The sequence below is a fragment of the Schistocerca gregaria genome, chromosome 7 (genome assembly GCF_023897955.1).
Source record: "Schistocerca gregaria isolate iqSchGreg1 chromosome 7, iqSchGreg1.2, whole genome shotgun sequence".
NCBI lineage: Eukaryota > Metazoa > Arthropoda > Insecta > Orthoptera > Acrididae > Schistocerca > Schistocerca gregaria.
In genome coordinates, this window is record NC_064926.1 from 370,407,224 (window position 1) to 370,478,943 (window position 71,720).

Genomic DNA, 71,720 nt, shown 5'->3' on the forward strand with positions numbered 1-71,720 from the left:
AGTCCTGGGACTGGTTTGATGCTTCTCTCCATGCTAATCTATCCTGTGCAATCTTCTTCATCTCCCAGTACCTACTGCAACCTACATCCCTCTGAATCTGCTTAGTGTATTCATCTCTTGGTCTCCCTCTACGATTTTTACCCTCCACGCTCCCCTCCAATACAAAATTGGTGATCCCTTGATGACTCAGAACATGTCCTACCAACCGATCCCTTCTTCTGGTCAAATTGTGCCACAAACGTCTCTTCTCCCCAATCCTATTCAATACCTCCACATTAGTTATGTGCTCTACCCGTCTAATCTTAAGCATTCTTCTGTAGCACCACATTTCGAAAGCTTCTATTATCTTCTTGTCCAGACTATATATCGTCCATGATTCACTTCCATACATGGTTACACTCCATTCAAATACTTTCAGAAACGACTTCCTGACACTTAAATCTATACTCGATGTTAACAAATTTCTCTTCTTCAGAAACGCTTTCCTTGCCATTCCCAGTCTACATTTTATATCCTCTCTACTTCGACCATCATCAGTTATTTTGCTCCCCAAATAGGAAAACTCCTTTACTACTTTAGGTGTCTCATTTCCTAATCTAATTCCCTCAGCATCACCCGACTTAATTCGACTACCTTCCATTATCCTCGTTTTGCTTTTATAGATGTTCATCTTATATCCTCCTTTCAAAACACTGTCCATTCCATTCAACTGCTCTTCCAAGTCCTTTGCTGTCTCTGACAGAATTACAATGTCATCGGCGAACCTCATAGTTTTTATTTCTTCTCCGTGGATTTTAATACCTACTTCGAATTTTTCTTATGTTTCCTTTACTGCTTGCTCAATATACAGATTGAATATCACCGGGGAGAGGCTACAACCCTGTCTTACTCCCTTCCCGATCACTGCTTCCCTTTCATGTCCCTCGACTATTATAACTGCCATCTGGTTTCTGTACAAATTGTAAATATCCTTTCGCTCCCTGTATTTTACCCCTGCCACCTTTAGAATTCGAAAGAGAGAATTCCAGTCAACATTGTCAAAAGCTTTCTCTAAGTCTACAAATGCTAGAAACGTAGGTTTGCCTTTCCTAAGTCTTTCTTCTAAGACAAGTCGTAGGGTCTGTATTGCCTCACGTGTTCCAGTGTTTCTACAGAATCCAAACTGATCTTCCCCGAGGTAGGCTTCTACTAGTTTTTCCAATCGTCTGTAAAGAATTCGTGTTAGTATTTTGCGGCTGTAGCTTATTAAACTGACTGTTCGGTAATTTTGACATCTGTCAACATCTGCTTTCTTTGGGATTGGAATTATTATATTCTTCTTGAAGTCTGAGAGTATTTCGCCTGTTTCAAACATCTTGCTCACCAGATGGTAGAGCTTTGTCAGGACTGGCTCTCCCAAGGTCGTCAGTAGTTCCAATGGAATGTTGTCTCCTCCGGGGGCCTTGTTTCGACTCAGGTCTTTCAGTGCTCTGTCAAACTCTTCACGCAATATCATATATCCCATTTCATCTTCATCTATATCTTCTTCCATTTCCATAATATTGTCCTCAAGTGCACCGCCCTTGTATAGACCCTCTATATACTACTTCCACCTTTCTGCTTTAACTATATAATTGATGATATATACTCTCAGTGGGACCCAGAATCTTGAGCTGTGCTGTTGGAATGAAACCACGGATCGATGATCCTACTTTTGTCTACTTGCTTTGCTTCTACCGAGTGTGGTTTCATTATAGTGATCCTCTCTTTAATGTTCTTCAATCAAAATCTGTCAGTATAACTCCTTGCCACGACGAAATAAGAACTGTTTTGAGAAACTTACGACAATTAAGAAGGGAAACATTCATTGGTGAATGCACTAAATACAGCTTGTGTTTGAATGGCAACTTACCATTCTGTGACAGTCAAAAGACATCTCTGAAGGCACTAACGTACGAGATGCTGGATTTGCAAACTCTGCAGATGGAAAGAAGATTTCAAGATTTCCACAAATTCAGTTTGTTGAACTTTTGAAGGAAACATTTTTCCTGAACTATCAAAAAGAATTCCCAAAGCTGAAACTGCTTCAGATATTAGAACACTACCCTTTTTTCAAACAAGATCATCTTGAAAATGAACTGTGTAACATATGCACTGATGGGAAGAAACACTTATCACCAAGGATTCTCTTAAAGTACATTGTCAACAATGGTTTAGGCTCTGTTTATAAAGAAACAACGAAGTTCATGCCTTCTGATGAAGTTTTCCACACCTGTTATCGTTTCTTGAACAAGTTAATTATTACTATTATTATTATTATTATTATTAGTGGCGGTGTTGGTGGTAGTGGTAGTGATAGTAGTATTAGTAGTAGTTGTGGTTGGTGCTGTTTTGTTTGATGCATTTCGTTTCGTTTGTTTAAAGAATTGTCTATTGTATTATTTTGTCTCCCTATAATAGGTGCAGAGGCTTCCCAATCTTTACAACCACGCTATGCCACTGAAATACAGTGGAGCCACTTTGAACGTTTTTCTTTCGTGTTCATATTTTCCTCCTACAATCATCCACTCGTTCTCAGAATACTGAATGCCATACACATTAACAAATACATTTTCGTTGTTTTCTCGGTATTTCCGCATACTTTAGGAAGATAGAAAATGAAATGGGACAAAGTTTAATGCATCTGGATGAGGACGATAATTAGACACATAAGTAACTTCGTCATCTTACGAAGTGCAACCCAGCAAAAATTAAGGAACTTACGTAATAAGTATTATTTGAATTAGTATTTATCGTGGTACATTTTTTTGCTATCGCTGTTGATTAGTATCTGTGATAATTGGAAAAGTCTTCAAGTATATTTACCTTAAAGGAAAGTTTCAATATTTCTTTTAATATTCAAAAGGGATTACTTATTTGGCAAGTTTCCAGCTCTCTTTTTTCGAATGCTATCTGTAAAATCGATAGAATACCATGAATTTCTGCCTTTAGTCAGCGAAATACAGGCATTCTTGCTCTTCATACACATTTCCCTAGGAATTTTATACAAGTGGTGCTCTTATCTCTACCTGCTGACTGAACTCTCGACTCTGTTGGTCAAAACTGGAAGACTTTGATGAACAAAGTGCTTGAGTTCCTTAAACCCATGATTGTCCTTTAGACAGACGTATATTCCACTTTTAAAATCCGGATGGCAGCAAATCGGATCAAGAGCACCATCACTGACTGTAATGCACTTTTCATACGGTTCATCCAATTACATAAGATACTCTATTGATTTGCCTGGTGCAGTTTCTCTTCTTCACCAACAGCTTGAAATGGAGTATTCACGGTATTCCTGAATTTAGTGGTTATGTTTTGTAGCTACAAGAAGAAGAAATTTATCTGAAGAACCTGGTTAGGAAAATACCAGAATTGAAACTATTGTGGTAATATCATTCACATTTACATTATGAAGCTGAGGAGAAATTTCTACTCTCTTTATCACATACATACACAACACAAGAAACTGTGTCAATAACAGAAAGAAACACCTACGACTAATTGTTGTTTTGTTTTTAATATCTCTCATCTAACTACACTCCTGGAAATGGAAAAAAGAACACATTGACACCGGTGTGTCAGACCCACCATACTTGCTCCGGACACTGCGAGAGGGCTGTACAAGCAATGATCACACGCACGGCACAGCGGACACACCAGGAACCGCGGTGTTGGCCGTCGAATGCCACTAGCTGCGCAGCATTTGTGCACCGCCGCCGTCAGTGTCAGCCACATTGCCGTGGCATACGGAGCTCCATCGCAGTCTTTAACACTGGTAGCATGCCGCAACAGCGTGGACGTGAACCGTATGTGCAGTTGACGGACTTTGAGCGAGGGCGTATAGTGGGCATGCCGGAGGCGTGGTGGACGTACCGCCGAATAGCTCAAAACGTGGGGCGTGAGGTCTCCACAGTACATCATTGTTGTCGCCAGTGGTCGGCGGAGGGTGCACGTGCCCGTCGACCTGGGACCGGACCGCAGCGACGCACGGATGCACGCCAAGACCGTAGGATCCTACGCAGTGCCGTAGGGGACCGCACCGCCACTTCCCAGCAAATTAGGGACACTGTTGCTCCTGGGGTATCGGCGAGGACCATTCGCAACCGTCTCCATGAAGCTGGGCTACGGTCCCGCACACCGTTAGGCCGTCTTCCGCTCACGCCCCAACATCGTGCAGCCCGCCTCCAGTGGTGTCGCGACTGGCGTGAATGGAGGGACGAATGGAGACGTGTCGTCTTCAACGATGAGAGTCGCTTCTGCCTTGGTGGTATGATGGTCGTATGCCTGTTTGGCGCCGTGGAAGTGAGCGCCACAATCAGGACTGCATACGACCGAGGCACACAGGGCCAACACCCGGCATCATGGTGTGGGGAGCGATCTCCTACACTGGCCGTACACCTCTGGTGATCGTCGAGGGGACACTGAATAGTGCATGGTACATCCAAACCGTCGTCGAACCCATCGTTCTACCATTCCTAGACCGGCAAGGGAACTTGCTGTTCCAACAGGACAATGCACGTCCGCATGTATCCCGTGCCACCCAACGTGTTCTAGAAGGTGTAAGTCAACTACCCTGGCCAGCAAGATCTCCGGATCTGTCCCCCATTGAGCATGTTTGGGACTGGATGAAGCGTCGTCTCACGCGGTCTGCACGTCCAGCACGAATGCTGGTCCAACTGAGGCGCCAGGTGGAAATGGCATGGCAAGCCGTTCCACAGGCTCGTACATCCAGCATCTCTACGATCGTCTCCATGGGAGAATAGCAGCCTGCATTGCTGCGAAAGGTGGATATACACTGTACTAGTGCCGACATTGTGCATGCTCTGTTGCCTGTGTCTATGTGCCTGTGGTTCTGTCAGTGTGATCATGTGATGTATCTAACCCCAGGAATGTGTCAATAAAGTTTCCCCTTCCTGGGACAATGAATTCATGGTGTTCTTATTTCAATTTCCAGGAGTGTACGTCAACAGATATAAACATTCTGGTGTCTGAACATGTGTAACAAGTGGAAATTTGTGGTAAGGACTATGGGACCAAACTGCTGAGGTCATCGGTCCCTAGGCTTACGCTCTACGTAATTTAACTTAAACTAACTTACGCTAAGGACAAAGAACAGACCCATGCCCGATGGAGGACTCGAAACTCCGTCGGAGGGAGCAACGCGGACCGTGACGAGACGCCTGAACATGTGAATTCGAGGAACTGTCGACGCAATCTATAAGTGTGTCATGTTTCTCCGAGTTTATTTCAGTGCACTTATCTGAGCTGTTTAACTTCAAACAACAAATATTTTGGTGACATTTGGAAGGAAATTCCGATTCTTTCAGTATTTTCCACTCATTTCAGTTACTTTCATACTTAAGATTACTGTCAATGCATAGGATCGTTGCCCGTCATATTCTTTCAATACTCCTAGTACTTTTCCATATTCTTTAGCATTTTGATTTGTTTCAGTATTTTTCAAGCTACTTTCATTCATTCCAAAATGGATTATGGGGATAGAAACTAACTTTACAGGTAAAAACTAAGAGCTTCATGGAAATATCAATGGAAGCAACATTATGCAAAGGAAATTACAGAAACACAACAAGAAACGATTGCCTGAACATAAATGTAGATGCTAGATGATCCCGCATGTTGCACTGTTGAATCGAACCACGAACGGCTCTTATGTAATGTGGTCAATACATTGAAAGCTTCCGTGGTTTCTGTGTATTTGTGTTGGCATAATATTAGAGCTAATACAGTTAGAATATGGAAACACTCTTGAAGTTGGTATGGTAGGTGATTCCCTTACCAAAGTAGCTGGAATGTTGGGTGTTTCAAGAGCCACCGTGTAGAAGATTTATTACGCATAGAGGGAAACCGGTAAAACATCATCAGATAAATCATAATGCGTATGAAAGTGTGTGTTGTATGATCAGTCAATGAAGTGGATTTTAACTAAAATAAAGAAGACGAAAGCAGCAAAAGTAACTGCAGAACTGAATGTTGCACTCGCTAACCCTGTCAGTGCCAAAACAGTGAGATCTACAAGTACGGAATAAAGTGTGGTTTGGAGTTCCAGACCCATTAATCGTTATTGTAAAAGCTCTTAACAGGAAAAAGTGGTGCTTAAGCCATAAAACAAAGACTGTGGAACAATCGAAGAAAGACATTTGAAGGGATGAGTTTTGCTTCATAATGTTACCTACTTGTGTTCTAGTCATTGGTGTTCCATGGGACCCATCGATACACAAGGTTCAATTGCTGTCAAGGATTATATACTCATATCGGCATATAAAGTCCTTTCAATATTCCTATGTTTGATTCCCAATGGTGATGCTCTGTTCCAAGACGACAGAGTCCATTTCCACGGCTCGCACCGTCCAACACTGGTTTTTCGAGCATGAGGTATAACTGTACCAACAACACTAGCCACCACTGTCACCAGATCTCAATAATATTGAGCGTTTTGTAACTACTCTGGAGAGAAGGGTGAGTAGTCGCTATCCACCCCCATTACAGTTAGCTGAAATGGTCACTGCCGTGCCGGTGGAGTGGTATAAGAGTCCCTGGAAAACCATACAGGATCTGCATTTATCCATTTCCTAACGACTGGATGTTGCTTTTAACTCCAACGAGTTTCCTGCACCTGCATGATAATGTGTTGCCTTTTTGGTGTTTTCATATTTTCGTACACCTCCTATATGTCTGACAAATTTCGAGCTGTGTCAGTATGATAGGGACGTCAAACGACATCAGGCTTTTTGCAGGCCAATTATGATTTTAATCTAATTTTTTAATATTATTTTGCTCATGTTTTTATTAAGTTGTTAATCATGGGACTGCTATTGCTGCGATTGCGAAATAACTTCTCCTTTCTGATGGCGGAGTCTGAATCTTATTGAACCTGAGTTGTGTGGTTGGGGGCTTGGCTGATGTTGCCTGCCGTGAAAGGAGACAGAAATTATGCTGGCCGCCGCTTTGCGGAGACACCCAAGGAGGTAGCGTAGTGTCCTGTCGGCGTAGTGCTCAAAGATCGCGAGAGACCTGAAACGCGTTATTCTGGCATGCTGTCTGCGGAGCTGGCTAGATGACTTCGCGGAGCCAGGCGAGGTGATGCAACAGACACATCTTTAGTAAGCTGACTGACAGAAAGAAGTATGGAGTTGGTGCTACTGGCCTTGTAACCTCGGACAAGGTGCGTTGACTTCTACAAGCCAGGGACGGGATGAGAGGCTAAAACGTTGAACGAACGTACGGGAGACATTGGAACCCAGTTTGTGACGTCAGTGTCTTCAGCGCAGCCGGCTTTAACATTGATAGTGGGAGACGTTATTTTAATATGATGAAATTTGGTTAGTGAAGCAGGCTTTTTCCCGGGAAGTTGTGTCGTAGGGAAATCTCCTCATTGGTTCGAAGAAAACATCTAAAATCGCTATTGGCCCATGCACAGAAGTGACGCAGAAACATCAAATGGAAGGAAGAAGACGCGGATATATTTTGAGAGCAGTAATCAGGGAGTCGATGTACAAGAAACGGTTGTGAAGACAGCGTGTGACAAAGACACTATTTGAATGTTGGAGGAGGCGGGTTGACACAAGTTCTCCCGAACAGTATTCGAGATCCCATGTGTTTTTGGGCTGCAATTACTACTATTTTGGTACCATTGATTTGAGTCCTGTGGGAACAACGCGGTTTGTACACTATGAGTGTGACTGATAGGTAGCTTGAATGCTAGTGGTGATGTGGCATAAGCAATTGACGAATATAGAGTACGGGGCGCGGTCGCGAATTCTTATTTGAAAGTGGGCACGCAAGTCCGTGGTGCGAGTGAGTACACGGCAATTGGCCCTGCCCCACCGGGTTTGGCGGCACTCCAACGGCAAAGACTGAGCAGTTTCAGCGGCTCACCAGCAGTAGCATTTCTCATGCAACAGACCACTGTAGAGTGGCGCAGCAGTGTGATAATTTGTTAATGTGGCAACTTCCTGCACACCAACGAGCGGATAAATTGCTTATCTTTGCACTGCTCTATTGGAGAGATAATGTACTTTTGGTCTTCAGTGAAGTGGCAAAGATTATGGGATGGCGAAATGCACATACACAGATGGTGCTAGTACCACTTGCACAACATACAAAAGGGCAGTACATTGGCAGAGCATCTTTTGTACACAGATGATTCATGTAAAAAGCATCCTACGTGATTAGAACCGCACGACGGGATTACCAGGCTTTGGAATGGTAGGTGTAACTAGACGCAAGGGGCATTCCATTTTGACATCAACTGTGTCAGGAGTGTGCCGAAAATACCAAATTTCAGGCATAATTATCCTCACAGACAACGCGGTGGCAAATGACCTTCACTTAATAACCTAGAGCAGCGACTTTTGCGTAGAGTGGTCAGTGATTACACTGCGAGAAATAATCACAGAAATCAATGTGGGACGTACGGTGAAAGTTTCCGTTAGGGCAGTTGGGTGAAGTCCGGCGTTAATGATCTGCGGCAGCCGATAACAGAGGCGGGTGCCTTCTCTAATACAAACATTAAACATGTTTTGCATGGCCCCAGTTCCCAGAACTCCTGCAGATTGAAGTTGACTGTGGATATTGTATCACAGACACAATTCCATTGACTGTTGAGAGATGTCACTAATCCAGCCTAAAGATGTAAGCATCCATGCATGAGCGGCGCCTATTAGTCGGAGGGGGTCAGACCGCCGATCAGATCCAGTTATTGCACCAGGAAGGAGATACACGATTCGTCTTGTCTGTTGTTCACCCATGCCTAGACGATCAGTACCACAGTTTGGTCACACCCGCATTGTTATTTTGTGCCAGGAAAGGCTCTCTAAAAGGGAAGTGTAGATGTTCTTCGGACATGGAGGATATACAGAGAGACAGGATGTTGTGGTTGGCAGGAGAGCCAACACCGTGTTACTAGAGGAGGCCTAAAGGCACACAATTTAGCTCACGCAAGCTGGCGTGAGGTCTGGAACAGGACAAGGAAATTATAATTTAGAAACAACGGATTGCAGCTGGTGGAATACTTAACTTTAATCCATTAATGGTAAACGTCGCTCCTGACATTACATGATTCACAGTATCAATAGTAACTGATAATGGCGCCTTGCTAGGTCGTAGCAAATGACGTAGCTGAAGGCTGCCTATCTTCTCGGCAAATGACAGCGTATTTGGTCAAGTCTCTCTAGACCTGCCGTGTGGCGGCGCTCGGTCTGCAATCACTGACAGTGATGACACGCGGGTCCGACGTATACTACCGGACCGCTGCCGATTTAAAGGCTACCACCTAGCAAGTGTGGTGTCTGACGGTGACACCACATTCTTCCCCCGCAAATCAGCGTACGGTTGTGGCATAAGGCTTCCGCCCGCCATGGGCAGGACCGCATGTTGCCGTATGCGACGAGGTGGGGAGCCTAGCAACAGGCGAGTCTGTGCCACCCGCACCCTGCCATTCGGACCGCGGGGAGCTAGGAAACGCCTGAAAACCTGCTCCATGGTGCATGCCAACATGCGGTGTATGCGCCCGTAGAGAGACAGGAGGGGCGAAGGGTCGACCTCCATCGGGCCGGGGTACGCGACGGGCGAAGACGACATATGGTCCGGAGAGGGCAAGAGTTCCATGTCGGAGGACAACTGGTCACGGGAAGCGATCGGCAGCGCGTTTCCCAGGGAGGCGCCCGGCGGTTGCAGCGACGCGTCCACTGCGGGCGTCGCCGGCGGGAGAACAGGCGGCTGCGGTGGCGGCGGCGCGTCGCCATGCGGCAAAATGGAAGTCAGCGTCGGTAACACCTGGAGCTGAGACGACACAGTAGTTGGGTCCCCGGGGCGCTGACCGGACGGCACCGCCGCTGAAAGCAGACGGCGAGTGGTAAATCCCTTGCGACGACAGAGACGCAGCTGATTGAGATGCCGTCGCACCTCACCAGAGGCCCCCAAAACCACAGACATAGCGCTGCCGAGGCAGCGAAGAATGCGTCCTTCGAGAAAACGCCGTAAACCTCGATAGTGGCGATAGTAGACAACGTCGCCTGGAGCAAAAGCAGGCGTCTGCCGCTGTACAGGAACCTGATGCGGCGGATGTAGCAAAGACATCAAGGTTCGATGATGACGACCGTGGAGCAACTCAGCCGGCGTGCCACCATCTCGGGGCTGAGAGCGATACGAGGACAAAAAGAACAATAACGCGTCCTCCCGAGAATGCGACTCTTTCAACTTCGACGTCTGTGACCAAATCGCAGCATCGATTCCGAACCAAGTACAGTGCTGACGAGCAAGTTGTTTCGTTCTCACTATACCCCAATGTCCTTGGTGGAGAAGCTGTAAGACAGAGGACTGTAACGAACGTGGGACCACGTTCCTGGACTGATGATTATCAGAACGCAACACCAGAACACCTCGTCGTACAAAAAATCTCTCCTTGTGAGCAAAAAAGCGGCGAACCAACGGGTCCCCGATCCGTTACTTTGACAAGGGCCGTTGCGTAGCAACAAAACGCAGAACGGGAGCAAGGACAGGGTCGGCAGCTGTGGCTGTAGCTACATGACGAAAATCAATCGGAAACGATTCGGCCACGTCATCAGTTTCCGCATCAATGAACATACAAGCAAGTTCGGAGGAATCGAATGCCCTATCCTCAGCAACAGGCAAGCGGGACAATGCATCGACGTTTCCGTGCTTAGCAGTGGACCGATACAAGATATCGTAGCGGTACTGCGATAGGAAAATAGACCAGCGAATGAATTTCTGCGCTGTACGTGGAGGTACAGGCTTGGTCGGATGAAAAAGCGATGTCAAAGGTTTGTGGCCTGTGATTATGGTAAAGTGACGACCATAGAAGAAATAATGAAACTCTGCAACACCAAATACGAGAGCCAATGCTTCTTTCTCAATCTGTGAATAATTTCTCTGAGCAGTCGAGAGCAATGTGGACGTAAAGGGAATAGGGCGATCGTGCGATCCATCTTTGTGCGCAAGCACAGCACCGATGCCGAGATCCCATGCTTCTGGGGATCGAATGGCGTGAGGCAAGTATTGGAAAGCAACGCCGATTTCAACTGGCGAAAGGCGCGTTCGCATTCCGTCGTCCAGACGAACGGGACACCCTTACGGCGTAAGCGATGAAGCGGAGCTGAAATGGAAGAGGCATGTGGCACATAGCGGTGGTAATAATGTATTTTTCGCAGCACATTCTGTAGCTACTTCAAATTCTGCGGCGAAGACAAGTATTGTATGGCACGAAGGTGCTTTGGACTCGGATGGATGCCTTGAGAATTAAGTACATGTCCCAAGTATGGCAAGTACCTAGCAAAAAACACACATTTGTCCTTCCGCAAGCGAAGACCATTTTGTCGCAAGACCTGAAATAATGTTTTGAGATTGGCCAAATGTTCTTCTCCCGGCTTTCCGGATATCACAATATCGTACAGATAATTTGCTGCAGTAGGGGCCGACGCACAAACCGTTTGTTGATATTGCTGAAACAATGCAGGGGCGGATGCACACCCGAATGGCAGTCGTTTGAATCGATACAAACCAAGATGCGTGTTAACCACCAAAACGCGCTGGGATTCTTCGTCCACCGGTATTTGCAAGTACGCATCTGCTAGGTCCAACTTCGAAAAATATTTACCCGGGCACAGTTTTTCAAAAAGATCTTTCGGGCGGGGTAAAGGAAAAGTTGCAAACACTAGTTGTGGATTAACTGTTGCCTTGAAGTGCACACAAAGTCTCAATTTGCTGGAAGGTTTTGGCAAAATTACTAAGGGTGATGCCCAGAGAGAAGACTGCACACGTCCAATTACACCCTGCGATTCCAGATCGTGTAACGTTTTTGCGAACTGATCACGCAATGCGTAGGGAACATTGCGAGCTCTGAAAAATTTCGGTTGCGCGTTTACTTTCATTTCCAAATGTGCTTTATAGTTCTTAGCGGAACCGAGGACCGGTGCAAAAATGTCTGCAAATTCTTCACATGTATGAGAAACACTGTCTGAAGGCACCGTCCAGTTCACTGATAGGACCTGATTTACTCTACACAAGTTAAACAACTGAAATAAATCGAAACCAAACAAGTTCACTGCAGAAGAAGAACGAAGGACGTAAAATGACACAAGTTTTGTTTGTCTTTTGTATGTTGCAAGAAGGCTGCACTGTTCTAACACAGATATCTCTTGTCCTGAGTAGCTAGTTAACATAACATTTACGGCACGCAACGGAAGAGTTCCCAGCAGTTTGTAAGTGTCTTGATTGATCAGTGAAATTGCAGCTCCGGTATCGAGCTGGAATGGTATCACTTTGCCGTTAAAGTCCAAGTCTACAAAAAGTTTATTGTCCTGCTGACGACAAGAGCGACTGTCTCGTGCAACGTGAACTAACACTGGCACATAATCACTGGCGACTTGACGGGAGTTCTGGCGAACACAGTCTCTGTTAGAGAGAATGGCACTGCGTGGAGTGGAACGAACTACATGAATTTCCATGGGCGAAGTTCCGCGAGCCTGAATTTCCTTGGTTCGATTCCGATTCCGGCGCGAAGCAAAGGGCCTGGAACGGTTTTGAGCTTCCGATCTGAGCTTTTTCTGGCAAACACTCTGAACATGTCCTTTTTTATTACAATAAAAGCAAATAGCTTGGCGTGACGGGCAATTCTCACGCGAATGTTTAGTAGCACACCGCGGGCATGATTTGATCACTGCATTAGCTTGCCGGCGCGGCACACGTGGCTGAGAACCTGGCGGAACCGGCGCGGCCGGGCGCGAGGGCTGTTTACTGCTCCGTGCAGCTCGCCCGGCGGGCAGGTTAACCTGACACACTGCTGGCGAAGTTTCAAATGATTCCTGAGCAAAGTCAAGTGTGTCCTGCCGATCCAATATGTCCATCACTTGTTGAAGGAAGGAATTTACTAGTTTCAAAATCTGTTCCCTTATACGAACATCAGAAACGTTCTGCGCAATTGCATCACGTACCATAGTATAAGGGAGTCCACATTGACACTCAAAAGCACAATCCATAGTAAGGCCTTGCAAGGTTGCAACCCACTCACGATTAGTCGGACTTGCCGTACGTTTTGTACGAAAGAAGGTGTACCGTTTGGTAACTACATTGACTGATTCTTTGAAATATGCATCTAATGCAGACAAAATTTCTTCGTAGGACAGAGTTGCTACGTCGCGTCGGGGAAATAATTTGACTATCACACAGTACGTTTGTGCGCCGACCGAAGATGACAAAAAAGGCTGCCGCTCGTTACCTTGAATTCTGTAGGCGGCCAGAATTCTGTAGGCGGCGAGAATTCTGTAGGCGACGAGACGGAATCCAAATTGGCGTGACCACTCCGTCCAGCTTGTCAGTGCACCATCAAAAGGTCGAAAAGTTGGTGCACCAGCGTGTTGCGGCTGTGTTAGCGGTGAAGCGGCTGCTGCAGCATCCTTTTGCATCGCACGTTGACCCTGGACGAGCTGTCCAAACGCTTCCAGTAAGGCCTGCGTCTGCTGATTCTGTAAGCGATAACATTCGGACAGAATATCTGGCGATTGTGGCGATGCCATTACACAAGTAAATCAGGGCAATATCGATAAGAACGCGGTTTGGCCTCGTCGCCAATATTGTGGTTGGCAGGAGAGCCAACACCGTGTTACCAGAGGAGGCCGAAAGGGGCGATTTAGCTCACGCAGGTTGGTGTGAGGTCTGCAACAGGACAAGGAAATTAGAGTTTAGAAACAACGGACGTAGCTGGTGGAATACTTTATTTTAATCCATTAATAGTGAACGTCGCTCTTGACATTACATAATTCACAGTATCGATAGTAACTGATAATGGCGCCTTGCTAGGTCGTAGCAAATGACGTAGCTGAGGCTATGCTACCTATCGTCTAAGCAAATTAGAGCGTATTTAGTCAGTGAACCATCGCTAGCAAAGTCGGCTGTACAACTGTGGCACGTGCTAGGAAGTCTCTCTAGACCTACCGTGTGGCGGCGCTCGGTCTGCAATCACTGATAGTGGCGACACTCGGGTCCGACGTATACTATCGGACGGCGGCCGATTTAAGGCTACCACCTAGCATGTGTGGTGTCTGGCGATGACACCACACAGGAACTGTCGATGACATGCCTCACTCAGGCCCCCAAAGGCTATTACTGCAGTACATGACTGCTACCTAGCCTAGACAGCAACGCCACCATGTGGAATGATGCTTTTCCTGCAATCACAGGACGTCATGTTATGACTCAAACTGTGCGGCATGATGCGAAAATTCACTCGCGACGTCTATGACGATATCCATCTTTTCAACAACGACACCATGCGCTGCGGTACTGATGTGCCCAGCAACATGCCGAATCGCCCGCTCAGGTTTGGCATCACATTCTCTTCACCGATACGTGTCGCATATGCCTGTAACCAGACAATCGTCAGGCATGTCTTTGGAGGCAACCCGGTCAGGCTGAACGCCTTAGTCACACTATCCAGTGAGTGGTACAAGATGGAGGTTCCCCGCTGTTTTGGGGTGGCATTATCTGGGGCCGACGTACGCCAAGGTGGTCATGCAAGGGGCCGTAACGGATGTACGATACGTGAATGTCATTCTCCGACCGATGGTGTGACTACATTGGCAGCATATCGGCGAGGCATACGTCTTCATGGACGACAGTTCGCGTCCCCATCCTGCACATCTTGTGAATGACTTCCTTCAGCGTAACGGCATCGCAGGACTAGAGTGGCCAGCATGTTCTCGAGACATTAACCCTAACGAACATGCCTGGGATGGATTTAAAAGTGCTGTTTATGGACGACGTGACCCACCAACCACTCTTAGAGATGTACGCCGATTCGTGGGAGTGGGACAATCTGGACCAACTGTGACTTGATGAGTTTCTGGATAGCATACCACAACCAATACAGGCATGCATCATTGCAAGAAGACGTGCTATTGGCTATTGGAGGTACTGGTATGTACAGAAATCTGGACCACAACCTCTGAAGGTCTCGCTGTATGGTAGTGCAATATGCAATGTGAAGGTTTCAGAAGCAATAAAATGGGCGGAAATGATGTTTATGGTGGTCTCTAGTCCTATTTTCTCCACAGTTTCCGGAACTCTCGCAACCTATTTTTATTGTGTGTAGCATGACACAGGCTCCAGTGCCTCTCCGGGGCTTCTGACGATATCGTTTGCACCATAGACGACTGAAAAACCGTTATATCGGCAGATGAGCACCGATTTCAGTTGGTAAGAGCTGATGTTAGCGTTCGAGTGGGCCCTGGAACCGACGAAGCAATGGAGCCAATTTGTCAACAAAGCACTGTGGAAGCTAAAGGTGTCTCCATAGAGGTGTGTGCTATGTGTTGATGGAATTTACAGGGTCCTCTGGTTCAACTAAACCGATAATTGACTGGTAATGGTCACGTTCAGCTACTTGAAGACCATACGCTGCCATTAATTATTTTTCATGTTCACAAATATGTCATTGGACCTGAGTTGTTCGTGATAGGTTTGAAGAACATTGTGGATAATCCGAGCGAATGTTTTGGCCATCCCGATCGCCGGACGTGTATCCCATCGCACATCTATGGGTCGTAGTCCAGAGGTCAATTCGTGTGCGAAATCCTGTACAGGCAAAACGTTCGCAGCTATGAAGTGCTTTATAGCATCTTTGCTGAATATTTCTGCAGGGGACTTCAGGTGGGTTGTTGATTCCATGCCACGTCGACAAAACGAGGTCCGACACAATATTAGGAGGTATTCCATGACTTCTGTCTCCTCAATGTATTGCGTTCAGTCGCTGATCCAAACGGCAGTCAGATAACGGTTGCATGGTAGTCAGCCATTTTATGATAGAAAAGTTCGCGTAAACCAACTCTATAAACAGACACACACACAGTCAAAATCCACTTCCTCAGCACTGTTAGGAATAGAATGTGTAACTGCTTGTTCTCTTAACGACGATTTAGTGAGACAAATTATCTGGTTAGGTTCGCCAATCTTTCCTGCTCTCATGTTTTACCGTAATTACAGGAACAGGCGTGAGGAAACTCAGTTGCTTATATTTAGCAATAATTTATTGAGAAATATTTAAGCCAAGTAAAATTCATTTAACAGTGGACGACCTGTATAACGCACTCCTGGCTAATGTTCTGGAGCGTGTAGAGTTGCGATAATTTGTTCACGGGGCAATGTTTGGAGTTATGTCAATGGTGATAGTTTTATTCGCTGCATCAAAGAAACACGAGAGTTTTAAATATAGTTACAGTCCAATACAGCACCATATTTAATGTCATTAAGCATTATCAGTAATTGGGCGCGCCCAGTAAATCAGAGTTCATTCATTACGTAAAAGAGTACTTTTTGTATATCATTGGACATATTTTTAACAAACACTGCCAGTATAAGGAAGACTGGTACTTCACAATTTTACCCTTTAAAGCGGAGCTTGGTGGAATGAGAAATAACTCCTAGAATACAACTAAGTGGCAAAACAAATAATCTTAAGCACAATTATTATCTCTTTCTATCCACTATTATGAAATTTTAAGATCATAGTTTTGAAATAATCCACTAGCCCCACCTGCCACGAGTATTATTGAAATAACAAGACACCTCCAAACGTTACGTGCTAAGTCTTTTGTTACTCTCCTGCACGCCATGTATTTCAGTATAGGGCAACAGTCTGGGGGACAGCTGATGTGGTCTGTCAACAGCGCCCTTCAGCGCTTGCCTGTTTGAAAGGCCTCAGTAGCGTAGCAAAACGTTACTGAAACTTGACACTCCCTGGCAGATTAAAACTGTGTGCCCCACCGAGACTCGAACTAGGGACCTTTGCCTTTCGCGGGCAAGTGCTCTACCATCTGAGTTGCCGAAGCACGACTCACGCCCGGCACTAACAGCTTTACTTCTGCCAGTACCTCGTCTCTGAAAACGCTACTGATACTTGCTTCACTAGTAGCAATAAGTTAGGATAGTCTGCTCTGTTTGTACGAGCAACGATATGTGCTGCTGGAACCCTTGTCCGACAGACAGCTGTACACTCCACCCACTCTGGTATTGGCATTTGTCCGAGTGGCACGCTGCACGCGCGACTGCAGCTGAGCGACAGTGACATGACGGGATCGCCATGGTGACTGCGCCGTGCCCTGCTCCTACGCCCTTCAGATACAGCCCGTCGCAATGTGATATTGACGTAACGTGTCATGCGTGGCAGCATCTGCCCGACAGCTTGGCTGATGTGGCATGAAGAGTAACTGAAACGTCTGATACCATCTCATCGCTCTGATGGTAACGGTATCTCTCATATTTCTACAGTTTGCAAACGGAAACATTTACAAAACTGAAGAGATCTGCTGCCTTCGATACATTTATAGAGAGTGCTGCAGATAAGATAGGTATGAAAAGATATATCCCTAGTAAACGAATCGAGATACTGTTGTCGCTAAATCATAGCAGATAACGTGGCAATTTTTTTATGTATGGAAGTATCGTTTAACGCTTATAACTGCGTAAGTGTGATATAGACATTGTTTGTAATGAAAGCATACACATTTTTGTTGCACTGGAGGGAAACCTGTCAGGGAATTTCAACAATATTACATGTGTGGAAAAATATGGCTCAAATGGCTCAGAGGATTATGGGACTTAATATTTGAGGCCATCAGTCCCCTAGAACTTAGAACTACTTAAACCTAGCTAACCTAAGGACATCACACCCATCCATGCCCGAGGCAGGATTCGAACCTGCGACCGTAGAAGTCGGGCGGTTCCAGACTGAAATGCCTAGAACCACTCGGCCACACCGACCGGCTTTACATGTGTGGAACGTGAGATAATAACAAGAATGTAAGACCGCTACTGACGCAGCAACAGGTAAGTAACCGCACTTGTCATTTACGAGTCCCTAACCAGGAGCAAATTTTACTATATCATCTGTGTGCTTAATTAGTACCTTTTGTTTCTGCGTTTAAATTAAACATCTAATAGCACAGTTCTTGCGTTTTCGTTTGCGTCAGAAAGTAAACAAATTTTGTGACATATTACAAGTTCCAAATTAGGATCAACTTATTTAGTTTCACCTGAGTGATTCGTTAGCTATATTTTTGAATATCTGCATATTACTAGACATAGTTCATGCGGTTTCGTGAGGTTCTACAATAGAGTGGCGCAGCACGTGCTGATAGCCCGTTTATCTGCATAGTTTAGCTTTCCATGGACTTTAGTATGGAGCCTGCCGGAATGGCCGAGCGGTTCTAGGTGCTACAGTCTGGACCCTCGTAACCGCTACGGTCGCAGGTTCGAATCCTGCCTTGGGCATGGATGTACGTGATATTCTTAGGTTAGTTACGTTTAAGTAGTTCTAAGTTCTAGGGGACTGATGGCCTCAGAAGTTAAGTCCCATAGTGCTCAGAGCCATTTGAAAGTAGAGTATCGACCGGGACTGCGACGGTTGTGTGTGGATGCGAGTCAAGTTGGTGACTCTTCGCTCTCAGCTTCAGTCTGTGATGGCTTCGGTTGCACCGCTTGAGGGTGCAGTGGATGGGCACTACTGTTGTGGGCAGCCGTGGGGATCCAACAGACGTCCAGCACGTGAGGGTCCTCCGATCGGGCCTCACCGTGGCGAGCCCACTTACTGCTCGCACTCAGGCTGAACCCTCACCTGTGGTCAAGTGGGAGGTCGGCCCGGGGCGAATGAGGTGGTGAGAGTTTTCCCAGGCGGCAGCACATAAAGCCTCATCGGTTTGTCAGACAAACAGGTTCCTGGTGCTGTCTGTGGCTGACACTGTCGCTGAGCCAGATACTGTCGCCTGTCCTGTTTCAGAGGAAACCACTTAGCCTTGCAAGATCCGGGTAATCGCAGAGGGGAGGATAATTGGTAGTTGGGAGCTCCAACGTTAGGCACGTTAAGGGGACCCTTAGGGACTTGGCTGACAAGAAGGGTAAGAAATCAATTGTGCACTCCGTGCGCATACCAGGAGTCATTCCAGATGTGGCAAGAGTCCTCCCGGATGCCATGAAGAGCACAGGGTCTAGCCAACTGCAGGTGTTTGTTAACGTCAGTATCAATGACGTGTGTCACTTTGGACCAGAAAAGATTCTCTCTGGTTTCGAGTGGCTAAAACAAGTGTCAAAGGCTGCCAGTCTTGCTTGCAAGATGACAGCAGAACTGACCATTTGCAGCATAGTCGACAGGACAGATTGCGGACCTCTGAATCAGAGGCTCAGACGGTTCTGCGACAGTGTAGGCTGCAGATTCCTCGTCTTGGGACAACGGGTGGTTGGGTTTCGGGTTCCGGTGAATAGGTCAGGTGTCCACTATACGCAGAAGGCGGCTACATGGGTATCAGGGGCTGTGTAGCGTGGCCTGGGTAGTTTTTTAGGCTAGAAGGTCTCGGGAAAACAAAATAAGGGCTTCAGTCACAAAGGGTGCAGGCTGAACACAGGAAAAACGTAGATACTGGAACCAATGGCAACACAGTTGTAAATTGTCGTAGCTGCGTTGGGAATGTATCAGAGCTCCCAGCGCTAACAGAAAGCACTGATAGTCAAATCGTTATAGGCACTGAAAGCTGGCTTAAGCTGGATATAAGCACAGATGAAATTTTTGCGAAGAAACTAACGGTGTTCCGAAAGGATAGGCTAAACAAGGTAGGCAGAGGTGTGTTTGTTGCTGTCAGAAGTAGTTTAACTCGTCACGAAATTGAAGTAGATATTTCCTATGAGTTATTATCGGCAGAGGTCATTGTTGGCAATCGGATTAAAATAGTAATTTGATCCTATTACCGACCTCCCAATTCAGATGATACAGTTTTCTGAAAGGTTCAAAGAACATTTGAGTTTGATATCAAACAGTTGGTGGTGACTTTAATTTACCATAGATATGTTGCCGAAAATACATGTTTAATTCCGGAGTTACGCATAAAATATCATCCGAAATTGTGCTAAACGCACTCGCTGAAAATATCTCGAACAGTTAGTTCATGAGCCCACGCGAATAGTAACCGGTGGTGAAAACACACTTGACCTCATAGCAACAAATAATCTTGAGTTAATAACGAGCATCAAAACCGATTCAGGGATTAGTGAACACAGGGCTGTCGTAAAAAGATTGAATATTGTAATCCTCAAATCCTCGAAAAATAAGCGAAAAGCATACCTATTCAAAAAGCAGATAAAAATTCGCTTGACGCCTTCCTGAGAAACAATCTCCTTTCATTCCAAAAAATGGTTCAAATGGCTCTGAGCACTATGGGACTTAACAGCTGTGGTCATCAGTCCCCTAGAACTTAGAACTACTTAAACCTAACTAACCTAAGGACATCACACACATCCATGCCCGAGGCAGGATTCGAACCTGCGACCGTAGCAGTCACACGTCCTTTCATTCCAAATTAAATATATAAGTGCAGACCAGATGTGGCTTAAATTCAAAGAAATAGTATCGGCAGCAATTGCGAGGTTTATACAAAATAAGAAACGACGGATCTCATCCTCCTTGGTGCATAAAACTAGGTAGAACACTGTTGCAGATACAACCAAACAAACATACCCAATTTAAACAGACGCAAAATCTCCCAAGATTGGCGATCTTTTCCAGAAGCTCGAAATCTTGCGCGGACTTCAATACGATATGCTTACAACAGTTTCCACAACGAAACTTAGCTTCGAAATCTAGTAGAAAATCCAAAGCGATTCTGGTTGTATGTGAAGTATGTTAGCGGCAAGAAAGAATCAATGCCTTCTCTGCACGTTAGCTTACTATCGACGTCAAAGCAGCCAAAGCAAAGATACTAAACATAGCCTTCCGAAATGCGTTCACAAAAGAAGACGAAGTAAATATTCCAGAATTCGAATCTAGTACAGCTGCCAACATGAGTAACGTAGAAGTAAATATCCTCGGAGTAGTGAAGCAACTCGAGTCACTTAATACAAGCAAGTCTTCTGGCCCAGACTGTATGCCAATTAGGTTCTTTTCGGAGTATGCAAATGCATTAGATCCGTACTTAAAAATCATATACAACCGTTCGCTCGACGAAAGATCCGTACCCAATGACTGGAAAGTTGCACACGTCACTCCAATATTCGAGAAAGGTAGTATGAGTAATCCACTAAATTACAGGTCCATATCGCTAACGTCAATATGCAGCAGCATTTTAGAATATATTTTGTGTTCGAACATAATGAATTACCTCGAAGAAAACGGTCTATTGACACACAGTCAACATGGGTTTGGAAAATATCGCTCTTGTGAAACATAACTAGCCCTTTATTCACATGAAATTCTGAGTGCTAGTGACAAGGGATTTCAGATCGATTCCGTATTTCTGGATTTCCGGAAGGCTTTTGACACTGTGTCACATAAGCGGCTCGTAGAGAGATTGCGTGTTTATGGTATATCGTGTCAGGTATGTGACTGTATCTGCGATTTCGTGTCAGACACGTTGACACGTCCCCTTAGAAAAATTGTACATGACTGTGCTTAAACTGACACAATATTTTTAGCGCAACGCAATCTGACTTTCAAAAATCCCTACAAAAAATGGCCCTGACTAACATTAATATATACGTTTCATAAATCGCTTACCTCACAAAAATCTTGGTTACTCGAACTACTGCAATACAGCGAGCGCCACAACTGCCAGCTAAATAAAAGATTCAAACTACGGAAGGCACTAACTACTGATAGGGATATTTAGCAAATGAAAGATTTTAATAGAGAACAAAAAATGTATTTACCTTAATATCATCAAAAGTCATAATATATATAGCAGTTCATGACATCCAGTCTTACAAATCTAAAAACTCCGCCATTTCTCTTCCCACATCCACCACTGCTGGCGGCTCACCTCCAACTGCGCAACGCTACGCGCTGTTAGCATCCAGCTGCCGCTGCCCAAAACTACAATGGCAGACAACAATGTACAGCAGCCACAGACTGCACACGGCACAGCCAGTGATTTTTCATACCGAGCGCTACCAATAAGAAAACCTAAACAGCCTACTTACAAGGTCACAGTTCGTAGTATTTGACGGAAAGTCATCGAGTAAAACAGAAGTGATTTCTAACGTTCCCCAAGGTAGTGTTATAGGGCCTTTCCTCTTCCTTATCTATATAAACTATTTGGGAGACAATCTGAGCAGTCGTCTTCGGTTGTTTGCAGATGACGCTGTCGTTTGTCGACTAATAAAGTCAGCAGAAGATCAAAACAAACTGCAAAACTATTTAGAAGAAATATCGGAATGGTGCGAAAAGTGGAAGTTGACCATAAATAACGAAAGGTGTGAGGTCGTCCACATGAGTGCTAAAAGGAACACGCTAAACTTCGGTTACACGATAAATCAGTCTAATCTAAAAGCCGTACATTCAACTAAATACCTAGGTATCACAATTACAAACAATTTAATTCGGAAGGAACACATAGAAAATGTTGTTGGGAAGGCTAACCAAAGGCTGCTGTTTACTGGCATGACACTTAGCAAATGTAACAGACCTACTAAGGAGACTGCCTACGCTACCCTTGTCCGTCCTATTTTAGAATACTGTTGCGCGGTGTGGGATCCTTACCAGATAGGACTGACTAAGTACATCGAAAAAGTTCAAAGAAAGACAGTACTTTTTGTATTATCGCGAAATATGGGAGAGAGAGTCGCAGAAATAATACAGGATTTCGTATGGAAATCATTCAAAGAGAGGCGTTTTTTGTTGCGACGGAATGTTCCCACAAAACCACCAACTTTCTCCTCCTAATGCAAAAATATTTTGTTGACACCAACCTACACAGGGAGGAAAGATCACCAAAATAAAATAAGGGAAATCAGAGCTCTTACGGATAGATATAGATGTTCATTCTTCCCGCGAGCTGTACGAGACTGGAATAACAGAGAACTGTGAAGGTGGTTCGATGAAACCTCTGCCAGGCACTTAAATGTGATTTGCAATGTATCGATGTAGATGTAGAAAACTGCCACAAAGCACTATCTTACAGTAATGAGAAGAGGTCTCATAAAGGTCAGCCCTACAGTACGAAAAGTAAGCAAACGTGTGACACAGGCGCTGTTCAAGTTTCCTCCGACTGAGATAGAACACTACTTAGCATGTTACACTAGCATTGGGCAAGACGAAAATTCCATTACACTTCTGTCCATCCACATTTATGTTTTCCGTGATTTCGCTAAATCGCTCTAGGCAAATGCCAGGATGGGTTCACTGGTAGGAAGTGGCCTATTTTCGTTCCCATTCTTGAAATAATTCGAACTTATAATCCTTCTGTAATGACCTTGAAACCGACTGTAAGTTAAACCTTTATCTTCTTTATCTTTTCCTTTCGTACGTTCAGCTGTTCATACGCTCTCATAAAACGTCGAAGAGAAGTTATTCAGATTCTCACGAAGCGTACAACAAGTACAAAACCCGATATTGCTTCCTTTTATGGTGAATTTCTTCAAACTGATAGAACAGTAAAATGTAAATGTCGTGTGACTAGGACCTCTCATCGTGTAGACCGTTAGCCGGGTGCAAAGCTTTCGATCTGACGGCACTTCGGCGACTTGCACGTCGATCGGAATGAAATGATGATTAGGACAACACAACATCGAGTCCCTGAGCGGAAAAAATCTCCACCCCAACCGGGAATCGAACACGGGCTCTTAGAATTAATTTTTGGCCGCGCTGACCACATTTTTTTTTTATTCCACAAGAAACTAACAAATATAGCTACAATGAAATGACATAAATAAGGCGACAGTTAATCGCAGTCATAAACTACAGCATTCAAAGAATGAGGAATCATATTTAGTCTCAGCTACAGAGGGCAGACGATACAACAGTAATATGCTTATATACCGATAGGTACCCCCATTGTGCAAAGATTTCAAATTTCTAATAGTAAAAATTACTTAAAAAATTCAACAAGCTACAGGTCTGAAGACCGACACACGCCAAAGAAAAAGAAGAAAAACTCCTGAAAGAAGTACAACTAACATTTACGCAACGTAACGCATAATCCTTATAAAACTACGCTGCCGCTTCAGTATGCGAGTGAGATTAGCGAAAAACGTGAACTGCGAATAATGCATTCCAACGTAATTATCCGTCTCCACATTTCATTCGATCAAGCGTTTCTTATCAATAACTTTTAAAACCTCTCCTGTTTGTCTGAATGGCGTTTACGAATGGTGTTATGTTAGGCAACATTTCTAGGCAAAATTTTGTTCGCGATGGGGTATCGCTTGAAAACCATGAGAAAATAACTTCCCGTTATGTAACTCCGGACAGTTAAAAATCCACGCTGGTTATGAAAAACAGGTATGAATGACCTTGTTTGGCGTAGGTTAAGAATCACATTATTACCCACCATAGTATTAATGGCCTTTAGCCAAAAAAGTGCCAACAGTTAATAACAGATATGCTGCAGCAGTGACTCGAAGTTATCCCACGGAATAAGGTAGTCGACGTGATACAAACGTTACTTAAATTCCGTTCATTCTGCATAGGTAATTACAAACCCCCTTAACGAACTATAGGAGATAGCTGAATCAGTCGTTAGAAAAACATTAAGCAGCATGCATGCTTAACACACATAACACTGTTGAATTTTTACCTGAGGGGAAAAATGAAATGAGAGATCTATAATGATACATCGATAGCTATCGAATGCTTGAAACGCCATACGACACTGACTTGTGCTGCGAAACGTCCACATGTAATTCAACGTTCAGTTGTGTGTCAGATATGGGTATAATTTTTTTTAATGTAATATTGATGCATCAAAACAAGTGTTCAGTACCTATTGCTCTGAAGTCTGGAAAACAAAAACTCAAATGACTGTTAAAAGACGGAGAACAGCACCAAAAAAATTGAATAAAATACAACATGTAGCACATCACCCACGAAAGCGGTCACAGAGAATGTCTTACAAAGAATAAAGGTGAAACGCGTATGTCACGAAAATTGTGTTTCATTCAGTTGTAGTTAGTGGGTCCAAAAGTAAGAACTATCAAGACACCGCAATATTACATGCAACTGAGGACGTTAGCATTACACAAGTTTATGATGTTAGCATAGGTACACCAGACATGATGTCTTCTTCGTAGAAGCTTAGTGCCATGGTATGTCCAGAAACATAATTATCTTAAACACTGATTGACTATTTACGGTAACTGACCAAATTTATGTACCTGTGGCCCAAAAAAGGAAACAAGAAGTGAATAAAAACTTAAAATAAGGTAAATTAAAAATAACTATAATGCTACTGTCCTTTCGAATTATTTACAGTTTGAGCACTTGAACAATTTAATAAATAACAGAGTCGTACTGGTGGTCCTGGGGTAGCTTTCTCGCTGATAACACTATATCTTTGTACAAAAGGAGAGATTTTATTATTTATAAAATATACATGATTTTGAAAGCCTGAAAATACAAATGTTTAACCCAAGGGGGTGTTTAGGAGTACATGTTTTATCTTTTCTTTATATTTTTGCTACGCAATGCGACTAACTGAAGACCAACAGTATTATGTTATCATGCTGCAGTTCTACCACACCACAAACCGCTTTTCCATTACTTCAATATCCTGGTGAAAATGTTCTCCGCGTTCATCACTTGCATCCCGCAAGTTCTGTGAGACAATTTCAAGATGTCAATCAAGGAAATTTTGTTTAGGTGTCGTATGACACTTAAGATGGTAAAATCTTCTGATGATACTCACAATGTCTTTAAATGTCAACATATGCGTGATTTCCAAAAACTATGCGTATATACTGACTTACAGGCACTCTACTCATCTTTTTCAGTCTCACTTAAGAGGATAGTAGAATCTATGTCTTGCATATACTGTCGTATTTAATGGCTAAAATATACTCTCTCTTTAATATCTGCGAGGCTCATAATGCGAAACTTTATCATCATATGTGCAAAAGCTATCTGTTCTTTGTCCAGCGCTTTTACAAATATTGTCCCACTCTTACAGAAAGCAACAGTACTTCACGTAACCTCGTTGAGTATCAGTAAAGAGCTCAGTTATTTTCAGATCTACCCATAATTTCCAGACGTGCGTTTCCCAGTATAAGTGATCAAATCTAGCGTAGTTTCACAGGCCTCTTTCTTATGAACCAAGTATCCGACTGGAGTTGAGGGATATTTATTGGCATTAGAGAGGAAGACTGCCTTTCAATTTGATTTCGAGGAATCAATAAAGAGTCTTAATTCCTAAGGTTTGTGAACTTGACGAAGTGCTCCAAATAATCCACTGATGTCAGTAGACTACAAAATTCGTTGAAAAATAAACAAAATATTGCCATCTCACACTGGCACCTCCTACGTGTGGTCATTTTTCATATTCTCAGCAAGTAAATTCCAGCCCTATAATCTCGAAGCCAGTGACTTAAATTGTGCATATGAAAGGCTGACGTTCCTAGCGAGATAGCTAGTTTCTCTTTGCATAATGCGATAAGATAAAGTTGATTATGGTGGCAAATACTCTCGACCCAGCGCAAAACGCGTAGTACTGGCTGCTGCTTCTGTTTCCTTCTCACCGCTGTTGGGCAACGCCTCAATGCATTGTTCATCAATGGTCGAACCACTTGGTGCTTTAGAAGGAGGAGGATAACATATAGTGAGGGATCGCATAGCTGAAGGGCAGATCTGCATACTGAATAGCATGTTTTCAACGTGTAGAATATACTTTGACTTCGAGCGATCTAAAATAGCAGTTAGTTGCATGCTACTTCACTTCGCACCACACCATTGGTACCATAACTGGTATTCCTGCTCGATAACCCTTTAGCCACTTAGCAAGTTACTTGCACATGTGCCACAACAAAGTTGACTACCAAATGCATTTCTTGGTCCACACTCTGCTGGCAACTTCAGACTACGGCTTCTTAACTACGAGAGTATTAGATTACATTGCATTATATTAATACTTCATATAGAGATAGTGAATATGACATTTCGAAATTATGTGGAACGTGTCAGTTTCACATAAGATTTCATTATGTACTGAGTAGAAGGGCTGTTTCCGGAAATTCTTTTAATTTGTCTCTAAATGTTGGTTAGCTATCTGTCAGACTTTTAATGCTACTTGGCAAATAACCAAAGATATCTGAGGCAGCGTAATTTACCGTTTTCTGTGCAAAAATCAAATTTAACTCAGAATAGTGAAGATCATCCTTTCTTCCAGTGCTGTAACTCTGCAGTTATTTTTGAACTGAATGGATTATTAATAACTAACTTCATAAGTGAGTATATGTATGGTGAAGCTACTGTAAATGTCCCGACTTCCTTAAATCAGTGACTACATGTTGATTTTGGGTAGGCTCCAGCTATTATTCTGATTACACGCTTTTGTGCAATGAATATTTTTTCTCTGAATGGTGAGTTACCGCAAAATATGATGTCATATGAATTCAGTCCCCCCATAAACCATGGACCTTGCCGTTGGTGGGGAGGCTTGCGTGCCTCAGCGATACAGATGGCCGTACCGGAGGTGCAACCACAACGGAGGGGTATCTGTTGAGAGGCCAGACAAACATGTGGTTCCTGAAGAGGGGCATCAGCCTTTTCAGTAGTTGCAGGGGCAACAGTCTGGATGATTGACTGATCTGGCCTTGCAACATTAACCAAAACGGCATTGCTGTGCAGGTACTGCGAACAGCTGAAAGCAAGGGGAAACTACAGCCGTAATTTTTCCCGAGGACATGCAGCTTTACTGTATGATTAAATGATGATAACGTCCTCTTGGGTAAAATATTCCGGAGGTAAGATAGTCCCCCATTCGGATCTCCGGGCGGGGACTACTCAGGAGGACTTCGTTATCAGGAGAAAGAAAACTGGCGTTCTACGGATCGGAGCGTGGAATGTCAGATCTCTTAATCGGGCAGGTAGGTTAGAACATTTAAAAAGGGAAATGGATAGGTTAAAGTTAGATATAGTGGGAATTAGTGAAGTTCGGTGGCAGGAGGAATAAGACTTTTGGTCAGGTGAATACAGGGTTATAAATACAAAATCAAATAGGGGTAATGCAGCAGGAGTAGGTTACATAATGAATAAAAAATAGGAGTTCGGGTAAGCTACTACAAACAGCATAGTGAACGCATTATTGTGGCCAAGATAGACACAAAGCCCATGCCTACTACAGTAGTACATGTTTAAATGCCAACTAGCTCGGCAGATGATGAAGAAATTGATGAAATGTATGATGAGATAAAAGAAATTATTCAGATAGTGAAGGGAGACGAAAATTTAATAGTAATGGGTGACTGGAATTCGAGTGTAGGAAAAGGGAGAGAAGGAAACATAGTAGGTGAATATGGATTGGGGCTAAGAAATGAAAGAGGAAGCCGCCTAGTAGAATTTTGCACAGAGCACAACTTAATCATAGCTAACACTTGGTTTAAGAATCATGAAAGAAGGTTTTATACGTGGAAGAACCCTGGAGATACTAAAAGGTATCAGATGGATTATATAATGGTAAGACAGAGATTTAGGAATCAGGTTTTAAATTGTACGACATTTCCAGGGGCATATATGGACTCTGACCACAATCTATTGGTTATCACCTGTAGGTTAAAACTGAAGAAACTGCAAAAAGGTCGGAATTTAACAACATGGGATCTGGATAAGCTGAAAGAACCAAAGGTTGTACAGAGTTTCAAGGAGAGCATAAGGGAACAATTGACAGCAATGGGGGAAAGAAACACAGTAGAAGAAGAATGAGTAGCTCTGAGGGATGAAGTAGTGAAGGCAGCATAGGATAAAGTAGGTAAAAAGACGAGGGTTGCTAGAAATCCTTGGGTAACAGAAGAAATATTGAATGGCAACCCAGTTCTAAGCAAAGAAGGGAATGCAGAAAGGTGGAAGGAGTATATAGAAGGTTTATACAAGGGCGATGTACTAGAGGACAATATTATGGAAATGGAAGAGGATGTAGATGAAGACGAAATGGGAGGTAAGATACTGCGTGAAGAGTTTGACAGAGCACTGAAAGACCTGAGTCGAAACAAGGCCCCCGGAGTAGACAACATTCCAATAGAACTACTGACGGCCTTGGGAGAGCCAGTCATGACAAAACTCTTCCAGCTGGTGAGCAAGATGTATGAGACAGGTGAAATACCCTCAGACTTCAAGAAGAATATAATAATTCCAATCCCAAAGAAAGCAGGTGTTGACAGATGAGAAAATTACCGAACTATCAGTTTAAAAACTAGTAGAAGCCGACCTCGGGGAAGATCAGTTTGGATTCCGTAGGAATATTGGAACACGAGAGGCGATATTAACCCTACGACTTATCTTAGAAGCTAGATTAAGTAAAGGCAAACCTACGTTTCTAGCATTTGTAGACTGAGAGAAAGCTTTTGACAATGTTGATTTGAATACTCTCTTTCAAATTCTGAAGGTGGCAGGGGTAAAATACAGGGAGCGAAAGGCTATTTACAATTTGTACACAAACCAGATGGCAGTTATTAGAGTCGAGGGGCATGAAAGGGAAGCAGTGGTTGGGAAAGGAGTGAGACAGGGTTGTAGCCTCTCTCCGATGTTATTCAATATGTATATTGAGCAAGCAGTAAAGGAAACAAAAGAAAAATTTGGAGTAGGTATTAAAATTCATGGAGAAGAAGTAAAAACTTTGACGTTCGCCGATGACAATTTAATTCTGTCAGAGACGGCAAAGGACTTGGAAGAGCAGTTGAACGGAATGGACAGTGTGTTGAAAAGAGGATGTAAGATGAACATCTACAAAAGCAAAACGAGGATAATGGAATGTAGTCAAATTAAATCGGGTGATGGTGAGGGAATTAGATTAGGAAATGAGACACTTAAGGTAGTAAAGGAGTTTTGCTATTTAGGATGTAAAATAACTGATGATGGTCGAAGTAGAGAGGATATAAAATGTAGTCTGGCAATGGCAAGGAAAGCGTTTCTGAAGAAGAGAAATTTGTTAACATCGAATATAGATTTATGTATCAGGAAGTCGTTTCTGAAAGTATTTGTTTGGAGTGTAGCCATGTATGGAAGTGAAACATGGACGATAACTAGTTTGGACAAGAAGAGAATAGAAGCTTTCGAAATGTGGTGCTACAGAAGAATGCTGAAGATTACATGGGTAGATCACATAACTAATGAGGAGGTATTGAATAAGATTGGGGAGAAGAGAAGTTTGTGGCACAACTTCACTAGAAGAAGGGACCGGTTGGTAGGACATGTTTTGAGGCATCAAGGGATCATAAATTTAGCATTGGAGGGCAGCGTGGAGGGTAAAAATCGTAGAGGGAGACCAAGAGATGAATACACTAAGCAGATTCAGAAGGATGTAGGTTGCAGTAGGTACTGGGAGATGAAGCAGCTTGCACAGGATAGAGTAGCATGGAGAGCTGCATCAAACCAGTCTCAGGACTGAAGACAACAACAACAACAACAACATGAATTCAGTGAATGAAAATAGGCATAGTAGGCTAATATACTCATATGTTGATCACTAAAATTTTGCGATAACCCTAATAATACATCAGAGGAACTTGACTGTTTCAGAACATTCTCAATGTGCTTCTTGCAATTCTATTTCTTATTAGTGCACACATCGAAATATTTTGAATATTGAACGTTAGCAACAGACTTCTGTTCGAAGTCTACATTTATCAACTGTATTATGCCGTGTACTGTACATTCTTGTATATACTGTGCTTTATCACCATTTAGTGACAGCCCACTGGCTGGGAACCATTTAACAATTTTCTGTAAGATTTTATTTACGGTATCCTCAGCTAATTCTTGTTCGTTGGGTATGATCACCATACTTGTAACTACCCAAAAAGAACTAGCTTTACATCTTCATGCATATGGAGCGGCAAGTCATTAATAAATATTAACAACAATAAGAGAGTCAAGAATGAAACCTGTAGGACGCCTTTCCTGATACCTCCCCTGTTAGGGGATTGTGGGGACTTTTGCAGACTGTCTGTACCGTTAATTTTAGCTCTTGCATCGTTCCCATTAAATATGAACGAAACCATTTGTGCACCCTCCCACACATAACTCAAAACGTAAGATATCCCAACAGGTGATGTTCCGTTATTCAGACCCTCTAATATTTTATCAGAAAAAGTATATATAACATTTTCTGCTGAAACGACTTTCTGAATACGAAACAGACATATTCTTGGCATTTCATTTTTATAAATATGGAAGCTACTCTTGAGTACATATTTCTTCAAGACTTTTGGATAAAGCTGTCAGAAGCGAGACTGGGCAATAGATCCCCTTTCTTATGGAGTGGTTCAGCAGCAGCATACTTGGATAAAATTGGAAAAATGTAGTGGTTCAGTGAGCTATTACGTATGTGGCTGAGAATCCCACTTATCTGTTGGGAACAAGTTCTTAGTCCCCTGTTGGAAATGTCATCAATTCCCTGTGAGATTTAATTTTGAGTGAACTTATTATTTTCCTAATTTCAGTAGGAGAGGTGGTTTCAATTTCAGTTTTATCAAATTGCACAGCGATTGCATCTTCCATAACAAGCCTTGCACTTTTATTGAATAGCTGCACCCTATACTTCACTTCTGACATTTTGTTAAAACATTATTCGTTGAGTTTGATAGAAACACAGTCTTTCTCGGCTCTCAGATGCCCTGCTTCCCTTTGACAATATTCGAAATAGTTTTTAATTTAGTATTAGAGGTGGTACTGTATTTCTGGACTTGTTCATAAATTTTCTTAAGATTGTGCAGCAGTTTTTAAAATTTTGACTGTTTGTAGATCATTAACCCTTCTAGCTTTAAGATATATTTCCCTTTTCTGTTTACAAGATTTTTTTATTCCTTTAGTAACATATGGTTTTTCAGATGGTTCTTTACAAGTATGTTTCACTGCTTTCTTAGGAAAATTATTTCCAAATGTTCTCATAAAGGTATCATGAAATAGGTTAAAATTTAAATTAGATTAGGTTCCCTGTACACCTCATCCCACTCTAATTATTGCAAGCTTTCTCTAAAATTTGCTGTTGTTAAACCGTTAATTGGACACACTACGTGGGGGATTGTTCTGCATTACTGTATGGAGCTATGTTATATAATGTAACTGGCAGTGAATCGAGATCAGACAGACCATTCTTAAGAGGAAAAGTTGTTATTTGATTAATTTTTATCTTGGTCTACAAATAAATTATCTTTTAGTCTGCGGTGTTCCTGCGCCACCGAAGTAGGAAAATGAATAACTGACATCAAACTGAAAGAACCAAGCGACAATTGAAGGCCAAGCTTTCTATTGGGCTCCTTCAGGAAATCTACACTGAAATCGCCGCAAACTATAGTTTGCTTCCCTCTGTCTGACTGGAAGCACAACAAAAAATCCCAGTATTTCAAAAACAGCCGAAAATTTACAATGGGGACCTGTACACGGTTACTATTATAACATTATGGTTATTTAGTTTAAGCCCGTACGCAAATGCTTCTGTATGTTGCTCTACACAATATCTTTAGTGTCTACATTTTTCACACTACAATAAGTTTAACTTATATGACAACTCCTACTCTCTCCATAGTGTCTCTACTTACATGTCCTTAAAGCTTACATCCTCCCACATTTACTTGTTCAATATCTGTGACCATATGACGTTCAGACAAGCATAGTACATATATTCCATCCACAGTTTTCAAATCTTCTAAATCGACTAGAAGCTCATCTACTTGGTTTTTTACAATCCCGTTATTCTGTTGCACTATGCTAACACTGTTTTCCACTATGTTTTTATGAGAAACTTGTGACATTATTTTTCACTGAACTTTTATGATTATCTTGTGATATTTTAACATAATTAGTACCTCAGTAATTAAAACTTCCGGGCTAACAGGCCGTGATCCAATAGTAGAAATACTTCTCCCTGACGTTTCATTGCCAGCTTATCTAACTTCAAGCCTTCTTCTTTCTAAGACATCGCATTATTATGCACGTATCTATAGAGAGGCTGTAGAGATTTTTAAACACCACAATAATTTTAACCGGAAAGAAGAAGGCTTGAAGTTAGATAAGATATGGCGATCGACTTTGTACCATAGATGTGACAATCGATTACCTTCGATCGAGAGTAATGATGCCAGCCAGAGATAGTTTTACTGTTGACAACACGTGACGAGTGGTGGCGCCCTCTACGCTCCCTATATAAACAGGACCTCCACGGCGTAGCAGCCAGTCGTAGACTTACCTCAGATGATGTTGCCCACAGCTGGCAATGAAACGTCAGGGAGAAGTATTTCTACTATTGGACCACGACCTCTTAGCCCGGAAGTTTTAATTACTGAAGACGCCGGCCGTGAAAGCCTACACAATATGATAATTACTTTAAATTAAATTAAAGCATATTTCCATAACTGAGATAAAGCAAATATCCATAAGGAAATGCACCTGACGGAGAAACACTGAAATCAGATGTGAATGAAGCATACGAATGTTTGTCATAGTGACCTATTTTCATGCAGAGGGCAAAAGGTGTATGCCGCGAGAAGTGGCCGTACGGTTTAAGTCGTCATGTCACGGACTGCTCGGCCCATCCCGTAGGAGCTTAGAGTCCTCCCTTGGGCACGGATGTGTGGGTTGTTCTTAGCATAAGTTAGTTCAAGTAGTGTGTAAGATTAGGGGCCGATGACCTAAGCAGTTTGGTCCCTTAGGAATTAACACACACACACACACACACACACACATACACACACACAAACAAACAATTGAGCAAAAATTGTTTTGTACAGTGTAATCAAACATAATCTTGAACAAATATTATTAGGATATCCAGGGAAAGACTTCAATTTTATAGCATGACCATCGTTCTGGCAATTGCCTTGTCGAAGAGTGCACATGGGCGGAAAGTTTTTACAGAAACTACGTGCCGTGACATGGGAAACTGCGTGTAAAAGGCGGAACAACCAGTACTGTCCAAATGCGTGAGGATGCAGAAGGCAATGGGAACTACTGCGTTGAAAACACACATTGTGTATCAGAGAATGAGGCCGCTGTTAGGTAAAGCATCGTGATGATAAAAAATCCAGAGTTCGATTCTCGGTCGGGCACACAGTTTTAATCTGCCAGGAAGTTTCATATCAGCGCACAGTCCGCTGCAGAGTGAAAATCTCATTATATCGTGATGATCTCTCTATCGGCAAAAGATCAAGATTTCCTCTTCATTCAGATCTCCGGGAGGGGACTGCGAAGTAGGAAGTAAGAATGAGAAGTAATTTGAACAACCAACGAGAATTTAACGTTATATGAGTCGTAAAGTAGAGTCTCTAAAGTTTTACAGTGGCAGGGAAGCTAGAAAATCTCGGAAGGAAAAGGCAAATGCTAAGTTTAGATACAGTGGGGGTCAGTGATATGAAATGAAAGGGGAAAAGGTTTTATAGCCTGACGAGTATCGGCGTAATACTGACAGTTGTAGAAAACAGTTTAACAGATTTAGGACTCGCTATGAAAAGAATGGTACAACTGAGACTGATTTACTAAGAACACTCCTGCTCTCATGAGAATTTACAGCAAAACCAACGACAACAACAAATTTTAGGCATTCGTTACGACGTCAAAAGCTATACTGAAAGTAATAGAGAATTTGTAAGAGAAAAATGAACGGTTACCTCAGAACAAAATTGGAGATTGTAATCTAATAATCAAGGGAGATTGGAACGTGGTAATACGGGAAATTTCTGAAGACGGAGTTTCGGCAGAATTGTGACTGAGAAGAAAAGATTAAGTTATACAATAAATTTCAGCTACTAATGGCGAATATATAATTAGAAAATCACAGGAAGAGTAAGTATAGTTGGAAAAGGTCTGATGATACGGGTTGAGGGCAGGTGTATTGCATCATACTCAGACAGTTTACAGAATGAGATATTGTGTTTTCTGGTGTGTGCAGGAGCTGTTATAGGTTTAGATCACAATCGTGTATTATTCAAGAGTCGTCTACAATTGTCAGTTAGGTAAGACGTGTGAACCAGAAGCAATGAGGAGTAACGAGATGAGTTTGAAATTTTCTAAGCATGCAGATTGATAATGAACACCACAATAGGCAGTTCAGCTAGTGAGGAGTTGACATATGTAAAAAGGGTGACGACGGAAGATTATCAGAGAAACGTTGGTACAAGGAAGATAACTCCAAAGAATCCCGGGATCAGGAAGAAACACTTGAATTATTCGATGGAATAGGACGGTCCAATAAGTCTGAGGGAAAGAGAGGAAAGCCACGATTGACGTCCCTTACGAATGAAATAACTAGCAAGTGCGGAGGAGCAAAAACAATTTGGCTCCAGTACGATAGTAGGGAAATGAATAGAAGACATAATTACAGAATAATATGTGCTGGATAGAGGAAATGAGAGGGCAGAAAGATCATTTGAATTATGTAATACATATCGTAAACAAATAAAGAATAGGTTGAAACTTCCTGGCAGATTAAAACTGTGTGCCCGACCGAGACTCGAACTCGGGACCTTTGCCTTTCGCGGGCAAGTGCTCTACCAACTGAGCTACCGAGCACGACTCACGCCCGGTACTCACAGCTTTACTTCTGCCAGTATCCGTCTCCTACCTTCCAAACTTTACAGAAGCTCTTCTGCGAACCTTGCAGAACTAGCACTCCTGAAAGAAAGGATACTGTGGAGACATGGCTTAGCCACAGCCTGGGGGATGTTTCCAGAATGAGATTTTCACTCTGCAGCGGAGTGTGCGCTGATATGAAACTTCCTGGCAGATTAAAACTGTGTGCCCGACCGAGACTCGAACTCGGGACCTTTGCCTTTCGCGGGCAAGTGCTCTACCAACTGAGCTACCGAGCACGACTCACGCCCGGTACTCACAGCTTTACTTCTGCCAGTATCCGTCTCCTACCTTCCAAACTTTACAGAAGCTCTTCTGCGAACCTTGCAGAACTAGCACTCCTGAAAGAAAGGATACTGTGGAGACATGGCTTAGCCACAGCCTGGGGGATGTTTCCAGAATGAGATTTTCACTCTGCAGCGGAGTGTGCGCTGATATGAAACTTCCTGGCAGATTAAAACTGTGTGCCCGACCGAGACTCGAACTCGGGACCTTTGCCTTTCGCGGGCAAGTGCTCTACCAACTGAGCTACCGAGCACGACTCACGCCCGGTACTCACAGCTTTACTTCTGCCAGTATCCGTCTCCTACCTTCCAAACTTTACAGAAGCTCTTCTGCGAACCTTGCAGAACTAGCACTCCTGAAAGAAAGGATACTGTGGAGACATGGCTTAGCCACAGCCTGGGGGATGTTTCCAGAATGAGATTTTCACTCTGCAGCGGAGTGTGCGCTGATATGAAACTTCCTGGCAGATTAAAACTGTGTGCCCGACCGAGACTCGAACTCGGGACCTTTGCCTTTCGCGGGCAAGTGCTCTACCAACTGAGCTACCGAGCACGACTCACGCCCGGTACTCACAGCTTTACTTCTGCCAGTATCCGTCTCCTACCTTCCAAACTTTACAGAAGCTCTTCTGCGAACCTTGCAGAACTAGCACTCCTGAAAGAAAGGATACTGTGGAGACATGGCTTAGCCACAGCCTGGGGGATGTTTCCAGAATGAGATTTTCACTCTGCAGCGGAGTGTGCGCTGATATGAAACTTCCTGGCAGATTAAAACTGTGTGCCCGACCGAGACTCGAACTCGGGACCTTTGCCTTTCGCGGGCAAGTGCTCTACCAACTGAGCTACCGAGCACGACTCACGCCCGGTACTCACAGCTTTACTTCTGCCAGTATCCGTCTCCTACCTTCCAAACTTTACAGAAGCTCTTCTGCGAACCTTGCAGAACTAGCACTCCTGAAAGAAAGGATACTGTGGAGACATGGCTTAGCCACAGCCTGGGGGATGTTTCCAGAATGAGATTTTCACTCTGCAGCGGAGTGTGCGCTGATATGAAACTTCCTGGCAGATTAAAACTGTGTGCCCGACCGAGACTCGAACTCGGGACCTTTGCCTTTCGCGGGCAAGTGCTCTACCAACTGAGCTACCGAGCACGACTCACGCCCGGTACTCACAGCTTTACTTCTGCCAGTATCCGTCTCCTACCTTCCAAACTTTACAGAAGCTCTTCTGCGAACCTTGCAGAACTAGCACTCCTGAAAGAAAGGATACTGTGGAGACATGGCTTAGCCACAGCCTGGGGGATGTTTCCAGAATGAGATTTTCACTCTGCAGCGGAGTGTGCGCTGATATGAAACTTCCTGGCAGATTAAAACTGTGTGCCCGACCGAGACTCGAACTCGGGACCTTTGCCTTTCGCGGGCAAGTGCTCTACCATCTGAGCTACCGAGCACGACTCACGCCCGGTACTCACAGCTTTACTTCTGCCAGTATCCGTCTCCTACCTTCCAAACTTTACAGAAGCTCTTCTGCGAACCTTGCAGAACTAGCACTCCTGAAAGAAAGGATACTGTGGAGACATGGCTTAGCCACAGCCTGGGGGATGTTTCCAGAATGAGATTTTCACTCTGCAGCGGAGTGTGCGCTGATATGAAACTTCCTGGCAGATTAAAACTGTGTGCCCGACCGAGACTCGAACTCGGGACCTTTGCCTTTCGCGGGCAAGTGCTCTACCAACTGAGCTACCGAGCACGACTCACGCCCGGTACTCACAGCTTTACTTCTGCCAGTATCCGTCTCCTACCTTCCAAACTTTACAGAAGCTCTTCTGCGAACCTTGCAGAACTAGCACTCCTGAAAGAAAGGATACTGTGGAGACATGGCTTAGCCACAGCCTGGGGGATGTTTCCAGAATGAGATTTTCACTCTGCAGCGGAGTGTGCGCTGATATGAAACTTCCTGGCAGATTAAAACTGTGTGCCCGACCGAGACTCGAACTCGGGACCTTTGCCTTTCGCGGGCAAGTGCTCTACCAACTGAGCTACCGAGCACGACTCACGCCCGGTACTCACAGCTTTACTTCTGCCAGTATCCGTCTCCTACCTTCCAAACTTTACAGAAGCTCTTCTGCGAACCTTGCAGAACTAGCACTCCTGAAAGAAAGGATACTGTGGAGACATGGCTTAGCCACAGCCTGGGGGATGTTTCCAGAATGAGATTTTCACTCTGCAGCGGAGTGTGCGCTGATATGAAACTTCCTGGCAGATTAAAACTGTGTGCCCGACCGAGACTCGAACTCGGGACCTTTGCCTTTCGCGGTCAAGTGCTCTACCAACTGAGCTACCGAGCACGACTCACGCCCAGTACTCACAGCTTTACTTCTGCCAGTATCCGTCTCCTACCTTCCAAACTTTACAGAAGCTCTTCTGCGAACCTTGCAGAACTAGCACTCCTGAAAGAAAGGATACTGTGGAGACATGGCTTAGCCACAGCCTGGGGGATGTTTCCAGAATGAGATTTTCACTCTGCAGCGGAGTGTGCGCTGATATGAAACTTCCTGGCAGATTAAAACTGTGTGCCCGACCGAGACTCGAACTCGGGACCTTTGCCTTTCGCGGGCAAGTGCTCTACCAACTGAGCTACCGAGCACGACTCACGCCCGGTACTCACAGCTTTACTTCTGCCAGTATCCGTCTCCTACCTTCCAAACTTTACAGAAGCTCTTCTGCGAACCTTGCAGAACTCATTCTGGAAACATCCCCCAGGCTGTGGCTAAGCCATGTCTCCACAGTATCCTTTCTTTCAGGAGTGCTAGTTCTGCAAGGTTCGCAGAAGAGCTTCTGTAAAGTTTGGAAGGTAGGAGACGGATACTGGCAGAAGTAAAGCTGTGAGTACCGGGCGTGAGTCGTGCTCGGTAGCTCAGTTGGTAGAGCACTTGCCCGCGAAAGGCAAAGGTCCCGAGTTCGAGTCTCGGTCGGGCACACAGTTTTAATCTGCCAGGAAGTTTCATATCAGCGCACACTCCGCTGCAGAGTGAAAATCTCATTCTGGAAACATCCCCCAGGCTGTGGCTAAGCCATGTCTCCACAGTATCCTTTCTTTCAGGAGTGCTAGTTCTGCAAGGTTCGCAGAAGAGCTTCTGTAAAGTTTGGAAGGTAGGAGACGGATACTGGCAGAAGTAAAGCTGTGAGTACCGGGCGTGAGTCGTGCTCGGTAGCTCAGTTGGTAGAGCACTTGCCCGCGAAAGGCAAAGGTCCCGAGTTCGAGTCTCGGTCGGGCACACAGTTTTAATCTGCCAGGAAGTTTCATATCAGCGCACACTCCACTGCAGAGTGAAAATCTCATTCTGGAAACATCCCCCAGGCTGTGGCTAAGCCATGTCTCCACAGTATCCTTTCTTTCAGGAGTGCTAGTTCTGCAAGGTTCGCAGAAGAGCTTCTGTAAAGTTTGGAAGGTAGGAGACGGATACTGGCAGAAGTAAAGCTGTGAGTACCGGGCGTGAGTCGTGCTCGGTAGCTCAGTTGGTAGAGCACTTGCCCGCGAAAGGCAAAGGTCCCGAGTTCGAGTCTCGGTCGGGCACACAGTTTTAATCTGCCAGGAAGTTTCATATCAGCGCACACTCCGCTGCAGAGTGAAAATCTCATTCTGGAAACATCCCCCAGGCTGTGGCTAAGCCATGTCTCCACAGTATCCTTTCTTTCAGGAGTGCTAGTTCTGCAAGGTTCGCAGAAGAGCTTCTGTAAAGTTTGGAAGGTAGGAGACGGATACTGGCAGAAGTAAAGCTGTGAGTACCGGGCGTGAGTCGTGCTCGGTAGCTCAGTTGGTAGAGCACTTGCCCGCGAAAGGCAAAGGTCCCGAGTTCGAGTCTCGGTCGGGCACACAGTTTTAATCTGCCAGGAAGTTTCATATCAGCGCACACTCCGCTGCAGAGTGAAAATCTCATTCTGGAAACATCCCCCAGGCTGTGGCTAAGCCATGTCTCCACAGTATCCTTTCTTTCAGGAGTGCTAGTTCTGCAAGGTTCGCAGAAGAGCTTCTGTAAAGTTTGGAAGGTAGGAGACGGATACTGGCAGAAGTAAAGCTGTGAGTACCGGGCGTGAGTCGTGCTCGGTAGCTCAGTTGGTAGAGCACTTGCCCGCGAAAGGCAAAGGTCCCGAGTTCGAGTCTCGGTCGGGCACACAGTTTTAATCTGCCAGGAAGTTTCATATCAGCGCACACTCCGCTGCAGAGTGAAAATCTCATTCTGGAAACATCCCCCAGGCTGTGGCTAAGCCATGTCTCAACAGTATCCTTTCTTTCAGGAGTGCTAGTTCTGCAAGGTTCGCAGAAGAGCTTCTGTAAAGTTTGGAAGGTAGGAGACGGATACTGGCAGAAGTAAAGCTGTGAGTACCGGGCGTGAGTCGTGCTCGGTAGCTCAGTTGGTAGAGCACTTGCCCGCGAAAGGCAAAGGTCCCGAGTTCGAGTCTCGGTCGGGCACACAGTTTTAATCTGCCAGGAAGTTTCATATCAGCGCACACTCCGCTGCAGAGTGAAAATCTCATTCTGGAAACATCCCCCAGGCTGTGGCTAAGCCATGTCTCACAGTATCCTTTCTTTCAGGAGTGCTAGTTCTGCAAGGTTCGCAGAAGAGCTTCTGTAAAGTTTGGAAGGTAGGAGACGGATACTGGCAGAAGTAAAGCTATGAGTACCGGGCGTGAGTCGTGCTCGGTAGCTCAGTTGGTAGAGCACTTGCCCGCGAAAGGCAAAGGTCCCTAGTTCGAGTCTCGGTCGGGCACACAGTTTTAATCTGCCAGGAAGTTTCATATCAGCGCACACTCCGCTGCAGAGTGAAAATCTCATTCTGGAAACATCCCCCAGGCTGTGGCTAAGCCATGTCTCCACAGTATCCTTTCTTTCAGGAGTGCTAGTTCTGCAAGGTTCGCAGAAGAGCTTCTGTAAAGTTTGGAAGGTAGGAGACGGATACTGGCAGAAGTAAAGCTGTGAGTACCGGGCGTGAGTCGTGCTCGGTAGCTCAGTTGGTAGAGCACTTGCCCGCGAAAGGCAAAGGTCCCGAGTTCGAGTCTCGGTCGGGCACACAGTTTTAATCTGCCAGGAAGTTTCATATCAGCGCACACTCCGCTGCAGAGTGAAAATCTCATTCTGGAAACATCCCCCAGGCTGTGGCTAAGCCATGTCTCCACAGTATCCTTTCTTTCAGGAGTGCTAGTTCTGCAAGGTTCGCAGAAGAGCTTCTGTAAAGTTTGGAAGGTAGGAGACGGATACTGGCAGAAGTAAAGCTGTGAGTACCGGGCGTGAGTCGTGCTCGGTAGCTCAGTTGGTAGAGCACTTGCCCGCGAAAGGCAAAGGTCCCGAGTTCGAGTCTCGGTCGGGCACACAGTTTTAATCTGCCAGGAAGTTTCATATCAGCGCACACTCCGCTGCAGAGTGAAAATCTCATTCTGGAAACATCCCCCAGGCTGTGGCTAAGCCATGTCTCCACAGTATCCTTTCTTTCAGGAGTGCTAGTTCTGCAAGGTTCGCAGAAGAGCTTCTGTAAAGTTTGGAAGGTAGGAGACGGATACTGGCAGAAGTAAAGCTGTGAGTACCGGGCGTGAGTCGTGCTCGGTAGCTCAGTTGGTAGAGCACTTGCCCGCGAAAGGCAAAGGTCCCGAGTTCGAGTCTCGGTCGGGCACACAGTTTTAATCTGCCAGGAAGTTTCATATCAGCGCACACTCCGCTGCAGAGTGAAAATCTCATTCTGGAAACATCCCCCAGGCTGTGGCTAAGCCATGTCTCCACAGTATCCTTTCTTTCAGGAGTGCTAGTTCTGCAAGGTTCGCAGAAGAGCTTCTGTAAAGTTTGGAAGGTAGGAGACGGATACTGGCAGAAGTAAAGCTGTGAGTACCGGGCGTGAGTCGTGCTCGGTAGCTCAGTTGGTAGAGCACTTGCCCGCGAAAGGCAAAGGTCCCGAGTTCGAGTCTCGGTCGGGCACACAGTTTTAATCTGCCAGGAAGTTTCATATCAGCGCACACTCCGCTGCAGAGTGAAAATCTCATTCTGGAAAGAATAGGTTGTTCAGGAATCACAAGCAGAGAAGGTATTCTTGGAAAAGGGGTACAGAATTAGCCACCGTTTAACAGAATTTAGATATCACACCTTCTGAATTTTTAAAAGCGTTCGGAACAGTGGGACCAAATTGATATTGAAATTGGTATCTAGAATCTACGTGTTTGAATATATACTCACATCACATCAACACTGATGTTCAGAAGGACAGGTAAGTGCGAGAATTATAGTAATATCAGCTAAACACATCATGCATGTACGTTGTGAACCACAATAATATAGATGAGGTGATATCCATGTGGGATGATCATTACTTGTTTTGTCCTGATAACAAGGCATATCTTTTTGTCTGCAAACGGAGAAACGGTGGGCACGAAGATTATCTGGATGTTCCGCGCACTGTTAGGTGTTTTATTACCGCCACGCAACTGTAGGCCACGGCTGACCAGACCATGAAGCAATGATTTCGTAGAAAGTGTTGAACAGTTGAGTTATGCTTTTGAACCGAGCATTCTTACTACGAGATAAGAACATAAAAACCATGAATTGAAGGGTTATGTGATGTAATTACTGACATGGGGCATGTAATGTTAGAAATACTTACAAACAGAAACAATGAAATTCCTTCAAAGCTATGTGACAACATCATTTGCTTTTAGCAAACTTTCTGCAACTCCTTTAAGCTCAAATTGAATTAACCGAACATGGAAACACCTGTGATATTGATCCAGATATGTTGAATAATTCTTCACTGTAGAACTACGTTGTGTTGCAACTGTGAGGTGGATAATAGTGCCACACATACATATTTGGCAAAATAGAGTGGTCCTCTGAACGTGTAACGTCTTTTGCAACGAGACTGTAAACTGTAAGCTGTGAAAGAGTCAAAGAAGCAGCCAATTCAGATTCGTTCTATGGTAGTTATTTATCTATATGTTAACCATTTTCAGGTATTTAATTTCGGCACACCGGTGGTGCATAAGTGACCGCAGTTTACCCTTCACGTTTCTGTCAGTTTCTGACACCAACTGCAGTAAGCTAAGCTTGTTACCGGGATTCCAACAAAACTCTGAGTTACGGAATTACAGTAATATGTTTACACTGATATAGCACCGAGACTGTAAATCAGTGTTTGCGTCTGAGGTAGGGTAAGGGTGCCCTCTTAATTATTCATATTATGTGTTCAGCTATGCTAAACTGCCTGGGGAAACTACAGGGTTTTTATAATTGAACTTTTGCTGCTTCAGCCATTGGATACAGAAAACTATTTGCAGTGTATGTATCCAACGTTACAGGAATGACATTCAAACTGTGCGCTGCAGGATTTCCGTTGTTAATAGTGTTAGTGTCATGACTTGCCGTTAGGCTCCGCTACTGGTACTATCAATATGTATTACAGTACCAGACACCCAACACGGGCCTGGGCAATGCGAACAGGCCATTCACCGAAAAGCTGTTTTGTCGAAACGACAGCAATAGTGCTCTTGATCATTACGAGTATCGATGCGTTAAAGGAACATGGAGAGAACCTCTTTCAGCAAACGGGTTAGGTCATGATTTGCAAGTACGAATGTTTAATTAATGTGCTATTTGGGAGCTACTCCTGGGAGAGACTGCAGGATAACTGCGACATATATTTTTGAAGAAGTTAGTGGTGCCATGTCTGAGAATGCTGAACGGATGTCCGATCATCAAGCCGTGCTCGAGGTGTATGGCGACAGCTGGCCATTACATCGTCCACCATTGTTTCGGGCAGCGGTGGAGCTGGAACATAAAAATGGTGTGCAATTACCAATGCTACCCTCTCATGTGGAAATTAAAATGTGTTTCTTTCAGTGGTTTCCCTTCCGCCAAATTTCGTTGTTCTACAATTACTCGCTTTTCACTGCATGCTCGCTACAGTGTGTTAACTACCTAGTAAAAAACTAAACGACGATAAAGTAAACGTGACAGATGATTTTGAAATGTGCGAGTATTTATGGAGTAAGTGCCAATAGTATTATTGAATTAAAGTTTTCACTTTAATATATCGTACAATCCAACGTATCACATGTCTCAACGGATAGGGATCAAGAGGTATCCAACCAAATATTTAATATAGAGGTTACAAGTACATTATTAACCTTCTTTTCCTGCTCTGTTTTTTATTCGACATAACATTGGAAAGAATAATTATGGCGAATTTTCTACCCGATTTTTCTCATAAACAGTGAATTTTGTTCTTGGGGTAATTGTAGAAGTGACGCACTAATTAATAATTTTCAGATTTCGTTGCCTAGAATGATGTTACTGACAGTTGTACACAATTTAAAAAAGAAATTAATATTTGATTGCATTCTTTACGTTTTTCTAAAAGCTGACGCGCAAAATATATAACACATTCATGAGCAGCCATTCAGTTGATATGACACCTCTGATGGAAACATCTGATACTGTATTGAAACTGGTGATAGAATTTTTTGTGTATGTTTTTTTGGGGTTGTCCAATAAGCACTTCTGTCGGCTACGATTCCATTTTTCATAGTTCTTATTTCTGAGACATGTGTGCAATATCTACAGTCATTCTGTTTGTGATCCTTAGAGTCATACCAGTCCCTAATTATGTGAGCTGCCTGCTAATTACAGTGCGTAGAGTATTTGCGTCCTCATGGCTACTCTGCAAATCACCCTTAAGTGCTTGGAAGAGGGTTCATCGAGCCAGTATCACACCAGTTCACTACAACTCCTTTCTCAAACAGATCGCGAAAGATATAACATCTGCATCTGTCGTGCGAGCTCTGATTTCGCTTATTTTGTTACAATGATCTTTTGTCCTTATGTATGGCGGCATCAACAAAACATTTTCGCATTCGGAGGCAAAGCTGCTGATTCACGTTTCGTGAGACGACGACCACCCTCCCCCCCCCCCCCCCCCCCACTCCCAAACGAAAAACGCCTTTAATTTTTTGGTGTCTGTCAGAGATCCTATATCACGTCAGTGGCATTCTTTCCGTATTTCTCGATAGTACAAAACGCACTGCCCTTTCTTGCAAATTCTATTCCGTTAATCCTTGCTGGCACGGATCCCACACCGCACAGCAGTACTCCAAAAGAGGACGGACAAATGTAATGTAAACAGTCTTTTTAATAGATCTGTTGCATCTTCTAAGTATTATGCCAATAAAACGAAGTCTTTGTTTCCCTTTCCCACAACATTTGCTATATGATCTGTGCAATTTCTGTTCTTCGCATTTGTAATTCCATGGTATATAGTGAGAATTTACGGTCTTAAGAGCTTACTCATTTATTGCGTAACCGAAATGTAAAGGATTCGTTTTAGTACTCATGTGAATGACCTCACAATTTTCATTATTTAGGGTTAATTGAAAATAATTGCCAATTTTTGCACCATACATATATGTGTTCTAAATAGTTTTGAGGTTTGTTATGATCTTCGTAGATAAACAGTATCGTCGGTAGCAGATTGTCTGATAAATAGTTTATACAGATAAGGAACAGAAGGGTCTATAACACTACCTTGCGGAATGCCAGAAATCATTTCTCTTTTACTCAAAGTCTTTCCGTCCATTACTACGAACTGCGACCTCTTCGACAGGCAATCACGAACCCTGTCGCATATTTGAGATGGTATTCTATAAACAAGCAATATCAGTATAAAGCGCTAGTGTGGTACAGTGTCGAAAGCCCTCTGGAAATGTAGAAATATAGGATCAGTTTTAAACCCCCCCGTCTATAGCACTCAGCACTCAGTACTTAGTTTGAGGGAAGAGCATAATACACGTTCAAAAATCATCCTGCATATCGATGTTAATGATACGGGCCTCTAATTTAGAGGAGTGCTTCTATCGCCTTCCTTGAATAATGGTGTGACCCCTGCTGCTTTTCACTCTTTGCACATACATCTTTCATCAAGCGAGCGTTTGTACATGATTTTTCAGCACGGAGCTAATGCATCGGCATACTCTTAAAGGAACTTAACTGGTGTACAGTCAGGACGGGAAGACTTTTTTTTTTCAAATAATTTTAATTTTTTCGCAATTCAGAGGATATCTATTTCTGATTTATTCATATTGACAGCTCTTCTTCATTCCAACCCTGCCATATTTATTTCGTCTTCTTTAATGAAGGAATCTCAGAAGGCTTTATTTAGCAACTCCGCAGTAGCAGCAGTGTCATCCCTAGTATTTCTAGTGCTATCGCCCAGAGAAAGCGTTGATTCTCTTACCGCTGTCTTATCTTACATGCGACCAGAATCTCCTGGAAATTCCTCAGCATACTTCGATTTATGTCAAACTACATTTGTTTCTCAATCTGCGACTTTCTGAATACGTCAGACACCTTTCAATACAGTTTTCTGTTCTGTTCGAGATACTGTTTGGTTACATTTTTCCTTTGTGGTCGAGATACGTGTAATCAGTATTTCATCATTAACTGACCAGTATAATGATGTTACACGAACCAAAATTTAAAAAAATCTCTGTTTAAACTGCTCAGTTGATCGGCGAGGAGCTGACAAATGGCGTTAATCTTCCTAACGAACAGCAGCAACATATCTTGCATAATAATCACCTTAGAGCTCTTCGCATCATAAAAAAGGTACAGCTATGAGAGAGATGTTGTATGAGATCGTCTAAATACAAATGTTTTGAATGCTGAGAGCAGAATAAAAAATTCTTTCGATTTCAATACAGGCGAACAAAGTGTTACTAAACACTAAAGATTGCTAATTTGTAATTATGACCATAAATTGACCATAAATTGAGTCTTTTTGTAAGTACTTCATTTATTGCGTTACTGAAAAGACTTGCAAATGGGTGGTAGGTAGAGTATACTGTCAACCGTATAACGTTAACAACGTCAAATCATTTAGAGTGGACAAGCATAGTTCACTATGTAATGATTTTAGTATAACCATTATGCATTGGCAGAAGCAACGTAATGATCTTGCGTCACATAATATGAAAGAGATACACAAAACAAAACAAAACAATAACATTTCGTGTGACTCAAGAATCCATGAAACAATCCGAACTGCTAATAGTTGTGACAATTTAGTCAAGCCTACTGTGGTATTCCGCAGAACTTACACCCAGGTAGTCATTTCCACTCCTCCGTTTCTTCTTCCCTGTCTTCTGAACTGTTTCAGCCTGCAAGGGGTATATGGCTACTGCATATGACAGCATCAGTAAGCTGTTTAAAGGGTTTTGTCCACCAAAACCAACATACCTGCTGCCTTCTACTGCTTATTAGAGTTCCTGTTGTATTCCCAGACAACTCTTAGCTATGTGATAAGAATTTGCCATATATTTTTACCAGTTATCATTTCCACTACTCCAGTGTTCCGTTTACAGAACTGTTGGATTTGATTCAATTAAAGAAAAACAAGTGAAATGCCTCCACTATCTTCTTTTTTATTTTTTTCATTTATACCTCCCGATGTTCTGTTCCAGAAGCTTCTATTTGAGCTAGGTACCAGTATGTACGACAATTTTAATTCGTGTGTTCTAGAATGCCTTTTCTGCTTAAAAAGTGCTAGTTTTCACGTCTTCATTAACACCTGTAGTTGTCAAGACAACTTGTGGAGAGAGGCGGTAAGCGTATGAGGTCGACAATCTCTAACTTTGCCATAGTCATCGGCTCGGAGTCTGTACGTAGCAGGAGACAGATTTTTGTAACATTTGCCACTAGAGTTAGGTGAACAGTGAACCTTTCACGTCTACTAAGAAATGAACCTGCAATTTTTTCGATTTTTTAAATTACCTTCTTTCTTCTGTTTCATACAATCAGCATAGTATTCAGACTCTATATGAAATCTCTGAGAATAAAACATCTTTTGCGAAAGTGGGTCGTTATTAGATAATTGTAAAAGTTAACGAATTACTTCAGTTCTTCCAGTTGTTAACCGGCTAACCCAAAAGATATGCATTCTAGCGACGCACGGTATTTGTTTCTTTGTTTTTTTGTTTTATTTTTATTGGACGAATGTAATTTTTAGGGGTGTGGCTATCAGCCACAATTGCCACCAAAAGTTTTATCCTAACGTTCCACGTAAAATTTTAATGTGTCTTTCGTGTTTATCGTTTCAAAAATTGTGCACGTGTTATGATATACTGCACGTTTTCCAATTTTGAGTACCAGGAATATGTAGGTCTGTTCCCTACATCATGATTTGTTACCTATATTATCATTACACAGTTTTGTCAGAACTGTTTACAGGTGTGGATATGGCAATTATAGGATAGCAACGCGTATACGTGGATCTGACATCTTTTGCCTGGTTATATCACGTAGTATAACGTCCCTATGCGTTTGTCGACAGGAAAACGTGAACGTGAAATGCCTCATTAAATGACTCTGAGCACTATGGGACTTAACATCTGAGGTAATCAGTCTCAAATACCTTATTATCTCTTTAAATTCAGCAATCCACTGCTTTAATGACTGTCTATGCTTCTTCAGACGATAAAATTGAAATCAGACCTCTGCTTCCTAATTCTCATCGATTTTCCAAATGAGTTATTTATCATTAACACCCTCCGAAAAAGAGTTGACAAACAGTTTGAGACACAGACGATTTGCGTTGTCTCTGACACAGGGCTAAATGAGTACAATGCCCATTAAACCCTGAGTACTGTAAACAGAGAAGTGGCTTCTAACTGAGAGCGATATTCTGACAAATCACCTTCCATGCTGTTAAAATGGCGAAACTTCTGTGCAGAAACCTTTTAGGTAACTGGTTGTTGCAACATGAAAGTCACACCTGTTGAAAACCAGTCGCTTAATATATTGAGTCTGAAACTGAACAATTCCCATGAAGGGTCACGCATGGCTGAACACTTCACACTACATACGAGGGTGACAACTAATTATTCACAACCGATACAAAAGAGTTACATGTTTGCACCTATTACTTTCCTTGAAAGTAGTCACCAGCGATGTGGAAGGCGTAGTATACCGTTAGCAGAGCCCGTTCTGTTGATGGTGCGAATGGAGCGATCTAAAGTTATGGTGATTCTCATGTACGATAGTGATGGTGTTATCCTAACGCATTACGTTCATCCAAGGCAGACCGTCAGTGCACGGTATTACTGTTCGTTTTTGGAGCATCGCCTGCGACCCGCTTTGCGAAAGAAGCGGCGACACTTCTGCGCAACCCATCCATCATTTTGCACGACAAAGCGCGGGCGCATACAGCGCAAGCTGTGGCTGCTCTGTTCGAGCGATGGAACTGTGACATACTGCACCATCCACGGACTTAATTCATTGTGACTTTGATTTGATCCGAAGATGAAGGAACCACTTCGTTTCATTTGCTTCAGAACTGTTACAGAGAATCGACCGGCAGTAGACCGCTCCATTCGCACCATAAACAGAACAGGCTCTGTTAAAGGTATACTACGCCTTCCACATCCCTAGCAACGGCTTCTATACAACTCTGGTGACTACTTTGAAGGACAGTAACAGGTGTAAACATGTAACTCTTTTGTGTCAGTTGTGAATAAATAGTTACCACCATTTAAGTTCCAACCCTCGTATAATACACAGAAACATAATTGCCACTGTGACTAGTGATACACTAAGAAAGTTCAGGGAGAGAAGAGCGGATGTCTATTCAGCAGTACTAGTCACCATAATCATGTAAACCGGACGAGGAAACACACTTGAACACGTTTGAGAACATAATCGTCCCCATTATTATATAGATGTTGTAACCAGGGTAGACAACACCTCAATAGGTTCTACATCTGTTGGAGGTCCAGTGGTTGCTACAAAATCTAAGGAATATTAGATAAGATTCATTAAAACTCTTTAATACTGAATATTTAACTTTGGATGAAGTAAATGCCCGGTCGAGGGTCGATATAGAGCTATAGAATAGCAGAACACGAGGATAACTGTTTATTACTTTGAACAATACAGTAGTGTCACAACTGTATTTATTCTTGTACTGAATGGCAGTCAAACATCGTGTTGCATTTAAATATGAACTTTGATAAACAGTTCGGGCTAGCTGCACTCGTCCGCTGAGGAATCCGAATCATGAGGACGTAGCTATCAGTGTAGGTTACGAAAGAATGGGGCAGGAGATGATGTGCTGTGTCACCACTAGACTTCCAGCAACGGCAGAGTACTCAATCTCCTGAGGAACTGTCTTCGTCGACGTCTATCACCTGTTGCTGCGTGTGAAAGCGAATTTTCTTAGATTGTGGTTCTCTCTTGAGGTACTAACTTTATCACTGGACCTCTTCTATTTTTTAATAACCAATTTTGGTATTAAATCTATGGCTAATCCCATGTCTGCACGACTCATTGCCTTCACCTTTCTTGTATCCACTCTTGCTCCATATTCTGTACTTTTTATACTGTTTCTTCCACTTAACATGTCCTGTTAGTCTTCTTCATTCTCACTGAGGAAAGCAATGCTATAAGCGAATCTTAACACTGATATTCTTTCACTATGAATATTAATCCCACGTTTCCGAGTTGTTTTATATCCTTCATTGTTTCATGAATTTGTAGGTACAACAATAAGGCGGGAAGCGTGCATTCCTGCCTTAGTGTTCTTTTAATCTGAACATTTGTTCCATTTAGGCTCATATACATATTGTACTTTACCCGTCTCTCCCAATCGCTTATTTCCTCGGAATTTTGAAAATAATGTATCAGTTTACCTCTTTAACCCCTTTATCTAGTTCGGTAAATTTGATGAAAGTGTCTTGATTGTTCTTAAGTATTGCGTCCATTGTGAAATGCATCGTCAGAACCGTCTTTTTGCTGACTTAAGCTTTCTCAGTCAAAAACAGATAGTCAGCTAACACATCCTCAAATTTATTTTAAGTCTTCAGTATATTATTCTTGCCAGCAACCTGGATGTATGAACTGTTAAGCTGACTGTGCGATAGTTATCACTATATCACTATTATCTGACTTTGCTTTCGTCGGATATGTGTAGACGGTATTTTTCGGGAGTGCGACCTCCAGGCTCATATCTGCCACACACCTATTTAATCAATCGTTGTGCTAAAACATCCCCAACAACTTTATAAATTCCGAAGGAATGTTATTTCTCTCTTCCGCCTTGTTTCATCACAAATCTTCTACAGCTCTGTTACATTCTCACTGCTATACTGAATCTTTTAGGTATTCTTTGTCGACACCAAATTCATCTGCGGCATCATTAGATAAGTCGTTCTCGTTCCGGTCGTAGCGGCCTCCTGTGTATTCCTTCCACCTATCCATTCACTTCTCTAAGTTTGGCAGTGGAATTCCGCTTGCACTCTTACCGTTGACACCTTTGCTTTTATTTTCTTTCCGTATTAGTCTGCCCTTGAAACCTTATTCATCTTTGTTTGGATCGATTTGAAATTTTCTGTTGTATTAACGCGTTGGTCTCCTTCTACATTTTTTATTCCCTCATTTATTTCTATGAAGGTGACTAATCCCTGATGTATCAGGACGTTCAAAATCAAGCTACCCCATCTCTTAGCAAAGTCGTTCCACAATATTTTTTCACAGTTTGCTTCACTACCTACTCCTTAATTATTCGATACCCCTTCTGTGTTATAGATTTTCATATCATTATTCTTGCCTCAACTACTTATCGCCCACATTTCACTTCCATATGAAGTTTATCTTATTACATTCCTCTTCTTCAGAAAGTCAGTTTGCTGTCTACCTTCCCCATTTTATATCCTTTCTACTTCTCTACTATCAGTTACTTACCTTGCCAAATAGCAAACACCAATGAGTATTTCGGGTGTCTGATTTCCTAATGTATTTGTATCTACATGACTTAACTTTATTCGACTACATTCTATCACTTATGTTTGTAAAGTGGCAGCTTGAATGAATGTCAGTTTCGTATCTTACATGATATTTCATATGGTGAAACAAGTAGAGGGATATGTCACCTGACATACTTTGGCGATAATGAGCAGATTTTCTTATCAAATGTACAGTATCTAATGCAAAGGGATGACACTCGATTCGATGTTATTAATACACTGAACAAAAATCTTGCATGTCAGTAAGCAAAAGGTATAAAAAGCTGCTGGAAGAAACGTTTCATTTTGGGGCACACGCGAGTTGCGCTGTCACGGCCCGCATATCAATGGAAGGCTAATAAAATGGGTTGGTGACCCACGGCGAGAGGGCCAACGAACGACAGGCGATACATCGAGGGGAGCAGTTAGTGCGACAGAGTAATAATTTAGAAAACTGCATTTGGGGATTTCCAGATGGATACAAACAGACCAACGACGCAGCTGATCACGTGAAATGCTTGTGGTATGCTTGTGAGGTACATTTGTAACTTTTAAGTGTCAGGAGCGGGAACAAAATTTCCGATTGGCTGAGGTAAATTGGGAAGGAAAAAGAAAAGGCGATATTTCGACACAGTTTAAAGGTAGGATCTGTGCGATTGGCTGCTCCCACTGGTCTTGTTATTTCTGCTAAAGAAGACATAATGCGTTATATTGACAACTGTCCTCAAATTGTCATGTCACAATCTATGTAAACTCGTGTGTATCTGTAACCAAAAAAATAGGAATAAACCAATTTTACAGATTAACACCATTGTGCTCTGTCCTATTATAAGAGTCCACTCCTAAGCCCAGGGACTGATTCTAGCGATGCTAACCCACTCACAGGTGGTTTTTGCTGATGTCTGACAAACATGAAAAGGAGTGGATGTAAGTCAGTATCCTGTTTCAGGAAACTATCCATCCGTTCAACTGTTCTTCAAAGTCTTTTTCTCTCTCACACAACATTACAACGTCATTTCGAAAAGTGAAAATGTTTATTACTTCTCCATGATCATTAATTCCTTTTCCAGATGTCTCACTGTTTTTTTCAGTGCTGCTTCTCAAGTAGCACCTCCCTCTCACGTCCTTCGACCAACTTTATTGCAATCTCGTTTAAGGACAATCTGTAGATAGCTTTTTGGTCCCTGTATTTCTTTTGTTTCGCCCCTGTAGTGAACACTGCTAAAAGTAGGCTCTAAATCTAAAATTGAAGACAATATCTACCTTTGTTCACTCTGCGTCGTAAAATAAGTATTACCTTGAGAGTTTCTACATTTCTGTGGAACGCCGACTGATCTTCGTCGTAGTCATATTCTACCAGCTGCTCCTTTTCCCCACACGTACTTCATGTCAGTTTTCTGCTACGTTAACTTTTTACATGAGTGGTTTGGTAATATTCACACTTGTCGGCCCATACCTTACTTGTACAAAAAAGAAAAAAAACTGCTTCATTTGCCTTTAAGGGCGAGGTATTTCATTTGTCTGACACATCTTCCACATATAAGTTTTGTCACGGCTTGCTGTCCGAAGGTTCTCAATAACTGTGAGGGTATGTCATCTACTGCTGAGAACTTTATAATTGTTAGGTCTTTCAAGATTCCCTTATATTCTTCTCAATTTATCATGTCTTCCACCTCATCTTCTTTTACCTTACCTATTCTCTCTATAACATTGTCGTTAGGTTTGTTTGTATAGGCTTTCTGTTCTCTCTGACCACCATTCAGCAATCCCTTCTTTGCTTAGCACGAGCCTACCATACGAATTGTTAATATTTATGCAAGTTCTTCTTTTTGCTCTGGATGTTTCTTTTTTGTGTCCTTGTATGCTAAAAGTCTCATTCCCATAGCCATTCTTACTTCTCCAGCTTTTATCTACAGACGAGCTATACCAGAATCGTCAGTTTCCACTTAGTACAACTTTCTTGATGGAAAACTGGCAGTGTAGTGATTGTCCTCGTTTCAACGCGCTTACCGTGAGGTTTCACGCTCGAACCTCGCGTGCTAACAATGGACGGGTCATAGCCGCCTGCGTGTTGGTTACCCCGTCCTCCTACGGAGGCAGTAGTTGCTGGTTGCGCCGGATACAGTGGTCGCGGAGCCTGGGCCGTGTCCCGCGCAGCTGCAGTCGCAGAAGCGGGCGCCGCGGAGAGGGGAACCGGACGGAGATACGTCTCGGCGACCTTCCGGAGTGCCTCCATCGCCAGTCCCTTCCGCCGCGCTCTGCGCCCGACAACGCCTCCGGCGCTCCTGCGGCTGCGATTTATTGCCGCTTTGCTCGAGGCACCGTTGTGCCGTCCGAGAGATGAGCGAAACGGCAGCGAGAAAATTTCGCTAGCGTCTCGAGGTAATTTTTTTTCCGAAACAAGAGCAAGGCTAAAAACAACAATGCGACTGGGAGATTAAGTAATGTAACAGCACCGTATTGCTGAAAAATATGTGAAGGATCCGTCGTCCTCTCTCGAAGACCAGCCACTTTCCGGAATGCTACGTTCAGTTCGAACTACAGGTGACTACCATTACTTTTTAGTTCATATTTGTCGGTATACTGCTCATCAATGTTTTTGCGTGTCTTCTTGAGTCTCTTAGGGCTCCGTAAAGTGAACAAAGAGGCATTATATCAATATAAGTAGCTGTAATGTAATATTTGTTAACAGAAACAGAAAATACAAGAAACAGGAAAAGAAACACGTATATATTGGTCTAAAAACATCACCAACTTCATAAGGAGTATTCGACGTCATTACTGGTGTACACATTTGTTTTCACTATAGATTCATAATGGTTTTTTGGGGTGTTTCGAAAAAATTTCTTGTCTTGCCCGGCGGAAACTTCCTTTAACACATTACGCAAACCACGTATTAGGCACTGACACAATTACAGATATATTAACACAAAACGAAAGTAATAAAAATATCAGAACAGCAAATACGCACAGCACATGAAAAATAGCACTACTATGGACGAATAGTACAAATAAACTCTTTTCCTGAGCATGATTGATTTATGCAAATTTCAACTGAACTCAAGAAATAAACGTAAGAAATGGAAAACAACCATTTCGAAAAATACGAGCTTACATGTGTCTACGTAATAAAAGTGATTTATACATGGTTATGAGTCCAGCTATTCATAGTAATACTAAGGAAGAAACCGTAAAATATTTTCAATTTTTTTTTAAATTCTGATTATTCAAAAGAACGGATCATAATCAGGCGACAGATTGAGGAATGAAGCTACAAGAAATGAAGAAGTTCCATTATGAAAAAGTCTGAACTACGTGGAACACATTCTAAGGAGAAAATGACAGGAAAATGTTGCATCATTGAGTGAAAGGTATAAGGGAAAAGAAACAGAAAAAAAAATTCTGGCTGCTTTCGAGTCTGAGGATAATAATCTATTAATATGAATTCGGTGATAAAGTTCGTTAAGAAAACTATATCTGATGGTTTTCGTACATATTAATGTTGAGCAAAATCCGCATTGTAGGAACTTATTAATGGCTTCTTAATCTGTTTGTCAACTGCTTCCTACTAACTCGCGATAAAATCATTTAAAGCAACAGGCTTTGCCCCAGAACATACATGTTCTATACTCTCCTGAAACACATGTCCTACACTTTCCAGAGGTCATAGAAAAATTAGCTCACGATAATGTGGGATGTAGGGGAGAAACCAACTTTTTAACCATATTAACTAATTTCGGAGCCAATTAATTAATATTATTATTTACTACCATGACACGAAGTCTGGCACTTTCTCTCTGCCAATGCAATCTGTGCAAGCAATGTAAGCAGTATAAAATTTACATATAACTTTCCGGGCAAAACTGAGATGGAATTACAAGGTTTTGCTAATACCGTATGTCATTGTCATCGTGGATCGTGGGGAATCATCAAAAGCACGTGAATTTATGCGAAATTGACGGGGCAGATAAATCGTGAACATTTTATTTAAGGACTCCGTCGCAGAAGGTCTAGTAACCAGTGTTGTACACCATTTTTTTATTGCGGCGCCTTTCCACAATACTCTCAGAACAACCGTACGTACTTCTATGTATACATTTACGTAGAAGGAAAATTTTTTGTGTTGTTTTAAGTGTATTGATGTTTCTAGTTTTTCTTTTCTCCATTGTCTAAAGGACTATTTTTCTTACGGTCTGTGGAAGGAGCATTATCATACGCAGTTTTTTAAAAATTAGTTCTATTTATTTTTGTTTTAGGACAAGTTCTACATCTTTGAGGATCTCCTTATTACTGTTACGCATAACGAAAAGTATATCATCATGTGGTTGGTGTCATTAAAGAAAACTTGTTACACTATACTAAATGCTACACGACAGTGTTAGGACCAAAGATATAATTTCAAACCTTCCCTGCCTGTTTAAAAATTCTAATTTTGCTGTGTTCTTCTTACGGTAGGAGAAACAAACGATACTTTAAAAACACGGCATGATAAAGAATAGAGGCATTTACTGTTTCCGAACCACTTGACCTTCCAGCACAGTATTGAAGACACCTTTTCTAATATATACAGAAAGGCCACAGAATGAAATTTCATGAATAATAGCTTTTACATGCGATAATTTGAGAAAAAGGGGAAGATTATTTAAAAGACTTCATTCTCTTAACTGCGGTATTAAAACATCACTACCTTTGTATTATTCCAATTCAAGTGACCCAGTCCTCGAGATGTTATCCATTACCTCCAAATCTGTTCATAATTTATGTAAAAGTCTGCTAAACGACCAAAGCAAGCTGCAAAAAATTCTAACTCACAAGCTTCTGTAGTTGGAGAGGAGAAGTCTCTTAATTGAAGGTTAACAAAAGATAGCAGCAACATTTCCACAATATTTTACAATTAGACCCAAAATTATAAAGTACTTTTCGTATTTTGGAGTTTCTCAGTACATATAATTTTTAAAGCTGTTATCTCTAACAATGAAATTAAAAGATTTCATGTGTCCAAGGTGTCATAAACCACCAACAGCTAACGAGACACTGGTATACCTTTCACCTAGAGTCCACGCTCAATGGCAAGCAAGTCCCCAAGGTGGGGAACTTATTCGGATTTTCACAGCCTGTTACAGGATAATCCAACTGAGGCTCCCGAGTTTTGTATGTTTCCTTTTCTTCCTTTTCGAAGTAGGTTCCTAAATCTTTGGGATATTTAAAATTATCCAAGCCTCTAGCTTGTATGTATGTATGGTTTAGAAGCCAAAATACTGACATGCAGCATGAACCAGTATTTTAGAATGACTGATTAAAATTTTTTGCCAGTTTTTGTAATGGCCAATTGTAGGAAAATATATTGCGAAACCATTTACGTTGAAGTCTTGTGAAATGTGGTAACAGTAGACTGGTCTGGAATACAATGAGTATCTTCTTGGCATAATCAGTGAAAAAAATCTTCAAAGGGCTTTAAAATATACAAACATTAATTCTTCTCAGATGTGCACCAACATTGCCAACTCTCCAGTAATTCTCACACACACACTCATGTGACATACTACCCTTACTCTTACTTCTATAATTGAATGCTCAGTTCTGGGGTTTGTTTAGCTATCTCTTCTTTTTCGGCTGTAAATTAAAAGCCCTTGACACTATTGCCAAGAAACAGTGTTTTTTCTTTCCAATTAACTGAAACAAACCAATTTTTTGTCTGGTTCTGACAACGCTTGCAGCTAGTGATAATTTATCCTCTGACATTCTACGGCAGATTACATTTTTGCTCTCTTATCACCAAGGAAGTATAAAGTCTTAATATGAGAGCATTTGGTTTTCTTGTGTAAGCTAACCTGGGCGACCCCTCGTTTTCCTGTACCTCCAGATCTATCTAGTGTATATCTGAACTCAGCAATTACACAAAAATTACGTATTAACGTGATAGCACAAAGTAGTGAAAGTTAAATTTCTGAACCTGCCTGTATAACGACAGATGATTTTCTACGTATTTGGCATTGTTTGTTTAAGTAAATCCTCACGGTTCCCAAAAACGGATTATATTTCGCTGTACTATGCCTTTGACTCTTATAAGGCATGAGGAAACTTTTGCCTCGAATTCGACCAAAGGAATGCACAGCATCATGACTGAAGAGTGGGAACAACGAAGTAACTGCGTGCCAAATCAACCTCAGCAATGAAATTTCCCTGGTTTTAGATTTTGTTTTACATTCTTGTCGATTTTTCAAATTAGTGTGTTGTATGTTGGACGATAATGCAACATATATTGTTGGTCAACTTTGAAAATATTACGCACCATTCTTGCCGGTGTTCTCAGAATTTAGAAAAGTCTATTTATTAATGACACTTATTTATATAAGCAATTGACAATATGCCGGACAGTGTGGGAGAGCGGTTCTAGGCGCTACAGTCTGGAACCGTGCTACCGCTGCGGTCGCAGCTTCGAATCCTGCCTCGGGCATGGACGTGTGTGATGTCCATAGGTTGGTTAGATTTAAGTAGTCCTGCGTTTTAGGGGACTGATGACCTCATATGTTAAGTCCCAGAGTGCCGAGAGCCATTTGAACCATTTCAATGGACAATATACATATGAACAGTTGTTTCAGTTTGTGAACATTTATTCTTTCAATACTAATGCAAATTATACTTTTTCATGGCAAGTCATAACGTGGTATACTTATCATATACAAAAAGTCGTTTACTTTATTCTTAACTCCGTGAAAATTCTCATTTTAAGCTTTTTAATTGCTTCAAACTTTCCAGTTAGAAAAAAAGTGTCCTGGAACTCCTCGACACTAACGTAAGTAAATTAAGAGTCTCAGAATAATGAGACACGTGCATGATTCGCTCTCAAATTCAATAGCTGAGTGTAGTCAAGGTAATTCACGCGCTCCTGTTTGCCTGATATTGCTGGCTGATTTAGTAGGTGGACCACTAGTGGATGCCACTTCACTGCCGCGTTATATTTGTCACTTTCAACTGAAATTTTGCCAATATGAGACGTACTTTCTCAATTTTTGTAACTGTCAGACGGATTGCCAGAGTTTCAATACTCATCTTTTTTCAGCGTCAAGAAAGTAATTAAAAAATAATTACAACTCTAGCATTACAGCGATTCGAATTTTGTCACAAAAGAGTGTTTCTGAAGAGGAGAAATTAGAAACTTAAACCAAAATTACTCAACAGTTATTCCATTCTTTCAGGCGATAAGTCTTCATCATACTGCAGCCTAGTTGTAGGTTAGAACGAAGAAACTAGAAGTACCGAAGGTACATTTTTGCCTATCTTCATCATTTTCTGAGTCTATCAGATTTTTAGAACAGAGGTACGAACGTTTATCACCCAAAAGCTTAAATTTCCTAACTGTCGTTTGCTGTTGCCTGATGACCGCCATATTTCATTTTGTGTACAAGGTATACTGATCCTTGGCAGAGGTTTAATACTGTTAACAGATAGTTTGATATTAGAACACATGGTTCCGGAATAGTATTTTGGACGAGATAATTATTGGGATTGTTTTAAACCTTAAGGAAAGAAATAGTTGAGAAATCCATACTTTTTTTAATGATGGTTAATGTAACTGCGTAAGATGACGTCTCTCAAGATTCAAAATTTATCTGCTTTGCAGCAAATTATTTTGGTCAAATTCAAACACATGTATCAGTGTAACTAAAAGGCAACAAAATTTGGGTCAGTAAATAACTTACTAGATAGTGAGATCTCTAAAGAAGAGTTCTGTGAACCAGCTACGTGACTATATTAAGCTATGTTCATTTCGAAGAAGCTCGTTTTGACAAAATTTCTTCACTGATATTCCTCAGTTATTCGTTATAGTACATATCTCCAACCATCGCCATTATTTTCATTTATTGTCGTTACAGTTTGTCACCCTTTACGTAAGAAGGGAAAAAATGTGGATAAATGAAACAGTATAAATCTTTCAACGGAGAACGGAAGAGCAGTTTTCTATCAAATATTATGTCCTAATATAGTTGAAGGCTCTCTCAACTTTTGAAATAAATCCCTTCTTCTGGTCGCAACATATACCGTTCGTGTGTTTCAGTCAATGTTTGATGAAGCAGTAACATAATTATTACTGGGTATATGTGGACGTCCTACCCCATCACTGCTCTCAATCAGTATCAAATTACTGATCTTCATTTCGCAGAAACTGTCTGAAACAATGAATTTCTTGTGCCAATAGTATTAATGCCGAAAGTAGTTTAAATGTACTCTACGAGTAACATCAAGGAGGGTTTGTCATTAAGGACAGCAACAACAATGTGGCCCGAGTCTCTTCAAGATACTATCAAACACTGAGACGTTTCTACACCATTTTCCCAAGACAGTGGAACACACTGAATTCTTGAAACGGTGAGACATCTAAACATCATATTTACATCTGTTCTTCAAACATGAAGCAAAACAATGTGGTTCGAACGAAGAAAATGTTAGCGAGACGCAAATGTTGCCACATTGCCAGTTATTGTTAGAAGGAAGTAATGTGGTATTATGAATTCGAGATCCTGAATAATAGAACGAATTATTGGTCCGAAGCTAAGTCTCGAACATATTTATGACTGACATTACATACTACCTTTCATTGGTCACTGAATTTCCCTCTGATGGTATATATCGCAAGTCGACCTTTTTCACTGCCATGTTGCTTCTGTTCAACCCGAAAACAGTCGTCAAGTGGAAGCTACGCTGTCATAACTTACATATGTTTATTTATCTATTTGAGTTGATCAGAAGATTTACATAACAGTAAGGTCCAGGGTAAGAGTCGCAATTATTCAGTGCAAAGCGCTACTGGGGTAAGCCTCCAGACAAACAGTTTGGCCACTGACAAGCACTGAGTAGACCCTCTCATGATGCAAGTCTCCCACAACGGTCCAGGTGTGTGTAAAGGTATTTTGTGCACGGAAACGATAGGAAAGTTCTGGTTCTCACACGAGAACTGTAGCTGTGAGCCCTGATTAAATATTGATAATGACTGAATATTGATGGGTACTAGTAGCTAGTGTAATTAACTAATTGTTATAATTTCAGTGTTTGCTTAGAACAAACAAGGTCAAATAGTCATTAAGCGAGAATGAGTGAGTATACACACATGAGCATGTGATAACTGTGGATCTTCAATGGGAAAGGACGAGATAAGTTTTCATAAAATAGACCGAATGAACAGTAAATCGTTTTAAGAGACTGCTAAGCGTGGTAGAGATGTATTGGTGATGATTGCATCGAAAGATTGATGAATAAACACAAACACAATAGCAAAGAGTAAGGTCATGGCTGAGAGGTCACCACGCAGTGACTAATTCATCAGTCTGAAGCAGCGCGCCTGTCTTCCGTGCGAATTTAATATGATGTGACTGTGGCATTTGCATCATCTGCGTGAGATGAAACACGATGAGATGGCAGACGGGGTCCACCTGCTCGTGAATTGCCTCCTCCACTAGTGATGATGAGGACCGTACTCTTGGTCTCCTGACAACCAAGTTCGTCTACTATGGCTCGTGGCAAAGAAGTGCTTCCTACGACTCTCGGCGACGAAGTGTTCACTACGGCTCTCAGAATGGAAGTCACTACTGCCACTCGTGGCGGAGAAATCTGACGCTTTTCTCTTCTGCTCCTTCTCGGTGGAGTCCGGCAAACTTCCCTTTTGACCAGTCTCAGGCCAGGTTCTCCATTTCGCCAACACAAAGCCTCCCAACAATTTTGTTCCGGAATGTTTCGCATCGATTTTTTTGGACGATTCCGAACGGCAACCTGTACGAACTCCTCATTCCAGTGACATTCAAGTGATGCCATATGGCACATCGCCATTCCCAAGGATTCTGTACTTAGGCCTGTCAATGGCAAACTGCCAAAAAATTTTCGTAAGTTCATCTTCTCAATGTTAACGCTCAAGGCGTTAGCAGCCCCTTTGCTCAGACAGAGGACTCGCCTGTAGAGTCGCCCCTTCCTCACTGACCAATATTAAGACGTTATTGCGCGGGACACGCAATTTGTCTGGGTGGTCTGCCATTTGGAGAAACCTCTGTCTTCCTGTTCGCCAAATGACGAAGGCTTGGAGAGCTTGCTGAGGTCAGCACTCACATGCATGTCTTCCCGAGCATGGCTAATTCTTTCAAAGACCTACGCTTCCCTTTGCCGGGGTGAATGCGACACCTGGCGGCCACTCACAGGACTCAGGTGGCCGGCGCTGCCCCCACAACACATGTCACGTCAGACACCTCGTCTGTTGAACGTAGACTAAGGCGACAGATATTTTAGTAGCCACGTTTTCGTGCTCCGTTAACTACCGATATTAATTTAACATGCACCTAGAATTAAGACAAATTAAAGGAAATCCTTTACAGAAATCCCACACTCTCATGGATAATGCCACTCTTTTGGGTGTACATACGGCTTTATTTATTAATTTGATTTATTTTACCAATGCATGAAGTGTGCCGATTAAAACTGAGCATTATGCGTCTCATCACCTGTCAACCAGATTAAAGGAGTTGCGCCAATGCTGTTGTATTAATACTGGTCCAAATCCGGCAAACGCTAACAAATCTTAAATTGGTGTTTGACCTCGTCTCTCCTGTAGGAGGTTAGGTGGGATGGGAAGTTCAGAACTGGGCCTTATGGTTTGATTTTCTATATTACTGCTTAGGCCCTAAGACTTGGCAACCCATCTCCCTCTAAGATTCAAATTTGGTACAATTTTAACATTACATACAATTTGGGCCAATTTGTGCCAGCCAGACACATAACTCACTCCTGGAGCTGGTTTCACAACAGACTCAACTGTCAGACACACATACTCACACACCTACTCTAACTCACACCCACTCTTTCACACTAGAGTTGGCCTTCTCAAGTAATAAATCAGTTCTCCGCAATATCAAAATATACATGACAACACGCAGCATCGAGGAAACATCATCAGTACTTGACTAAGTACATATTGCTTATAATTTGACGCATATACATCAGTGACTCAAGTGGGCGTCAAAATTAGAAGGAAGTAGACCAACAGAGGTAAGACAAAACAAAGTAAGATACTCAACGTCAGTCGCAGAAGACGAAGACCAAAATTTAGTGATTTACTTTAAGTAAGACTTTGAAAAACGTGACAATATCAAAAGCAAATATAGAATATTACACAACGACAATAGCAAGAGGTAGGACGAAAATTATTGATTGAAATTGTGTACTAATAGAAATACCTTCATAATACACAAACAATACGCTAAATTATCCCACGTCAATCACAAAGGGCGATAGCCAAAATTACTGATTTCGTTTTAATCGAGAACTATAGGACATTCATACAAGACATAAAGATGTTTAAGTTTCTTGTTGCTCGTGGTGTAGTACAACAAGTAATCAGCCTCCATGACCTGAAGATTAACACTGCTGTTGCTAGAACTACAAAATGATATCTACAGAAAATAGTATTAACATGGTTAAACACAAGGCACACATTTTATGTCGAAAGGTAAGTGCATCTACAAATTGCGCAACTAATTATTGGTTAGCGGTGAGCTGGCTCTGGAGAGCTGAACCTTAGAGTCTCCCCTGCGTAGACCAAGTCGGACTCCACTCGACGGTCGATCTCCGTTCAAACCCGCCGGGTAGAGCATACAGCTGGTCGCTGCTGCACGCTCCTACGTGACGCCAGGCCCCCTCTGCGTTGCCCAACGTCAGGGGTCACGTACCGTGTGCTGAGTCCTCGCTGACCTCCACGTGGCTTGATAGTATACACAGCATGCACAGATCTTATACACAATTTTCAGTAACTGGTTCTTTGAGAGACAAAGGGATAACAGCCCACAAGGTTCGTTCTGGGAGGTAAAATATCGTTAGTGATACTGAATCGGGTTAGTATGTTAATTCAAGGAGGTTGATGGATTCGTGTTTGTTCCATGTTTTTAGTAACAGCAATCGCCAAAACGGCAGATAAAAATAATTCTGGTACTCATACCCACTTCATGCTCTCAATTGCACTACTGGACAAACCAAAGATTATTTTCTGAGTTCGTATCATAGAATTTACCTGATTTGATATATTGAACTTCAATAACACGGGTCTTTACAAAACACGGCTGTTAGCAAAACATTCTAATCCTACGTTACAACTAAGAAGAGGAAAGCACATGTGTTCACCAGCAAAGAGAGAAGGAATAAGGAAAAGTGTAAACTACATCACGGCCATCACATGCATACTAACATCTACACCAAGTATTAGGAGAAACCATGAGTTTACTCTCCATTAGTATGCAACTACAGTGTTGTACTTCCGTATTCCCATAGTACTGTGGGCGAAATCTTTCTCTCCGCGTCTTTCTCGCCACCTATACTAACCCAATTCCAATACAGCTCACTTGCATTGCGTCGACTCCGTTCAGTCCTGCATCGCGAATATTCTAGGACGTGTAGGTCCTGCGCTTTCCATTCCTTCTCTTATTACGGTGGATGGAATTCACGAAGCCATCATCACATATTGGTTTTCGACTACCTTTGCCGTAAGCCGCCTCTCGTGCTTTCCGTGCCCTTGTACTGGAGAAGGCGAACTCTTTCGTCCACTATTTCTGCTATTCTCGTGTCCTCGGACGACCCATTCCTCGTTCATCATTTCCCTGAAAATTTCCACAGTCCCTTCACATTGCCATATTAGGACTTGTCGATATGTGCTTAGCAATTTCGCATAACAGTCCCGGAGATGATCAGATGGTCTCAAGGGAGCACCGTGGAATTAATTGTCTTGCAGCATCTCATTCAAGAATACCACTGTGTTACCACAGCCCGACACATTGAACATATGACTCGTAGTGGTATGTTTCACCTACTCGTGCATTTTCCGGGGTCAGTACACGGCCCAGAATGCTCTTGCAAATTCCCAAAACTATGCACTGCTTAATCTCGCCTCCACGTATGTTAGATAGGGAATCAGCATCAAGGTATTCACAGATGAAGTCCAAACATTACCGCACCGAGGAATTAGGGGATAACCGTGTCAAAGTATTGACTAACACAGGCGACTGAAAGCGAAACCGGTGCCATTGCTTCGAAATTGGAATTTGTGGATGGTAAGATAGTGTATATTATCACATTACCATTCTATGTTCCCATGTAGACAGCCTGTTAACTTTTAATTATCTCTGGCTCACTATGCCCCCTTTCAAGTATCTCGTTAATTCTGCCATCACGTCTATTTTGATTGCTTTATGTTGTTACCGTCGCAGATATTCGCCTTTCCATATCCGTAGGCCTTGGTCCGCACTCACTTCTATTGTTTGCACACGACAGCCTAAACGCTAAACCTGTGCCTCTCTCTCGACTTGCGACTTTTCGAACTTGTCTGTTGTTGCAACAAGGGAACTTGCGAAACGACTGGGGCTGCGACTGTTACTCCATGTCTAACAAAGCCTGCTCTGTCTCACCATGCTGATACTTAACAACTGCCTTCGTTAATTGCGTTTGAAAACCATTTATGCCAATCAAGTATCTGTTCTTTGAAGCATACTCTCTGTCATCTTTGGAGCGTCCCTTTACGCAACTTCTATCAAACTTGACAACTGGCTGCTGGTGTTGGTTACTCGTTGATTCGTTACTTGCGCTGCTATGAGGACTTCCCTAGTCATATTACGTTTAACCACCATTGTCATCTCATCACAATGGGCTAGAACGACCTCAAAGGGGACGGACGTCGCATCGGTTACGTCATAAATCGCCTCTTTCCTACACATACTGCAACGTCCATAACGTTCGCCTCCACATTCGCTTTCCGTGATAGCTCGTCTATTCGTTCTCGCGTTCTTCCACGGAATCATCTTACAGTTTAGTTGCGCCTACTTAAATGCGGGAATAAACTGGTGGTGCCATAGTAACGCACTCTGAAACTGATTCCACTAATAAAGCTCTATCATTGCCACACAAATGATTGACCTCTGTCTTCGTGTATTTTCATCATTTATTAATCTATATCGTGTGTATGCTTTGGACTGGTAGTAATCACGTTCCACACATAAATCCCATAGAGCACATAGCCAAGGATTAGTATAAGACAGCTCACGATAGCAGGACCCAAAAACTTGTAGCAAAACGCGAAGTACCACAGTAAGAAACATAGAGAACCATGACTATTCACCTCCCAGTGACAGTAATTGCGAATACCGTTAATCATTGAGAGTCCGTGAAATTGAGTTATTTGCGACCGCGTATACTGTTTTTTTGAAAATGCTAGTATACAATTCTATTTATACGCTTTCCCGTTCACTTCCGGTCATTCCTACAACTTATTATATCCTCCTCATGTTCAGTGACACGCATTCACCACAAGATTCGTTGTGGTGACTGGATCGTTTGCTAACTAAACATAGATATGGCGTAGATTGCTGACAAGGCCCCTGAAGCCCTGTGAGATTATATTGTGAGTACGGAATAACGTGCAGGCCGCATGCCTCTCTGCTTTACTGTCTTTAAATTTCTGCTAAACTCTTATTAGCAGGCTCCCCTTGCAAACCCCGCATTCTGTGACATTACCTTATCCCAAGAAACACATATGAATGCACCATACACCGCCACGCAAAACACACAGGTAGTCGCCTTCAAAATCCACAGACAAACAACGTTGACCATGAGCAACCTCAACTGAACAACGCCCGTCATCAGAGCTGCAAAATGGGATCAGTAAGTTAAATTTAAAGCTCCCCAATTTTTTGAAATGATTGTAATTATTGCCGCCTCATTTAATAAGTAAAATTAAAATTAGACTCACAGTCTCCATTTCTGACTAAAATAATCAGCTGGAAGCTACGCTGTCATAAGTTACACGTATTTGCCCGTCTGACTTGATCAGAAGATTTCATAACGGTAAAGGTGACAATTATTCTGTGCAAAGTGCCACTGTAGTTACGCCCTAGTTAGTCTGTTTCGCCACTGCCAGGTATTCTTTCCCGAGGTTCAGGTCCCTCACTATCGTCCAGGCCTATCAGGCGGTTATAATTAAACTTACCCTGTTTAACACGTTATGACACGAAAAATAATTACTTTACGAGTACCAAACTTGGAGGCATTATTGTCCAGAGGATGGGTTGCATGACTCCCATGCATCACTGCGCCAAGTTCCAGTTCCAACTATGTCCACCAGGTGCTATGATCAGTCATCGTGATTCTTAGTCTCACACACTTGTTGACGTGTCAACATGAGCTTGGACAATAGGAGCAGGGCATTATTAGTGAAGCTCTGTTATCAAAACAACATCAGTGCAGCAGCTGCACTTCGAAAATATCACCAGCCGAAAGGGTTATGGAAGGGTTCCCTTTCCCCACCTGCTGTGCTGAACATGATGAAGAATTTCGAAGCAGCTTGAGAAATGGGTGTCGCTCTGGTAAGAAGCCGACGACTGGTTGCACCACAGGTGGTTGATGAAATCGCTGTTACCATGGCTGACAACCCTGCAGGCAATTTCCGACTGTCAGGCAGTTGGCGTACTGTGTGCCGACATTTGAACAGCCCATGGTTCACTGACGGGAGGTGCTTCGAACCATTCTCAGATGGTATCCGTACAAGTTCCAAGTCGTACAGCAGCTTGGGCCACAGGAGACATAACGACATGTTTACTTCGCTCTCCACTTTTTCGTAAGGGTTGAAACTGACGAGGGCTGGCAGTGGACCGTCCTACGGGCAGACGAAGCTCATTTTTCTCTGACGTGTGAGGTGGACACACTGAATTGCCAAATGTGGGAGCTTTCACCTCCAGCAACTGTGTATGAAGTTCCTCTGTATGGTGAACGTGTCACCATATGGTGTGGCTTCACGGCAACGTTCATCATTGGCAAATTCTGTCTTGAATACGTTGGCGCTAAAGGACCAAAGACGTTGATTGTTACTGGCCAGCGTTACTGTGATATGCTTTGCCTGCATGTCATGCCCATCAAACAGCAGAGAGTCGACATCTTCAACTTTTGTAGTCCTGTCTCCCTCAGTTGCGCGTTATATAACGGTATATTGATATTTTTTACTTATGGACCGTCTGAAACAACCGTTCAGTTCATAGTGCTGTGGAATGTCTGAAAAAACCGCAAATTGGCATCCATAAGAAGAAGAACAACACCAAACAGGCAACACGAGCGTAATATGAAAGAAATTGTCCACGCAACCTGCCACTGATGATGTCTTGCAGAAAATATAGGCGAAATGCGTATGGCACTAAAATTATATTTTATTCAGTTGCTGTCAGGCGGTATATAAGTAAAAATTATCAATATACCGTAATAGCAGAGAGTAGAATTCAACTCAACAATTTTCATGCCAAGTGGGACCCTACCGCACATCGCTCGTGAAGCTGACCTGCTTCTCCGAAACAGCTTTGGAATCGGTAGAATTATCAGACGATCGTTTCCAAATGCTCAGCCGGCACGATCACCTGAACTCACTCCCTGTGATTTCTGGTTGTGGGGCTATCTGAAGGGCAAGGCTTATCAGGGGATCATTCACACATGTGCTGATCTGAAGCGCAGTGTATCAAGAGAGGTAGTTAGCATACCGACGGACATGCTTTCGTTATGCTATACCGAATGCAATCCTGGGCTTTCTAACTCTTCTGGACACTGATGGGCGCCGTCTTGAACCCATTTTGTAGCAGTAATGATACCGGTATGTAATGGTATGATGTACCGTAGCAGCACATTAAAAGTGTTTCTGTTCAACTGATCCTACATTATTACTCTTCCATTTGTCCTTGAAATTAATGTTATCAAGTCTGGTAATCCAACGTTAATTAGGTTCCGTGTTATAACGTGTTAAAATGGAGAATTTAATTATAACGATCCGGTACGAAAAGGAATTGGGCACATGGAAAGCGAAGAAAAGAGCTGGCAGTAACACGTGTACTACAGTTCCGTGTCCTAAATAAATATTAAAAATGACTAAGTACAGAAGGGAAGTATCAGCTACTGTAACGAAACGAGGATTTAAAATACGTACATCTATTGTTATGATTTGAATGATAGCTCAAAACAAACAAGAATCAAATAAGCATCATGGGAGGATGAGTGCCTATACGCACATGAGCATGTGATAACTATGAATCATCCGAGGGAAAAACTGGAAATGTTCTCATGAAACAGACGAACAAGGAACGGTGTTAACTGACTTGGAACTGAAGTTTTCGTGATGATTGCATTGAAAGGTTAATAAGTAGAGAGAAACAGAATACAAATTTAGTAAAATCATGGCCGAAATGTAATCACACAGTGACTGACTGATCAATCCAAACCAACGCACCTCTCATACCATATGACGTCCGTACTCCGTGGCTGCAACACTTACATCATTTGCGCGAGACAAGGCTCGGTGAAGTGGCAGACAGCGTCGGACGCTAGCACTTCGCAGTACGCCTGCTCGTGAATTTCCTTCCCCCTCTCGCGGTGAAAAAGACCATCATCAGTCCCTCTGAACCACCATCTACCATGGCTCTTGGTGAGTAAGTGTTAAGTACGGCTCTCATCGAGGAAGTGTCCGATACGTCTTCCAGTGAGGAAGTCACTAAGGCTGTCGGCAGTGGAGTCCGATATTTTCTCCCCTGCTCGTTCTCTGTGTGAGCCCGCCAAAGCTTCAAGTTTCACCAGTGTGAGACTGGGTATTTTATTGCCACAAAAAAATTTCTTCTGGAGGATTCGTCGTCGATGCATTTGGAATACTCTGGATCCCGATCTACCCGAACACTTTCCATAAACTTACCACGCAGAGCTGTGGCACATCACCGTTATCAAAAATTCAGGCCTATCAAAAGGCGTCCCTCCAAAAACTAACTTTGTCTTCTCAGTGTTTCCGTTCGAGGCGTCGGGAACCCCTTCAGCGCTAGACCAAGGACTCTGGAGGTTCCCCATGGCTACTGTGCAAGATTGTGATGTTATCTCACAGGAAACGCAATTTTCGTGGGTGATCTGTCCCTCGGTAAGCTCCTTATTCATATTCGCTAACGGTTGCGGGCATGGTGAGTAAACTCAGCACTCAGTTGTAATCTTTTCCGAGCATGACTGATTCTGCCAAAGCTCCACGCCACCCTCTATCGCGGTTAATACGACAGCCCACAGGACTTAGGCGGCCGCCGCAAGCCACTCAACAACACGTCAAGTCAGATGTCTTGTCTGTTGAGGGCGGGCCACGGCGTGAAAAAGTTGTCATGGCCATGTCTTCACTCTCCCGTAATTAACATAATGATTTAAACATGCTCTTTAGAACTAACAGAACTTAAAATAAATTCTCTATAATCATCACACATCCTCTCAAATATTATCGCTCTTTTCATATTCATTGGAGTTTATTGATTAATTAGACCAATCTTACCAATGAATTAGTAGTAGACGAATGGCACCATTACAGTATTTTGTTCCTGCCAGTTGCTTACATCAGGGACAGGTATGCACTCAGGGGAAAGCGATTGTTCTCCTTCGATTGACAGGTACATAACCTATTGTTCTCCTTTGATTGATAGGTCCTTAACCTATTGTTATACTAAAGGGATCGTTCCTTTTGATTGACAGGTCTTTAACCAGTTCTTCCCCCAACCCCTAACACACCCCGCCAGCAACCCCTCAGGGAACCTCCAACTGATCCCCTACCCATCGCTACTACAGGTGCACTTTCAGGTCTGAGTTATTCGAATAGCCTCTCTCACTCTTATCAATTTGAATGAGTACCTAATTGAATTGATCAATTGATTAAGCCTTCAAAGTTTGGTAATCCCCCATCCCTCTCCCTCCTCTCTCCCCCAACCCTCTCAACCCTCCACTCAACTACCTGGAAACAGGACGTTCTATGTTGGAGAGGAAGGATGTCACAAAGGGAAAATTCTTCTCACGAGGCGTTATTTGTTCATTTATAATGAAAATCAGTTTCCGGTGCTTGGATTTCTCTTGCTGATCAATCTCTGTTGTTTCGAAAGATGCAGGTCTTCTTGGAAGTAATTACACGAATCGTACTTTTTTTTTTATTCTGATCGTGCAAGGAATACTACCATGAACCAGCTATCACACGTAATTCCACTGGCAAACCTTTCGATCCGAAGTACGCACCGCCCGCTGTCCCCTCTCAACTGGACTGCACCGACCACTACCGCACATGCTGCCAGCAGTCATGATGAACCGGCGGCCCACTTAATTGAAGACGCGGCCGTCATAAGCAGGTGTAAGTTCCAAAGACGCGACAACGAGTCGGTGGAATCCCCTTCATACTTGACAGCTGACAAGTTCCTTTATTAGAAACACGTGTATATCTGGACTACGTTGCTGGCGCAGTGAAGCAGGTCCTTTTTTACCTGTGGCCCAGCGAGATGTTCGCATAGCGCATCACACTCAGCGAACTGTTCCAAAGCGCGCACGCATTGACACCGTAAACCACTCCTGGAGAGACTAATACAGGGCCGCAAGCAATTGATCTGAGTACCGCTGCCGACGGCAGTCAGAAGGTGAAAGAATTTAAAGTTTTGTGAGTGTTATTCTGATGTCACATGGCTATGTAAATAAGAGCTAGTCGCCCTAAGGGACATATGCACGTTTGTGCTGCCGGCACAATTCCTCCCTTCCTGTGGATACTGACGTCACAGGTCGTGCTATAGAAATCTTTTTAAATGCTTCCCAGAATAGCACAGGGTGCATTGTTACAAGCAATCCTAACAGGAAGTGCGAGTTACGACTAGCCGTGCAGGCGAGTTTACCCACGCAGCTTTGCTCACGCATTAGTGCGAATTCTTCCGGTAGTGACTCGCCATCTAAAAGTTTTTCAGTGTATTAGAGGCATCACTTGGCTATGTAAATAGGAGCCAAGTCGACATCTCGGAAATTGTAAAGTGTCGCACAAATAGTTAACGACCGCTTTTGTAGGAGTTTCCGCGATGTCTCACCTTGTCTGCATGGAGATTCTGGTAGTAACAGGACCTGGTTAGAAAAGTAAGAATAACGCCGAATGCATTCTTCCTGACGATCATAGCGAGACATAACGTGTTTCCTTCACGGAAACCGTGACGTCCTTCTTTCAACATAGTCTCA

At 42.9% G+C, this 71,720-nt stretch overlaps 20 non-coding genes across 20 annotated transcripts; 10 read left to right on the forward strand and 10 right to left on the reverse strand.

Moving 5' to 3' along the window:
• Positions 1-35,447: 35,447 nt before the first annotated feature.
• On the reverse strand, positions 35,448-35,521 carry Trnas-cga (transfer RNA serine (anticodon CGA)). The gene has a single exon. It is a non-coding gene; the product is annotated as a tRNA-Ser (tRNA).
• A 225-nt stretch (positions 35,522-35,746) lies between these two features.
• Positions 35,747-35,820, reverse strand: Trnas-cga (transfer RNA serine (anticodon CGA)). Its single transcript has one exon. It is a non-coding gene; the product is annotated as a tRNA-Ser (tRNA).
• Positions 35,821-36,045: 225 nt separating this feature from the next.
• Trnas-cga (transfer RNA serine (anticodon CGA)) lies at positions 36,046-36,119 on the reverse strand. The gene has a single exon. It is a non-coding gene; the product is annotated as a tRNA-Ser (tRNA).
• A 225-nt stretch (positions 36,120-36,344) lies between these two features.
• Positions 36,345-36,418, reverse strand: Trnas-cga (transfer RNA serine (anticodon CGA)). Its single transcript has one exon. It is a non-coding gene; the product is annotated as a tRNA-Ser (tRNA).
• Positions 36,419-36,643: 225 nt separating this feature from the next.
• Trnas-cga (transfer RNA serine (anticodon CGA)) lies at positions 36,644-36,717 on the reverse strand. The gene has a single exon. It is a non-coding gene; the product is annotated as a tRNA-Ser (tRNA).
• A 225-nt stretch (positions 36,718-36,942) lies between these two features.
• Trnas-cga (transfer RNA serine (anticodon CGA)) lies at positions 36,943-37,016 on the reverse strand. Its single transcript has one exon. It is a non-coding gene; the product is annotated as a tRNA-Ser (tRNA).
• Positions 37,017-37,241: 225 nt separating this feature from the next.
• On the reverse strand, positions 37,242-37,315 carry Trnas-cga (transfer RNA serine (anticodon CGA)). Its single transcript has one exon. It is a non-coding gene; the product is annotated as a tRNA-Ser (tRNA).
• Positions 37,316-37,540: 225 nt separating this feature from the next.
• Positions 37,541-37,614, reverse strand: Trnas-cga (transfer RNA serine (anticodon CGA)). The gene has a single exon. It is a non-coding gene; the product is annotated as a tRNA-Ser (tRNA).
• A 225-nt stretch (positions 37,615-37,839) lies between these two features.
• Positions 37,840-37,913, reverse strand: Trnas-cga (transfer RNA serine (anticodon CGA)). The gene has a single exon. It is a non-coding gene; the product is annotated as a tRNA-Ser (tRNA).
• Positions 37,914-38,437: 524 nt separating this feature from the next.
• Positions 38,438-38,511, reverse strand: Trnas-cga (transfer RNA serine (anticodon CGA)). The gene has a single exon. It is a non-coding gene; the product is annotated as a tRNA-Ser (tRNA).
• A 259-nt stretch (positions 38,512-38,770) lies between these two features.
• Positions 38,771-38,844, forward strand: Trnas-cga (transfer RNA serine (anticodon CGA)). The gene has a single exon. It is a non-coding gene; the product is annotated as a tRNA-Ser (tRNA).
• Positions 38,845-39,069: 225 nt separating this feature from the next.
• Positions 39,070-39,143, forward strand: Trnas-cga (transfer RNA serine (anticodon CGA)). Its single transcript has one exon. It is a non-coding gene; the product is annotated as a tRNA-Ser (tRNA).
• A 225-nt stretch (positions 39,144-39,368) lies between these two features.
• Positions 39,369-39,442, forward strand: Trnas-cga (transfer RNA serine (anticodon CGA)). Its single transcript has one exon. It is a non-coding gene; the product is annotated as a tRNA-Ser (tRNA).
• Positions 39,443-39,667: 225 nt separating this feature from the next.
• On the forward strand, positions 39,668-39,741 carry Trnas-cga (transfer RNA serine (anticodon CGA)). The gene has a single exon. It is a non-coding gene; the product is annotated as a tRNA-Ser (tRNA).
• A 225-nt stretch (positions 39,742-39,966) lies between these two features.
• Trnas-cga (transfer RNA serine (anticodon CGA)) lies at positions 39,967-40,040 on the forward strand. Its single transcript has one exon. It is a non-coding gene; the product is annotated as a tRNA-Ser (tRNA).
• A 225-nt stretch (positions 40,041-40,265) lies between these two features.
• On the forward strand, positions 40,266-40,339 carry Trnas-cga (transfer RNA serine (anticodon CGA)). The gene has a single exon. It is a non-coding gene; the product is annotated as a tRNA-Ser (tRNA).
• A 523-nt stretch (positions 40,340-40,862) lies between these two features.
• Trnas-cga (transfer RNA serine (anticodon CGA)) lies at positions 40,863-40,936 on the forward strand. Its single transcript has one exon. It is a non-coding gene; the product is annotated as a tRNA-Ser (tRNA).
• A 225-nt stretch (positions 40,937-41,161) lies between these two features.
• Trnas-cga (transfer RNA serine (anticodon CGA)) lies at positions 41,162-41,235 on the forward strand. The gene has a single exon. It is a non-coding gene; the product is annotated as a tRNA-Ser (tRNA).
• Positions 41,236-41,460: 225 nt separating this feature from the next.
• On the forward strand, positions 41,461-41,534 carry Trnas-cga (transfer RNA serine (anticodon CGA)). The gene has a single exon. It is a non-coding gene; the product is annotated as a tRNA-Ser (tRNA).
• Positions 41,535-41,759: 225 nt separating this feature from the next.
• Trnas-cga (transfer RNA serine (anticodon CGA)) lies at positions 41,760-41,833 on the forward strand. Its single transcript has one exon. It is a non-coding gene; the product is annotated as a tRNA-Ser (tRNA).
• The last annotated feature ends 29,887 nt before the right edge of the window (positions 41,834-71,720 follow it).